The sequence below is a fragment of the Engystomops pustulosus genome, chromosome 6, assembly GCF_040894005.1.
Source record: "Engystomops pustulosus chromosome 6, aEngPut4.maternal, whole genome shotgun sequence".
Lineage (NCBI taxonomy): Eukaryota > Metazoa > Chordata > Amphibia > Anura > Leptodactylidae > Engystomops > Engystomops pustulosus.
Genome location: NC_092416.1, coordinates 137,539,649 through 137,600,596, shown reverse-complemented (window position 1 = coordinate 137,600,596; position 60,948 = coordinate 137,539,649). Strand labels below are relative to the sequence as shown.

Here is a 60,948-nt window from a genome sequence, read left to right as displayed (position 1 = left end):
ACCACCATGCTTGACTGTAGGGATGGTATTCTTGGGGTTGTATGCAGTGCCATCCAGTCTCCAAACGTCACATGTGTGGTTGGCACCAAAGATCTCGAACTTGGTCTCATCAGACCAGAGAACCTTGAACCAGTCTGTCTCAGAGTCCTCCAAGTGAACATGAGCAAACTGTAAACGAGCCTTGACATGAAGCTTTGAAAGTAAAGGTACCTTACGTGCTCGTCTGGAACGGAGACCATTGAGGTGGAGTACGTTACTTATGGTATTGACTGAAACCAATGTCCCCACTGCCATGAGATCTTCCCGGAGCTCCTTCCTTGTTGTCCTTGGGTTAGCCTTGACTCTTCGGACAAGCCTGGCCTCGGCACGGGAGGAAACTTTCAAAGGCTGTCCAGGTCATGGAAGGCTAACAGTAGTTCCATAAGCCTTCCACTTCCGGATGATGCTCCCAACAGTGGAGACAGGTAAGCCCAACTCCTTGGAAAGGGTTTTGTACCCTTTGCCAGCCGTGTGACCCTCGACGATCTTGTCTCTAATGGCCTTGGAGTGCTCCTTTGTCTTTCCCATGTTGACCATGTATGAGTGCTGTTCACAAGTTTGAGGAGGGTCTTAAATAGTCAGAAAATGCTGGAAAAACAGATAATTAATCCAAACATGTGAAGCTCATTGTTCTTTGTGCCTGAACTACTTCTTAATACTTTAGGGGAACCAAACAGAATTCTGGCGGTTTGAGGGGTTGAATAATAATTGACCCACACTTTTATGTTTAAAATTTATTAAAATTTAACTGAGCAACATAACTTTTTGGTTTGTAAGATTTATGCATCTGTTTATAAATCCTGCTCTTTGAAGTTTGAAGGATCTAACTTATTTGCTTCTTATCAAACCTGCTAAATCTGCAGGGGGTTGAATACTACTTGTAGGCACTGTATATGACATGTATATCAAGGATAACACAAAATGACTCCAAAAGTACACATATCCAGTCTATATTGTATATTTCAGGTAAAAAATTGGTGGGACCCAAAAATATTCCACAAATATTCCATATCTGTCCCATACACATTATCTTCCATATAATGTCCCATTTCCAGCAGCCCTTGGTCTAAAATAACCCCTTTCCTGCAGCCCCCATCTATAGTGTCCCTGTAGCCCTCTTTTTATGTCTTGATAACAAGAAAAAGGGGATTATAATAACCCTTTCTCTATAGCAACCCCAAACATCTATAATGTCCCCTTGTCTTTGGACTTTTTACTGAAATGTCCCCAGCAGTGCTCCCCCATAAAAAATAATAAACACCTCCAGCGTTCCTCTTCACTCCACGGCTACGACTTCATCTCTGCTCAGGTTCTGGGCAGTGCGGGCAGAGGCACGTCGCTGCCATCGCATACACAGCATGACGCGGCTGTGTTGCTAGTTGATTACATAATAGGGGGGGTTTTTGTTTCAAGTTTAAGTTTTTGGCCTTTGTTGGAGACAGCTGGTCTATTTGATCTCAACGATTGGACTGTGCAAATTATATAATTGATGTAGATTCTGGCAATTTTTTTAAATTAAAATGTGTATTCGGATGAAACTATTAATTAAAAAATGGAATTATGTTGAATTATAACCTGCTGGAACAATCCTTTGTTTAAGAGTTAAGTGTCCCTTTTGCAACAAACCACAGGCCACAATGGTGACAATGGCCTGTGACCGCAAGGTTGTGAGGAGGCCTGTGACTGGCTACAGTGGTGACCAGGCCAAGTAAACAGAGAAGGAAAAGGTGCGATGCAGGAAATTGTAAGGCACAGAGTAGTTGTTACAGGGTCCTTTTTTGGCCACTCACTTCTGCCCATTTATATAAAACAATATAAACTGGAAAACCCCTTTAATGGTTCCCATTATGTTCCCTTTGCTCAGCACAGTGACACAGACGCCTCTAGCACCAGTTTGTGTGTGCAGAGATTTCCATTTCATCCCCACACTTGCTGTTTGCTATTATCTGGTTGGCAGGATCATCTGGAGACCTCTGTAAACAGGAACAACACTTGCCAGAGAAACTTACTCAAGAGTTACATTGTGGATTCTGTCCTGTATTCCATGGATGGTGCCAAATCTGCTCTGCTACCCACAAACACTATTTACCTTTCAGTCATGACTACATGCGTTTCCTTAAAGTTTGCTGGCGTATAATCAGTTAATTTGGAGTATAAAGAATCCCTATAATTATGATATAACGGATGATGGTCTGTTCCCAGGAGGTGGATGTGGACTTCCTGTTCAACACGGCAAACATATTTTAGACAGAATGGAGGGCAAAGATATAGATTTTGAAGATCCAACCATTCGTGATGACAGGTGGGTGGTTAGCTTATGGTATTTTGGAAAATATTCATAAAATGCATTTCTAAGTGGAGTTTCTGAAGTTCCCGTGATGTGGTGTAGCTCTATAAATGCTTTGCTTATACTAGTAATAAGTTACAGAATGTTTTCCATTTCCTTTTAAAGAGGACCTGGCACAGCAATTTGGGACACTAAGATAACTACAGGTCCTTATGGACTGATGTTTTAGAGTTATGGTTCTCTCAATGGCCACAATAATGAAAAAAACCTTTATACTTACCTTGCGATTAGGCACATTGGACAGATCTGTGGTGCTTCCCACATCTGCACAGTATTACCATGAAGCCGGAGTGGTACATCTGGGCTTCACTGTGCAACCTCCGTAACCACGGGACATGCACAGTGATGACGGGATCTAGTATGCAGCCAGGGGCGTAACTACAGGGGTAGCAGCTGCTATGGGGCTCACAGTATCAGGGGCCCGGCCACCTGACCTGCCACACTAAAGAATGGAGAATGTATATTATTGTATACATTTATTCTACACATTGTACAGCATAATATGATGTGTTAATACTAATAATGTTTATATTAGTGTATAATTTGTGTGCGGGAATGTATATTTGTGTGTAAGAGTGTATCATTCTGTTTGTCTGAGTACAGAACAGTATGTGTATATATATGTATATGTGTGTGTGATTGTACAAATGGGAGTGACTATAAACCTGTGTGAGTGTACAAATGTGTGTATATTTTTAAGGAAAAGAGGGTCCCCTATACGCAGTTTCATTCTGTGACTGCACAGGTGCCGGGAGCTTCGGACAAAGCTAAGTTTGGCTTTTTTTTAGCTGGTACAAAGATAAAACCTAATAGGCTTTCCATAAAGACCTGTGGATGGTTTAGTCTCCCAAATTGCCCTGAGAGGTTACAATGATTACATTAAAATGATCTTTAGATGTGTCTCTTATACATGGGAGAAGATGACACTGAAAAAGTTTGGAATTGTAGGTCTCCACTGATGTGGAGAAACGCTTTGTAGAAGACTCCTAGACCTGTGGTTCCCTAAATATCTGCCACAAAACATTCCTAAAACGGACCAATGAAATCAATGATATTGTAGCGTCATATTTTAGTATTAGAAAACTCTAACAATATAATTTGTAGGTGACTAACATATTAGACTGTATTTTATCCAATCCTGTGGTTGCCCCAATATAAGCATCACCACAGGGATGTCATGTCTCATGCTAGCAAAAGGAATTCCTACGTAGACCAGACTAATTTATGTCACAGTTTCCTGGATCCTGGCTTTGATTTGTATGCTGCCGGACTGATCTCTGTTTGGACCATTTGGCTATTGCCGACTATTTTTTATACTTCTCATTCAGATTTTGATGTATTCTTCTTATTTGAGTTTGAATCCTGATACTGACCTTGTTCTTTTTTGTAGTACTCCCTCCCCTGTACTTTACCGACTGTATGGAACATCGCCCTGTTGAGGGCCATCATTTAGTACAGTTGTCAAGTAGGCAGGCATAGTTTGGTGGGTTTTGTGCTAGGGATGACTATTTCCCATTCTGTCCTGACAATACCATATGGATGATATATAAAACAGATCCATGTTGGGGATGGCCGTGCGCAGCACGCCCCATCCCTAAGTGATGATAGTCGGATGAGGGCGGACGACAGCACACTCATGTTACCGGTGAGTGCATTTGACTTGTTGGGCATACATTACTAATGAATTTTCAGGCACTTCCCATACACCTGTTGGGAGTTCACTAATTAGTGGAAGCACCAATAGGATCCACTTTTCTGGCATAGGGGGCGTGGTTAGCGGGTTTAAATGCCCACATTGTTTTTCATGTGAGTGAACAGACAAGCCAGATGAAGCGCCGAGTGTGCGAAACAGCATGTTTTTTCATGTTGTGAGTCCCTGCGTCCTCCCCTGCCCTCGGCTTTGTAACGAACATATCTTGTTTTTTTGTGAGTATGCACAAATAAATTTGCATTGGAAGGAGTCAACATTTATCTACATTTGGATGTCTTCACGCTAGGAATCTAGAGCACCACAGCGCTCCTATTTACGTTCCTCAATCCATGACCTACATGTCAAGTGCTGGGAATCCCTCACAGAGACTACAATGAAATATTGAGACCAGCATTCAGTATATTCAACGTTTACTCAGTAGTGCCACCCAGACTTCTTATTCTACATGCACAAATATAAAACAGATCCACTTGCAGAATCCTTCTCCAAAACTAATGCATCATCTGTTCCTGGAAAGTTTTTTATGGGCTACTTTGTTTGAAAAATCCAAATGAAAAAACATGTAAATAAACTGGAGCACTCATTGGACACCCTTTAAAGCTGCCTAAGTCTCCTGAAGCTGATGTCACTGGTCAGTTCCAGAGAGCTGATGCTCTCAGGAACAGATATCAGGGCAGGAGGGGGATTCCGCATGTCAGGGCCGCACCTGCAAACCTCAGTCGGATCGCAGGTACACCCGTGCCCTTTCATGCAGCGTGGCAACCCCCTGGCCTAGACTCAACCCTCCAACGCTCCTGCCTCTCGATTAGCCCCTTGCTGGCTCTCTTAGCCTTAAAGGGCCAGTGTCCTCCTGATTGGCGCTGGTTAATCCGGCACCTCCCTAGTGAAAGCCCTATCTTCGGTGCCTAAAGGAACTTCCATGGTTTCCGTACCAAGCTTCCCTAAGCTGTTCCTGACCTGGTGTGAGATACGCTTCTGTGTGTCTCCAGCGTTCCTGGCGCTTCTGGTGGCTCCTGTGTTCCCAGCGTTCCCAGACACCTCCAAGCCACCAGCTCTCCTCCGTGGGCCAGTCCGTTCTTGTCTGCCCATGTCGTGTGCCAGCTTCTGCTTCCAAGCCGTACTCCTGCTGTCACCCCCAGGCTCGGACTGTGGCCGCGGGCCTAGTCCCACCCGTGGAACGACCTGATGACAGCCCGCCACAGCAAGACCATCCCGTTTTGCGGCGGGCTCTGGTGAAGACCAGGTGCCACTTAGACTCCGGTCCTGGGTGTCGGCTAGTACCATCCTCATGTCCCACAGTGGTCCAGAGGGTCCACAGTCTCTTCCCAAAGACACTCTACTCCCGGTATTCCCTAGTACCCTCCGTGACTGTGACAGTTGTCCTTACGAACTGTGCCAGTACTCTGACACTGCAAGTGTCCCTTCGGATGATCTAAACTTCTCTCTGTTTTTGGGTTTTGGGAGGGTGCTATGCACATAAAATACCACAATCTTATCATCCACCAGTTCTACGAATGAAAACAACGGAAAGGACTTTTTTGCCTCTTTGCATCCCGCAGCTGGCCTAGGTGGAGCACTTTATTTTTGTAGGTTTCTAGGATTTAACATTTATGCCATTTCTAGAGTGCCAATACAAATACACTTGCCAATGTTGCTGTGCCTGGTACTGCAGGTTAGGCCCATATACTTAAATGGGCTGAAAGAAGTTACCCCATGCATCACCCTTATCAGCTCCTCCAGGGAAAAAATTATGGTGCTCCAGTTAGCTACAGTAGATGGATCATAGATGGGATATAAGGGATGGATTTGTCTACTACAGCATTACATGCAGCCATTATTTCACACAGCCTTTCATCTCGTCTTATCCTCTTTTCTATTTCTATCCTCCATGTGTCTGTTATCTATGGCATCACATGAACAAATTCCCTGCCTCCTATAATTATACTTAATTATATTTGTTCATCTTGCCATCAACGTGCCCCCCTGCGCACAGCAGCCGCGTCAGCGCTTTTGTCTCCGCTTTCCCCCTGTGGTGTGTGATTTATCCCTGCAACCCACAAAGGCTCAAATCAATTCTCCTGTCTGTGAAATGATATCTGCATGATCCCGCTTTCTCAGGATTTGCATTACAGTTTCAATTAGACGGCTCCATAATTGTGCCTTCCATGAAATCACCAGGTTTATCTTCTGGCGGCACATAGCTAGCTGTTTAAATACAACGGAATGAAAATTGGTCGAGGCAATGTATCTAGGAGCCTCGTAGATTAATATGGTATTATTTTAATCCAGTGGCGCTGCTCTAGGGTGGGCAGAGATTGTAGTCACGGATGTTGACCAGAGGAGGGCATCTCTGTTATACAAGATAAGAGGTGGGATTGAGGATCACTAATACTGTAGAAAAACCCACCTTCGTTATGTTTACTCTACTTCTATCATGTACATACATTTCATTCTCATCAAAACATATTCATTGGATTTGACGCACAGCTCCACTATGCTATCATGGGCTCCAGTCTCTATGTGCCTTCCTAATATAGTAAAGGTTTCTGCTTTGCTGGTTTCAGAATATCAGTATTTTTGCATGGGCAACCCCATTCCATTCACAGAACAGACCCAAAGAACAGACCCATTAAGAACCCATTAAGACAGACCCAAAAGGCTGTTTGGGCGGCAACTTGGAGCACAAGGCTTCTAAGGGGCCCATTATTAGTTGAACCAATCGCCATTTTCCATATCGTCCCCCATGACGGCCCACCTGGAGGTTGACCCCTTGACCTCTGTAGGGACAGGAAGCAGAGAGGTTAAATTCCCCCCCCTTGCACTCACATACCAGTGTCTTCCTGTCCCTACACAGGGCAGGGAGTGGAGAGAGCTCTCCCCGTCTCCTCCAGGGGGACAGTCAGGGGGGAGTATAGGTGCGGGACATGTCCCTACATCCTACCTGGTCCCGGGCCGCGAGCGGTGCATAGCGCATCCTTCCCCTGCCTGGAAGGGGACCTTCGACCGGCTCTGTTGACGGCTCCGCGAAGCCAACATCACCTGGGCACGTGCAGGTGTAATGGAACACTTCCGGGTGTTCCAAGATGGCGACTTCCGGCCAAAGAGTGTCGCACCGGAAGTGACGTATCGCGAACACGAGAAGCCGGCGTGAGTATGTTTGAAATATCAAGCGGCTCTCACGTTGATCTGAGGTCTATGCTTCTGTCGCCATCAGCCTTGCACGCTACGTGGAACAGGTACATTACCTTAAGAATTGAGTATGCTTTCCTTCAGATAAAATTAATGGAGAATCATTGTCTTTTTAGAATATAGATCTGGTGCCTGGATTTCTAGCTGAGCCTTCACGTTTATGTACGCTAATAAGGTCAGCCATTGTGAGCACATATATATCTATATGGTATTGCGGCTATGTAATTGCACATTCTAACGTTTGTTATGTTTATGCATAGATTACAATTGGCAGCTCCGAGTCCTCAGCAATGGACATCATTGTATCAGACCCCCCGCCTATAGCTCCTGTGAGTGGTTTCGGGGTGTCTAGTATGTTTGGGATTTCTTAATTCCACATTACATATAGCCTGTCTACAAAACCTGGTTTTGTTCTCCTTCTTTTTGGTAGGAATCTAAAGAGAAGGAGAAAACAAAAGAGCTAGAGAAAAAGAAGGCACAATCACGCAGATGTAATATGTGTTTCAATAAGCTCTTAAGTAACTACAAGAAACCTGTATGCAAAGAATGTTTAGACAGTCTATTCTAAGAAGAGAAATACTCCTTTATGGAGGAGATGAGATCATTCATTAAGGGAGAAGTCCAGACATCTGTGGCGGCTTCTGTGGCTTCCATTATTCCCCAAATAGTACCACCTAAGAGACCCAGGGTTATGGAGTCCTATTCTGAGTCTGAAGCTGAATCAGAGGAAGCTAGTACATCCTTTTCCTTAGACATGGATGTTTCTCAGTCTATAGCGGCTACTAAGATGGAGTCGAAATACCTATTCGCATCAGAAAATCTTGATGCATTACTTAAAGCAGTCAGAGATACGTTAAAAATTGAAGACATTGAGGAGGCAAAATCTGTACAGGATGAACTATTTGGCATACTTAAAGCGAAAAAGAAAAGAGTGTTTCCAATAAACAATACACTTAAGGAATTGATATTGGAGGAATGGAGAGAGCCTGAAAATAGAATTTCTGTTTCTAAAGATTTCAAAAATCGTCTGATATTTGATGAAGAGGAAGTAAAGAACTGGAATGCTACACCCAAAGTAGATGTCCAGGTGACTAAAATCACGAAGAAGACTGATCTTCCATTTGAAGACGCCATTCAGCTTAAAGACCCGATGGATAGAAAAGCTGATAGTTTATTGAAAAAAGCATGGGAAGCCGCCATGCTTAATTTAAAGATGAATATAGCTACGACTTCTGTTTCCCGTACTCTCTTTTTCTGGCTATCTGAATTAGAGCATCACATAAAAACTGGCAACTCAAGGGAGATGCTGCTGGATACTATTCCTATGTTAAAGTCTGCTACAGCCTTTATTGCGGATGCCTCGGCAGAGGGAGTAAGATTCAGCGCAAAAGAAAGTGCCTTGTCAAATTCAGTAAGACGTGCCATTTGGTTAAGACAGTGGAGTGGCGATTGCAGATCAAAAGCCAAACTATGTAGTCTTCCCTTCCAGGGTGAATATGTATTTGGGGCAGAATTAGACGCCATTCTGGAGAGAGCGGCGGATCGTAAAAAAGGGTTTCCTGAAACGAGAACAGGTCAAAGGAAACAATCCTTTCGTGACCCAAAAGAGAAGAAGTTTCCGTACAGAGGTAAAGGCAAACAAGGTAGATGGAGTTATCCCAAAGGTGGAAGAGGAAGAGGATTCCTACTCAGCTCCAGTAACTCAACATCTAACTTTAGGAAACAATGACGCCAGAGTGGGAGGAAGACTGCTCCATTTCCGTCACCATTGGACCCAAATAACCTGAAACCCATGGGTCTTAGGGATTCTACTAGACGGTTACAAGTTAGAACTGACTTCTCTTCCTCCCAACAACTTCATAATAACAAAGCAGCCGTCGCAATCACTAACCACCAGCTTATGGCAGGAGGTTCTGAAGCTGAAGACCATGGATGTGATATCTCCAGTACCCAGACAATCACAGGGGAAAGGTCATTACTCTCCTTTATTTCTCATAACAAAGCCAAATGGAACATTCCGTCTAATCTTCAATCTCAAAAATCTGAACAAGCATATTCTTTACAGGAGGTTCAAGATGGAAACTATATGCTCAGCCACCCCATTAATTCCGCCAAATGCGTTCTTATGTACCATCGACCTAAAAGACGCATACTACCATGTACCAATCTATCCACCATCTCAGAAATTCCTCAGATTTGCAGTAGTCACTCCGGAGGGAAACACAGCTTGTTTTCAGTACAAAGCTCTCCCGTTCGGGATCTCGTCTGCCCCAAGGACCTTTTCAAAAATCATGATAGAAGTAGTGGCATTTTTGAGATCCAAGAAAGTGGCGGTGATTCCATACCTGGACGACCTACTGATAATTGGTCAGACAGAACAGGAACTTATACAGCACAGGAATCTGACGATTACTACCCTACAACAACTAGGCTGGTGCATAAACTGGGAGAAATCAAAACTGACACCCAGCAAAAACACAATATTCCTAGGCACACTTCTAAGCACATCCTTACAGATGTCATTTCTTCCTCCCGAAAAAAGGGACAGACTCATTCAGAAGATACACCACTTCCAACAACAAGACTGTTGCACAATAAGAGAAGCCATGAGAATGTTGGGGCAGATGACGGCTTGCATACAATCTGTTCAATGGAGTCAAAGTCATACTCGAAGATTCCAGTGCTGGATTTTAGAGGTTTGGGACAAGAACTCCCACCATCTAGACCAGAGTATCCAACTACCTCCAAGAGTCAAAATGTTCCTGAATTGGTGGACAGAAATGTCACATTTAATGAAAGGAATACCTTGGCATCCATGGCCAATCAAAGTAATCCAAACAGATGCCAGTCGGTCAGGTTGGGGTGCAAATCTAGGAGACAAACTTCTTCAGGGTCGGTGGACTGTCTCCATTCAAAATCGGTCCTCGAATTACCGAGAACTAAGAGCGGTATGGGAGACCTTGAAAAACAGTGCCTCAGAACTCAGAGGACATCATGTGAAAGTCTATTCAGACAATATAACAACAGTGGCTTGAAGCATCAAGGGGGCACAAGGAGCAAAGATCTCCTGGAGTTATCGGAAAAGATTTTTTGCTGGGCAGAAAAATATGTCCTCTCGTTGAAAGCGATCCATCTAAGAGGAGAAGACAACAAGGTGGCGGATTTCCTGAGCCGGAATCACCTAGATCAAAACGAGTGGTGTCTGAACGACAATGTATTCCAAGAAATAACCAAGGTTTGGGGTCATCCGACGATAGATTTATTTGCTACCAAGACCAATTCCAGAGTAAAAAATTTCTACTCGCTGGACAGCACCGGGTTAGGCCTTCAGATGGACGCATTCAATCAGGTTTGGGACGCTCCTCTTATGTATGCCTTTCCTCCTATTCCAGTGATTTCCAGAGTCATACAAAAGATTCGGGCAGACAAGGCTACTGTAATCCTAATAGTGCCATACTGGCCAAAAAAGAACTGGTTCCCAGCCCTAAAAGAAATGGCCCTAGCGGAACCGATACTTCTGCCTGTCAGAGAAGATCTCCTATCCCAAGGTCCCATCTATCACCCAAACCCACGGTCTCTCAGTCTCTCGGCCTGGATCCTGAAAGGTCATTACTAAGGTCCAGAGGTCTTTCAGACAAGGTAATAACCACCATGAAAGCAAGTCGTAAACCAGTCACCTTTGCTATTTATAATAAAATATGGAAAAAGTTTATGTCATTTTGTGGTTCAAGTCAACCTAACCAAACATCTCCGAATATTTCTCAGATCCTAGACTTCCTGCAGTCCGGATTTGACAAAGGATTGAAGACCAGTACCCTCAAAGTCCAGATTTCAGCTTTAAGCGCTTTCTTTGATCATCCCTTGGCCGATAACAGATGGATCAGCAGGTTTGTGAAAGCCACATCCAGACTGAGACCAAATTATATACAGAAAATCCCATCATGGGACCTTTCTTTAGTACTTAATTACCTTACTGGGCCACCATTTGAGCCAATGGAAGATGCTAACATAAAGGACTTGACCCAAAAATTGACCTTCCTAATAGCTATAACATCCGCTAGAAGGTTAGGGGAGATTCAGGCGTTGTCAATTAGAGAGCCATACTTGAGAATCTCTGAGGATAGAGTTACTTTAAGGCTTGATAAAACTTTTGTTCCCAAAGTTTCTTCAGAATTTCATCGAAATCAAGAAATTTTCCTTCCATCGTTTTTTCAGGATCCAAAATCTCCAAAAGAAGCTACTTGGCATTCCTTGGATGTAAGAAGAATCTTGCTGCATTATATAAAAAACACGGAATCATGGCGCCAAGATTCCAATATTCTCCTTCAGTTCGGCAACAAGAACAAAGGAAAGAAGGCATCCAAAGCCTCTATTGCCAGATGGATTCAGCTGGTCATCAAAGGAGCATATGAATCCCAGAATCTGACTATTCCTGAGCGAGTCAGAGCCCATTCAACCAGAGCTATGGCTGCCACATGGGCAGAAAAGAGGGGCGCTTCCATCGAGGAAATATGCAGGGCTGCCACCTGGTCGAGCCAATTGACCTTTGCCAAACATTACAGACTGAATGTCCAGAATACCAAAGAATTAGCCTTTGGTAGAAAAGTCTTGCAAGCTGTAGTCCCTCCCTAAGGAATTATTTGATAAATCTCCAGGTGGGCCGTCATGGGGGACGATATGGAAAATGGGAATTATTCTCACCGTTAATTCGGTTTCCATTAGTCCACCATGACGGCCCATGTATTTTTTCCCACCCCTAGAAATATATGTATATATATATTGTTATGCTATAATGATATATTGTTGTATTATAGTGTATGTGAAATTAACATGCAATAAAGGGGTTGCATCCACTGCCGGTGTTATTATTTGGAAGACACTGGTATGTGAGTGCAAGGGGGGGGAATTTAACCTCTCTGCTTCCTGTCCCTACAGAGGTCAAGGGGTCAACCTCCAGGTGGGCCGTCATGGTGGACTAATGGAAACCGAATTAACGGTGAGAATAATTCCCATTTTTCATACGGACTGTAGAGATAATAAAGAGAAGGACCTCCTGCCATAAAATCCTAAATCTCACAACCAACCTATTTGAGGTATTTATGGCATATTTAACAACTTTGTGCACCAGAACAAACTATATTGTCCTCGTGCTGCAAGGGATGTATGGAGAGAGCTCACGAGCTAAGGTCTCTTCATACACTGCGGGTGTAGGCTGTATTATACAGCTGGCACCAATCACGGCAGTTAACCTGTTAAGTGCTGCGGTGGAACCTGAACTGACCTAATAATGATTATTCCCAGTGTTTAACCCCGTAATGGAAAAATGCCCCCAAAGTTGAAAGTGCCACTTTTTTGCCATTTTGAAAAATATAAAAAAATTCTATAAGAATGACACCACCCACGGCTCCGTACACTGAAGTATGAAAAAGTTATTAGCACCAGAAGATGGCAAAATTAAGAATTTTTTTGTACAGGAGGTTTTAATTTTTGTAAATTTATGAAAATATTATAAAATCTATATAAATGTGGTATCCCTGTGATCGCACAAACCCAAAGAATAAAGTAGACATGTTATTTAGGGTGCTCTGTCAAAGCTGTAATATCCAAGCCCACAGCAAAACGACGCAAATGCATTTTTTCACCAATTTTCCTGCATTTGGAATTTTTTTCCCGCTTCCCAGTACATGGCATGGAATATTAAATACCGTCACTATGAAGTACAATTTGTTATGCAGAAAAAAAACCTTCATACAGCTCTGTACACGGAAATATAAAAAAAATGTATGGATTTTTTAATGTGAGGAGTGAAAAAATGAAAAAACAAAAACTAAAAAGGCCTGGTTGTTAAGGGGTTAAAGGGGGCCTCCCATCTCTTCCAAGAGTCAGAATGTGCTGTCAGTTGTTACATTAGGATACATTATGTGTCCATTATGCCATTTGAAAGATATTCCCAGTTTAATCTGTATGCTAACTAGGCAGCTGGGGTACTGTGATCATGGGGTTTTCACGTGGGATGGAGGGGGGGCAGAGGGTACGGTGGCTAGTTCACATCTCAACTTTCTCAACTTTAACCTTTCAGGATGCAGCCTGCCACGTTAAGGCATTCCTCATTCCTTTTTTAAAAAATTGGAGTCTCTTCCGGTGGTAATAACTTTCCAATGCTTTAACATATCCCTGTGATCTTGAGATTGTTTTCTTGTGAGACATTGTAGTTTACGTTAGTAGTATCATATTGTAATCAGTTACTTTTCTGGTGAGTAAAAATTCAATAATTTAGGTAAAAAAAATTTTTTTAAATTACAATTTTCAAAGTTTCAGATTGTCATGGTAGGTGGTGGTGTACCCACTGAACCACCGCGAGCGGTGACACAAGTTGATACTCTAAGTGGCGGAGGCCTAAGTGGTACCCGGTATTCACCAGAACCCGACGCAAAGCGGGTTGGACTTGCTGAGGTTGGGATACCACCAGGTTGCTCCACAGGCACGACTTTGCTTGCGGAGATGGCCAGAGCGAAGTCCAGAATCGGCAAACAGAATCGGAGTCGTAGACAGACAGAAGGTCAGGACAAGCAGAACAATATCAGAGGCAGGCACGTAGCAGAAGGTCAAGGCAGGCGACAGAGAATCGTAATCAGGAATGTAGCAGGAGGCCACAACGGATAATTCACAGAATGTCATTAATGCTTTTTCAATGGCAACGAGGCACAAAGATCCGTCAAAGAGCATATGAAGAGGCAGGCTATTTATCAGGGCAGCAGTGGCCAGCGCAATCAGAGTCGTGCCTGGAACAAGGAGAGGTGAGTGAGCCTGCAGCCGGCCTGGTGGGGCACATGGAGGCACACGGACATGGGTCGCAGGAGCACCCGTTCTTCTTCTTTATATTTCCATAATTTTTTTTTTTTTTTGTTTTATTTCCTTTTTTTTTTACGGATGTTAAAATTTAGTTGGAAGTGCACTGTAAAGGCTTAAGTACTAGTAATCCCCGCAAGTAACACTATTTTATGAACCCAACATCTCAAACTATTCAAAACAGTACAGAGAAGCAACACCATTATGGAAACTACAACCCTCAAAGAATTTATCAAAATGTAATACGTAGTAAATGGTGCAGAGTAAAAATTGCATTTTATTTTCAAATATGCCGTTTTAGTGCCAAGGAGCAAAATTTAGCTTTTTTAACTCTGTTTTCAAGTTTGGATTTGGAATGCCATGTCATATTCGCATATGTGTGATAAATACCGACGCATCTTTCATACATAATCCTGTTTTTTCAGGGCATATTTCACAATGATAAATTTCCTTCCGAATGTCTATTTTGGAGAACACCCTGCACCTTTTTTGTGTCCTTCCCTTCTCGACAGTTTCGAAAACTTCTCCTGGAAAGTACTGCCCTGGTATATTACGTTTTGTGGTCTCGCTTCCAGAAGTGCTTGCACTCCCCTTCTTGGTCCCCAAAAAGAAAATACTTGTACTTGGGAGGGGTCCCAGAAGTCAACCCCTGGTCCCTGGTCCCAGCATGGTGCTGGTACTGTTCCCAAAAGTCAACCTCTCCCATGAGCCCTTCAGACTCATTAAGCATTTTTCTGGATTTTTCTTCTAGGATTATGGAACGTCACCTTTTTTTTCAGAAGCCTTGCAGAGGTTGTATAACAGTGGTCAAGCACGTAAATATCTGATATGTTCCATAGCTAGCAACATTTGCTATTTTTGTAGCTAAAGCAGGATTTCCCTTTAATTTTTTCATTCATTCTCTACATTATTGCTGCAGGTAACTAGTGATTGGTTGTTCGCAAACAAGCTAGCACTTAAAGTTTAGGGTGAATGTCAGGAGTCGCCTCACCATGCACCCTTAGGCCCCTTCTCCACTGGCGTTTTTCACGCGCGAGTTCTGCGCGTGCATTTGACGCTCAGAACTCGCATTGCACTCTGTCCCATTGTATTCAATGGGTCTTTCTCCATTAGCGTGGTTTTTAACGCGCGTGCTTGCGTTCGTTTGCACGCGCGTCAAAATCGCAGCATGCTCTATTTTTGCGGGTCACGCGCGTTTTTCACGCCCCATTCAAGTCTATGGAGATGCATCAAGAACGCATTGCACTCGCAATCATTGCAAGTGCAATGCGAGTGCAATGCGTTTTAAACGTAAGGGTTGCTAGGTGACCAGAATAACATTATTTCCCCTGCTCGCGATCGAGCATTTAATTAAAAAAACACAATGAAGAACAGTGAAGAATAGAATAAAATCATTGTACACAGTGAACACAGGATCATTTAAGATAAAAACACAGTGCAGAACACAGTGCAGAATAGATTACAGATGTTCGGCACATCTGCTTACTTGTCGGGAGATACGCGCGGAACGGTGCGAACAAAATAGCATGTGAAGAACAATATATATGTGTGAAGAACACATTGCAGATGTATTTAAACATCTGCAATGTGTTCTTCACACACATATATATTGTTCTTCACATGCTATTTTGAACAACAATGTGCCCATCCTTGTAGTGGATAACATCGGTTACACCGCGGCTGGCAGCGCCTCCTCTCCCCCGCAGGACATTCCCGCAGGGTGTTATCAGATAACACTCCCGTGTGTACTGTATGCGGCACTGCCTGCCCTCCATGTAACTGAAGCTTTCCCTCAGTCATGTAGCACAGCGTTCATACACGTCAGGGACGTATGACAATAGTAAGCAGCCGCCACCCCCTTAATGTGTGCTGCACAGGTGCCGTGTCACTGCTGGGGCTGTCCCATTGTCGCAGGAGAAGAGGGGACACGAGGGCTCGGAGACTGTGTAGTATGCAGCTGTTCCCTCACTCAAAGTCCTGCAGCGCCGCAAGGAGGACGGCAGCAGGCACCTGCTGTACACGGGAGCACGCAGCCCGACACCTGCGGCTGCTATCCCGTACAGAGAAGGGGAACCTGGCGGTGTGTGAAGGTTTCCTATGTCACTGGCACCGCTAAGCAGACGTTACCCCGCGCCTGTGTGTACAGCTACGAGTAAAGGGAGGGTGGGCGACACCTGGGAAACTTTGTGCGCGCTCACGCCGTGCCCTGTCTACACCGCGGGGAGAAGAACAATATATATGTGTGAAGAACACATTGCAGATGTATTTAAACATCTGCAATTTGTTCTTCACACACATATATATTGTTCTTCACATGCTATTTTGTTCGCGCCGTTCCGCGCGTATCTCCCGACAAGTAAGCAGATGTGCCGAACATCTGTAATCTATACTGCACTGTGTTCTGCACTGTGTTTTTATCTTAAATGATCCTGTGTTCACTGTGTTCACTGTGTACAATGTTTTTATTCTATTCTTCACTGTTCTTCACATCTGCTAAATTGTCGGGAGATAATATACGCGCGGAACAGTGAAGAATAGATCGCCGATGTTTGCAAATTATCAGAAGACATTATTTTTCAATTAAATAACACATTTTAATCCCAAACCATGGTCCCTTTGAAATATGCTCGAGTCTCCCATTGAATCGCGCGTCAAAAATGCGCCGAAAACGCAAAAAAAACGCAAATTACTCCAAGGAAAAATGGAACAAAAACGCAGCCAAAACGTCAGTTTTTCACGCATTGCACCCTGACGTGAAACGCAACGCTAGTGTGCAAGAGGCCTTAAACCCAATAAAATTGGAATAAAAATGGAGTGGAATGACTGGCTTGTCTGAGGCTCCTTGTTATATATTTAATAGGGAGCCTTTCAGGAGCCACGTAAGCTGGCTATTCATAGCGAGCAGAGCCTAGCAATCCAGCTCACTAAGAAGAGCGTGATTTCCCATCATTATAACTAACCCAGAATCACAGATAGGATGAAATTATCTAAACTTGACCTGTGTATACATTGTGGAAACTAGCCAATGAAAACCATGCAATTCTGCCAATGTAAGGTTTTGCAGACTTAGGCCCCTTCCACACTTGCGAGTGTGATGCGATGAACTCGCATCACACTCGCAACGCAAGCTGCCGGGAACGCACGGCCCGAACGCTGCACCGCGGGAGTGAACTCAGCATGTCAGTTCACTCCCGCGGTGCAGCGTTCGGGCCGTGCGTTCCCGGCAGCTTGCGTTGCGAGTGTGATGCGAGTTCATCGCATCACACTCGCAAGTGTGGAACGGACCTTAGGGTGCATTCGCCGTATGCTGGAGAGGAGGAGGACGTGGCCCCTCCTGCCTCTGTAGGAAACAGCGGCACACGGCCGCATACACAGGGAAAAGATAGAGCATGTTCTATCTTTTCCTGGTGTACGGTGCGGAACAATGCCACACATGTGTAGCACCGTACCGCCACCGTGCCGCCATTGCTGTCTATGGGGACGTATATGCGGCCGCAGATTTGTGACCGCATGTACCTCCCCGCAGACGGCAGTGTGAATGAACCCTTAAGGTCAATACAAAATAATTTAACTCTTACAGAGAACAAGATAGTACACATGTGTCTACGAGGAACACTGATTTCTGCCACCTGGTGGTAGTGTTGCATCACAAAGGGGGTACAGCAATAAATCACATTTGATATGGTAGAATAACATATGGAATTAGGATGGACATGCATTTTAGCTGGCGGATAAAATTGTATTTGTATTCTGGATTAAGTATGGGCCAGTAGGAAGATACCCGAGTTACTGGGACCAGCCGGGTGATCAGTCCCATCTGAGTCCACTTGCATGAATGCCAAGTTGATATAGTAATGGCTCAACTCCAGGCCATCACACAGGCCAAACAAAGCAATACCTTGAACACGGCTGAAGTGAACAAACTTTCATGTGTACGTTGGCATCGCTTCAGTGCATCTATGCCAATGTCAGATGAGAACTTCATAGCAAAGCAATTCATGTTAGTATCTTAGAAGTCTTTACTGAAGATGTATCAGCGCAAAGGATATGTGGAGAGATTATGAGCAGGTTCATTTGCAAAAAAGTCTCAGAGGTAGAAGCAGAATGTGAACAGTTGCCATGAGAAATGACTCCACTTGTCTCCTTTTACTGCAATATCTCTTTAAAGGACATCTACCATCACAATTTCTGCCTGAATTTACTGGGCTCTAATTTTTTTAGTATGTGGAACAGTTTTTCTTTACTTCAGGAACATCAGCATTCATCTGAAAAAGAACTTATAAAAACATGCTAATGAGCCAGAAGCGCCATGTAACTGGAGTGCCTCTTGGCTCTGCAGACTAATTATATATGTGCATCCCCACTTTCTGAAGTTGAGCCTGGTCCCGCCCACCCGCCGGTGATGTCACTAGGGGTCTCTGGATTAGTGTGATCAGGTTCAACTTCAGAGAGTGGGCGGAGCTCCTCAGACTCATTAGCATATTTCAGTTCTTTTTCAGACAGATATTGATGTTTCTGAAGTAAAGAAAACTTAATTAAGTAAATAAATACCTAGAATCACAAAAATCTGTGAAAACTCCAGTGCACCTTTCATTAGCTCCACCAACACATTGCATCCTTTTAATAGTCATCACTGACTATTCGCCTTCTTCCTCCCGGTGCATGTGAGTGCTGATCTTGCGACATAATTTGCTTTTTAAATTCTGCGTTTTTGTCCGAATCAGATGGGTTTTCTGACCTCCACGCCCCCCGATTTGTGTCGCATGCAAGCTGGCTCCGATGCGACACAATCTGATTGTGTGTGCCAAAAACCCGGGGCAATTCGGGAGTGTGGAGTAGCTGGACATGAGGGTACATGTCGCGGCTACCCCACGCCCCAGTAGCCTATTTTCTCCGCCTACCATTTCATCTTTGGTGCGCAGCTCTTCGTAGCTGGGCGCCCTTGTCAGAGTACACGGACGAGGGTGCGCAGCTATGAGGAGCTGCGCGCCGAAGATTGTGGGTAGGAGGAGAAAATAGGCTACTGGGGCGAGGGGTAGCCACGACGTGTAGCTTCATTTTAAGAAAATTTACATATCAGCGATACAAAGTTTTCTAAAAGATAGCCGGGACGTGAGGATTAGCTCTAAAAAGGGCTCTCCTCACGTCCCATTCATCCACCTACCACCCGTTCTAAAATGCTTCATCGCTGGAGTGATTTTCAGACGAAACTCTCATCAGTGGACTGAACTAACATGCCGAGTTCTTTCCAGAGTTACAAGGTACGGTCTGGGAAATTCATCCAGTGCGCTGAGTGGTTTCTTTTTTTTGGACCAAACTCGCTTGTGGCCAACCGACCTTATACAAGTCCCATCAATGTGCAGTCTATAACTGCTGCTGATTTTGCTTTGGAAACTATTCAAAATACAAAATGATGTATTTTTGTGATAATGTTATACAGAAAATAATTACTTGTAACAAATTAAAATAAAGGGTTTTATAAATAAAAGGAGTCATGCAGAACATGACCACTGAAAAATGGCTCCCGCACTAGAGACAGAACACACTTCGGCCTCTAGTGACGGGTTTCTGTTCCCTCTTTATCATTTGGAATAATGGGAGTTGCTGGGGCAGTCGGTTCATTACACGTGTAACCGTCAGCCAATCAGATGTCTCCACATGAGCTTACGTCAGCACATGTACAGTAGCCTCATGGGTCCTGATAAATGGTGTCCATATTGATGCCTTATTATAACATTCTGCGCTCTATAAATACATTGTCGGGCTCAGTCACCATAGCACAGTAGTCACTATTATCACAGTTACAGTGAAGGCTTGTCCAGTAAATTAGGGTTTGATTTGATAGGCGCGGTAACTACATTATAATATGTACGTTTACCTAAACTTCTCAGCTGATGAGTGGCCCAATATGGCTGCCGGAGGCTTCATTAGAGCTGTGTCACTATAGGAGTTCCATTATGTCTGCTTGCCTGATCTTCTCCTGAGGTAATGATTAACCTGTCATTTCCCTGAGTGATTATTATGTGCAGTCTTATGCGATGTGCACTTTGTATCATTGATGTCATCTCTCCGTGTCTTCTCTTCTGGCAGTGCAGCGGGCAGTCCTAGCCGGGGTCCTTCCGCGGTGTGGGCACGCTCTGAGTGTATGAGGTCCCCGGCGGCAGAGAGAGATGTGCGGCTGGAGGTGCCGGTGACAGCTGGAGGAGACATGGACGGAGGGGGAGTGCTTGGCCATGGGGGGCTGAGGCTCCTCATATGCTTCTTGGGGGTGTTTGTCTGTTACTTCTACTACGGAATCCTGCAGGAGACAATGTAAGTGTCTGAGTGCATTATAGTAGGAGCCGAATGTATATCATATGTAACGAGGGAGGGTGGTCTCACTCTGCGACCCTCATATACCAAATCCTGACTGCCCCTGTATTATACTTCACAGCTGCATTCACATTGGTACATGCTGCAGAGCTGGAATCTCCCAGTGTTGTCTCCTTCAGGCTATGTTCACATAGGGTGGGTGTGTAAGACTTATTGTAGTGAGTCTAATGACTCTCTCTGGCTTCCTATTAAAGCTCCATTCACTGGACTGCACCGAGGAAAGGTGATGGAAAGACCCGATATTACTAGCATTAGTGTAGTGGAATGGCGCTTACTTGAAGCACTGTGATCACTTAACGCGGGCGAGAGATTGGGGTGCCCGGTGGTGCACTCTTGCCAATCTGAAACAGATCAGAAGCCGGAAAATGTGAACATGCACTTATGCCCAGTACAGGAATAATATGCTGCCTTCTTTGTTGTCACTGGAGTGGAGTATAAGTTAAACACTGTAGTTAAAGTTATTTAATTCTTGCTGTGGATTCATCACTATATAGATAGTAACATGTCTCTCTTTATTTTACAGAACACGAGGGACATATGGCGAGGGAGAAAACAAGGAGAAGTTTCGATATGCCCTGTCGCTGGTTTTTGTTCAATGTGTAGTTAATGCCATATTTGCTAAGTTATGTAAGTACCAGAAGATAAGAGTGATCCTCCTGCCCTCATTTCAGTACCTCCGTGGGTCTCCCAGTGGGCTCTGGAGTCCCTGGTTCCTCTGGAAGGAGACGTGTAACTGTTCTGCCAGTTTCTCGCTGTAGTGAGTCACTGCTTTGGTCAGTGACTGATTCGAGCAATTTCAGCTCAGTACAAAGAGGGATCAGTAGGATGGTAGCAAAAAGGGATCAATGAGTTGAGTATAAAGGGGGTTTAAGGATATTTACAACCTGTCTATTGAATATCTCTGACCTATGCTATCACTAGGGATCTATGCATCACTAATTTACTTGAATATGAGCTTGGCTTCAGTCCCTGGCTATGTTGTCTGTTAATTTTGGTTATAGAATCCGCTGATTGGTAGGTGTAGCCCTAGTGTTGGATCCTACCGTTCAGATATTGATGGTCTACCCTCCGACTAGGTCATGAATATCCTTAACCTGGAATTATTTGTTTTCATTTTTATCATAATTCTGATATTTTGGTCCAGACAACCAGCATCAGAAAGTAATAAAACTTTCCAGTCTAGAGCTCTAAACACATATGTTCTCAGGAGAAACTTTCCTACTGTTTAGTTTAATCTGATTGGCTGTTATACACTGCAGCCCCATTAGTACAAAGCTTTCATCTGTGACTACTACTTGGCTACAGTGCCTACAGGCTTAAGTAGCCTGACACTTACCTGCCCTCTGAGTGGTTCCTGCAGCTGCTCTCTCCCTGCAGGTCTCATCAATGATAAACATGTGTTATACCCAGCAGCCAATCACCAGTCAGTGTTGGGAGAGCTTATTTATATCATAATATAGAACAATCATTTCTAGAATAACAATGCTGCACATATATTGAGGGAATGGGCATCAGCTAGGTGAGCTTGAAGGGTCACATTAAAGTGATCATGGACATAGATTTCTGATCCTGACTGATAAAATAATAAATGTTAAAGCTTTACTATAGTCTTTTGAAATATTATCATAGTTAAAGGTGTCTTCCATTATCCAGCTGTTGCAGTTGTGCTGTCCTAGGCCAATAATGTCCCAACTGATTGTCACATGGCCTGTGTGCAGCTCAGTCCCATTCAGATGACTGGGGCTAAGCTGCAATACCATGCGTGGCCACCTTGCGATTTAAGGTAATGGGACACATTTACTTAACTACTCTGCGGCGTTCACTGAAAGTACATTGTCCGCACTCTGCTGCAGTTCACCAAGATCGTGCCTGAGCCATGCAGTCTCTTCACTCTGGAGATTATCCCTGAATGATTCCATAAATACCACTACACTTATTAATGGGTAGAATCTGGTATTGCAGCTCTGTTCTAATGATGAATATTGGACTGATCTGCAATACCATATATGACCTGTGTTTGTTTTTGCTTAAAAGGGGGTCTGATTTGCTAATGGTGTCTTCACTGGTTTAATACAGTATAAAAAAAAAAAGCACCAGGTTTATCACGGTGATGCACTGGATGACAGAACAGACAGTGTAATTATATAAACTGTTCATTGTCTTGCTTTGTGACACAGGTTATTGCATATTAAAGACGCTTTGTTAGGCAGGGTATAAAATATCCTTTCTAGAATTCCCTATTTTATTTGTTAATCTCAAAAATGTACCAATATAAAAATAAATGTCTTCCATAGTTGTGTGAAAATAAGCAGAGAAGAGTACATTTTTTTTTCCTGAGATGAGTCAAGTTTAGATGCTGAAGGGGGAAGACTCACTTCAAATGCTGTTCTATAGCACCTAGCACCATGCTTTCTATGTCACATTAAAGTTAAGAGTTTCATCTTTCAAATCACAGATTTATGGTTCTGTGAGCTACAATGTCTTTCTGCTAAACCATTTCCCTTGTGTCAGACAACTTCAAATAGTCACAAAATAGAAAAGTGGGCTCCCTGTCTGTTATCCATCGATTTCTGCCCCTTTTAAGAGAGGTAGACAGTGAGTGCTAAAGTCCAGTGGTGCTCAGCTCGTATAAAGTGTCATTAAAAAACGGAAACAGGTGGGTGTAGGGGGCGTTACAGGACAGACTAGCTCTCCACGAAGTGCAGCAGCAAGAAACTGCTGTTGCTCCTGTGCCCGCCTGTTTTGGACAGATTGAAATAGTGTCTAATATGTCTCATGTTGTCCATATAAGTCTGCTTGATGCATGATATGCTACAGCCAGTCTTTGGTATTCCATACATTGGCATAGTGGTGCCATAGGTAGTGGGGCCAAGCCAAAAGGGGCTGTCCACAGGCCATCAGTATACCATGAGTGGTCAGCCTAAGACTGCTTTCACACAGCCATTCGGAGGGCTGTGATCTGGTCACATAATTTGCGGACAGTTTCACGGCCCCCATAGACTCCTGAGTCTCCTGGTCATGATCCGGAGAGCACACTGTATACACGCCTTCCTATGGAGGGAGGAAGGGTGATGAGCGCTCACCCCTCCTACTCCTTGCCCTGGATTCGGTCCAGGCAATCACAGGACTGTGTGAATGCAGCCTAAAGCTAGCCGTGCACTTATCAGCTGTTAAGTCGTTCATAAATCGAGATCACTGAGCCCGAAGAATATCTGCTGTCTATAGTGACCATAAGCAGTAAATGCAGTTGCATCTCCTTTATATTTCTATGGAAGCTCCCACCATAGTTACAGCTTCCGATCACTACAGAGATCAGACCCAACTGCTGCTGCCTTTGTGCTTTATGACGGGTCTAATGGCTGATAGTTGCCCCCTGTAATGATGAAGCCCTTGGTACGCGAACTCTCTTGAGTCTTTAGTTACCCCTATACCCTGATAAATTGCATTTCAGTGATTTTGATTGTAGGACTTGTGTTATATTATAATGGTCATCAAAATCAGGGGCTGCAATACCAGACACATCTAAAGGACAAGAGTGACACTGTCTGTATATGAAGTGTACAGTGACTTCTCCTGTGCTTCTTTGCAGTGATTCAATTCTTTGATACTAAGGCTAAGCCTGACCGCACACAGAGCTGGCTCTATGCAGCATGTTCCCTTTCCTACTTGGGAGCCATGGTCTCCAGTAATTCAGCACTCCAGTATGTGAACTACCCCACACAGGTAAGTTATTTCTCATTTGTCCTATATGAAGAACCTCCCTTCATGTGAAAGCCAACCCCATCAACACTGCTTCAATTATCCACTGACAAATCATCTATGGGATGCACATAGTGCTATTGGTGTAATATAACACTATATTCCATATATAATTAGGCGGTGCAATGCTATACAAAAGCTGGCCCTGCGAAGGGATCATTACTTAAATACTGTATTTTTTTGACTATAACATATGCATGTTGGCAGTAAAAAAAAAAAAAGCATCTTTTAGTCCCAAGGTCAAGTGGATCCAGCACTTCCAGACCCTTCTGATCTGTCCTGGAGAACGGGTGAGGCGCTGAGAAAGCACTTCATAAAATCTCAGAGAGAGCAGAGCCTCTCCTTGTTCCTTCAGGTGTTGTCAGTAGTATGTGACTGATCATGTTTCCTGCATGACTGCAAGGCTCTTACACCCTTTCATGCTGCCAGTAATATGTCAGGAGGGAGCCAAGGAGATAGAGCTACAGAAGAAACTGTGAACTGAGTATGAAACAGAGGTGTGTGTGTGGATGTAGCACACATTGAGTACAAATACAGGCCATATGGGTTCCCACCCAGCTTTCCCGTAGATAGTGACCTTGTACAGTATTTTCTAAGGGGGTATCTCTCTACTTTCCGCAGGGCCAATGATTTTCAGTCTGTTCTGTACAATATTTAATAATTTATGAAATTATGATATTCTATAGTTAGTTGTCTGAGGATTTAATTAATGGACAATGATTCCTTTGAAAATGTTAAGGATTTCTATTGATTAGTGTTTTTTTTTTTTCCCTCTTTAATTGACATATTTGTAAAATATCTGCTGTGTTTTGTAGGTGTTGGGGAAATCCTGTAAGCCTATCCCAGGTAAGATGATCTCCTGTGCTGCTCCCATGTAGGATAACCTTCAGTCCTCCGCAGAGCCGCGGTGCTGACGATCTGCCCTTTTGGGGATATGCATGCTGTAACCCAACCCCTGCTTCTTTCCTGTCAATACAGTCTCTTTGACCTTTGAAGGAACATGCGTCTCTGTATCAAAGAAATCTCTGGTGTCTATGCCTGACGTTACTTTGCCTGGCTCCCTGCAGCTATACAACAGTCGGCCTTGTTGCTTATAGTTTGTACCCCTTTTATGCTGTAGCATCTGTTTAACAAGATTGCATTGTTCTATTCCTTTGTTATTCCTCCTGTAAATGTGTGTGTATAGGGGCAGGTGCAGCAGCAGTTCACATGTCCCAGACTGATATCATTGTTATAGATGAGCGGACCATGGTCCAGCTGCCTGCCATATGTCCGTGTCTGGCGGCTGAACCTGACCATGGAGTCTGCTTATCTGTAATCTTTGTCAATCTCTCTAGTCCCATACCTAAATGCTGCCGTATTTATGGGACAGTAGAGTCCCAGTGAGGTTAGTTGAGTCGTGGTTGGTCCGGGAAATGCAGACGTGATATCTCCCATGCCTGAACTGCCCATCAATAAAGGTTTATAGGAGTAAAACGAGCACAGAGTTCTCATAAAATGCACATAATTCCATTATCTGTGTCAGAGCCAACTGCATCTTTGTATGACAATTATATGGGACCGACAACTCCAAAAACCTGTTTCTCCACCTTTACTGGAAAAGTGCCCACAGATCCTCTCTGCTGAAGTAAATGAATGTGAGGGGAGATCATTCGACTTTGAATCTTGTTCACCAGAGACCCCCAGAATGAGAAGTCCATGGCAGTCTATGGTGCCCTGTGCATTACATAGATGGCTCTAATACTGCAGTCACCCCAGTAACATCCTTGAAGACGGTTAAAGGACTATCCCCGTCTTGTATCACCTGTTCTTTTCATTTCTGAAATAAATTAAACCTTTGAATCTAGTTTTTCTATATATAGATCTAGATATATATTGCACACAAATGACGCAGCGCTGCACAGAGCTTGCCAAATCTGTGTGTGTTATGTCTTTGACTACACTTGCTTGTATCCGTGTTATTTTGTGACCCTTCTATAATGGCGATGTTCTCTTTTGTGTCGTCCTTTAGTTATGCTCTTAGGAGTTACCGTCCTCCGGAAGAAATATCCATTGACCAAGTATTTGTGTGTACTGCTCATAGTGGTGGGAGTAGCTCTGTTTATGTACAAGCCCAAAAATACTGGCCCCAGTGGTGATGATCATGTGTTTGGCTACGGGGAGCTGCTGCTGGTAAGCCTATTTGTTTAATTTTTCTCAAATTGCCCCACAACCCCTCCTCCTAGTGTTTGGCGTGTGTATGAACGGCCTTGTTTGGAAGTCACCAGTCTCTTTAGTCTCGTCATGTGCTACCAGCTGTTACTGAAGGGGTACCAGAGTAGATGGTACCCCCAGTATTATGCGGTACATCAAATTCATCTCTTTACACCTTTATATGATAATGCAATGTTAATCTTTCCCCAGTTGCTCTCTCTGACCCTTGATGGACTGACCGGAGTGTCTCAGGATCACATGCGGGCACATTTCCAGACTGGCTCTAACCAAATGATGCTTCATATCAACCTCTGGTCCAGTTTATTTCTAGGAGCAGGTAACTCGGTGCCTCTTCTATATTCTACTAGTGTCAAGCTTCAAGAGGATCTTTTTTCCTTTTCATTCAAAGGGGGTTGTCAGAAGATTTAACTCTGTGCCTTCCTTCTGTATAACAGTCACATGTAGAGGTATATAGGGGGTCGGACATCTACCACCAGGAGTAAGGATTGTAAACCAAGCACACTGACATACTGGTGGGAGCCCCCTCTGGCAAGATATGCTCTTCTTTAATCTTCCTATGCCCTTCTTTTTAAGAAAAAAGGCTTTAAACATTATGTAAATGAGCCTGAGGGGCTCTAGGCTCCATAAACGGCTATGGGGCCTGGAGGCTCTCAGGTTCATTTGCATAATTTTTAAAGCCTTTTTTTCAAATTCCACAGCATAAGAAGCTAAGTGAAGAGCAGATCCTGACAGACAGGGCACACACCAGTATGTCAGTGCTTGGTTTACAACCATGGTGGTAGATGTCCTTTAAAAAAATTATCTTGGATAATATATTTTAAACATATCATTAAAACATGATTTCATTATCGGAATGCTGGGAAATCTAACTCCCCTACACATATGCATTAATTTTTAGCAGCTGACAATACCATAGGCTATTTTTGGCCTGGAATTTATCTTATGTGAAATCTCACCTGTTTTTTCCTATTTTAAAAAAAATCTCTTCCAAAGTCTTGTAAAAATGAGCAGAGAAGAGTCCTAGTTGCATATGATGAGTTACTTCAGATGAATCTGCATTTTGCCTCCGTGAGCTACAGAAAGAGAAAGTAAACAAAAGTGGGGAATTGGATTTTTATCTGCAGCATATATTTCCAACTAGGTCAAGCCTGATATGATCGTGTTTTGTAGGTAGAACAGATGATAAGGGTGAATGAAGTGTATGCTCCCCCTGCAGCTTCTAAATGTGACTCATCTCAGGAAAAATCTGCCTCTTCTCTGCTCATTTTCACTTGACTTTGGAGGAAATTTTTATAGGTAAACGGGAGAAATTATGAATAAAAAATGGAATTCTAGAAAGGCCATTTTCATACTCTACCTGAGGGGGCTAGTATTTTAATGGGGTAAAATCTGGTGACTGTCTCTTTTAACTGATGCTCCATTCGTACCAGACATTTATCACAGCTTTTGTGGTCAGAAAATAGCTTGAAATCTTGGAAATGTCCTTTAGGAGCATTTCTTGCTTCTACCAATCACTTGTCCCCCACACCACAGTATAGATCCAAATGCATGTGTCTGACAATTGCCGTCATGTTATCTAGTCTCGTACTTCCATTCATTTGCAGTGCTCCTTCTATATTTATATGCTGTGCTAGCTGTGGTGTTTTACATTTCTCTTACATTTGTGGTTTTATTCATAACTACTATAATCTCCTCTCGGAACAGTCATTTATGTTAGGCAACAACAATCAACCCAATGTCAATATACATTAAAATTCATTATTGCACATTCCAGGCATAAAGACAGTGTTGCAGTGAATGTTTGTAAGCAGAAGGTGGTGCTAGCGCGCACATTTGTTTACATCTCTATTAGCTTTTTGCACCCCCCTCCCCCCCCACATGTGAAATTTTGATCAATTATTTTAGTTCAGTCATTTATATTTTTTGATGTGTTATATATATGTGTGTGTAAAATTATATATGTATATGTGCGCTAATATTTCTGGAAGTAAGGAAGTAATAAACTGGACTGTAATAATGTTCCTCCAATACAGGTATTGTTTTTAGTGGAGAAGTATGGGAGTTCATGAGCTTCACGGAACGGTACCCCAGTATCATCTACAACATCCTGCTCTTCAGCTTGACCAGCGCCTTAGGACAGGTGAGCGCTTTATCCATGTATCTTACCGCCACAGGGTCTGTCCTGGGAACCATCTACCCCCCATGTAGCCTTTCATGGGGCTCTGAGCACAGCAGTATTTGCCCATGAGATACACTGGTGGTGAATGGGCAGATGTAGTAGCATCTAATAGAATAACACTCTGCATAGTCTCTTGGGCAGGGTATCACTTTTTTCTAAAGATATTTATTTTTTACATGAATGCATATAAATTTGCAATTGGACAGAACCACCCGTGGATACAGTTGTGTAGTTGAAGGGAGTAAGGTTGGGCTATAAATCTAGAATACTGCTATGCTTATGTTGGAAATATATTCATGGATGGATGGACTGGGGTTAGATCTGGTGAATGTATAGTTTCTGGAATACAAGAACCCTGATGAAATGTCTCCTCACAATAAGTAACATTCCTTTCCCCCTAGACCTTTATCTTCATGACTGTAGTCTACTTTGGTCCTCTTACCTGCTCCATCATCACCACCACCAGGAAGTTCTTCACCATCTTGGCCTCTGTGATTCTCTTTTCTAATCCGATCAGCGGTTTGCAGTGGGTGGGAACCCTGTTGGTCTTCTTAGGTAAGTGCTGACAAATAGACTTACTATTCATTTATGCTGCATATAAATAACATCAAGGCACACAAGCTCAGGTATCAGGGGATTTCCTTCTATGTAACTCTCCATACTAACACTAGGTGGCGTGTTAGCGCCGGGAACTGTAATGAAAGCAAATTCCCAGTAGACCAATGACAGGTTACATACAGGTTTGTGACGGTCCTTGGCCAGTGGTCTATGGTTTGCAGCCCATAATGAAAAACAAAGGCAACCAGAAAAAAATAATTCTTGTTTCCCTCACTGTGGAAACTAAAGGGGTATTCTGGGATCTGCATTGTGAAGAAAGTGGTTCAGGAGCTTAGCTAAAAACGGACCACATGGTGGGGTAAGAGGGAGTATTGCAAAATGTTCCTGTGAGTAATGGTTCACCTTTGAAACCATTTGTACTCTTTACATGTCATTACATATATAATATATATGTTTTATAACTTGGCTTTTACTGATCTAAAATTACCTCCTGTATTCTACTCTGAGCAGTAAGACTTTTCATCACATACAGTACAAATGGCTTAAAGAGGTTGTCTGCCCTGTATACGTACTGATAAACTATCCAAAATATTTGATCAGTATTGAAGCCCCAGCACTGCTGCTATACAGTGGATGGATCCTTCTACTTCTGGTGTCATGTCCTGGAACAGCTCAATGGTGTGGGGTTCATAGGAGTCTGACTTCTTGACCCCCATGGACCTCACAATGATCAGCTGGTCCAGCACCGGAGACGACGATCCAGGGAATGACAGCAGAAGTAGAAGGATCCATCCAGCATCCACCAGATGCTGATTACTTATCTGCAGGTCAGGCCATGGGTTTCCAGTGGGTAAAGGACCAAACAATCCCATTAACTTTTAGGGAGATGTAATGCATATTTAATTGGAATACCAGGATATACGTTTTGTCTTGAGGTACTCTGCTCCCAATATGACCTGTCTTTTACAGGTTGTAATGCTATGCTATCTGGTGAGTGATGTAGAGCCAACGATCGAAGGCCCTGATCCCGGGGGATGTTACTGGTCACTTTACACTGTAGCAGGATGGGCAATGTGCTGTCATTCTAGCGCTGCTTCTTATTAGTATGGAATGGGGGTGGGGGTTGGGTTAGGAATGTGTTTTTCTAGCTGGACTTGGCACACACGGTCCCACAATGAGCCATAGGCATATACTCATACTATATGACAGTATGTGCCCACTCTCTTCCTGCCACACTCACCACACTCTCCTGCTTTTCCACAGGTCTAGGACTGGATGCCAAATTTGGTAAAGGATCCAAAAAGCCGTCCCACTGATAAACGCATACAGGAGCCTTCTAATGTTGTATTCAGACCTCACTCACTGTTTGTCTATATAAATATGTCCGTCTGTTTTTTTTTGTTTTTTTTTTTAATTTTTATCTGATACATGTAACTATTTTATTATTAATGAAAAGAGCTGGAATTTTAGGCTGAGAGAGTGGGAGTATTAAATGCAGGAAGATGGAAAATGTCTCATTGCCTTTACTTCTGCTGTTTTTTTTAACTATTGTTGAGCAAATCCCAGGCCCAAAAGATGCCCGTCTATAGCTCCTTTTATAAAAGATCTGATAAATATTACAATGCAGAGATGCCGGGCAAACAGGCTTCAGCTTGGCTCTGAGTCTTACAATTTGCATAACCGCGGCTTTAAAGTTGGAGAATCGGACTCTCCACAGACTTCTCCCATCACACATAAAAGCGGAGGGAGCAGCTGTGTGGAGTTTCCCATCTGGTGCCAACAGCCTCAACCCCCCCTCCTCCTACCCCAGCCCCTGGATCTCATTAATACCCAGGACTGGCACAACTAGGCCAGGGAGCAGTTTGGCTGCTGGTGGTGGAGCACAACCAAGGACAAGAAAGAAACCGGAGCAGAAGGAATACTAATAAACAGACTGTTTTTATTATGGCCGTGCCTGGGTACGTTCCGGCTGGTGGCTGCCACAGAACCGGCATGAAAGTTGGCTGTGACAGACATCGATGAGGAATTGAAGGCAGGAGTTTTCTTTGTATTTTCTTATCCCATACTGGTCAACGGGCTGTGCCAAATTATTTACGGGCTAGGCCTAGGTATAAAAAGATCTTTGGAGAGATCCTTGTACTGCCCGTTCAGGTATTTGTACATTGTAATGAGGTCTCCCCTCGGATGTCTTTTTTTCTAAACTGAATTACCTCAAATTTTGTAATCTGTCATTGTATTCTAGTCCCCCCATTCCCCTAATAATCTTGGTTGCTCTCCTCTGCACCCATTCCCGTTCTACTATGTCCTTTTTATACACTGGTGCCCAAAACTACACAGTTTTTGCCCTTATGGAATATTATGTCCTTATCAGAATCTATACCTCTCTTGATACATCCCTATGAAAACTTGATAAGAACTGCAGAGAACTGACAAGGCCTTCCCCCACACTTACTGAAATGTGCCCATAAAAGTCACAAATCATAGTGATTGTGAACCCCCCCCCCCCAGTTTCTCTTGATAAAATTGGGTTATATATTTGTTCTGTAGATATAACCTTTTCTCGCAAGAGAAATTCAATTAGTGGTACCTGCCGTCAGTCATGCATTTATTTACCTCTGTGCCCATCAAAATGTTACAGGTACCTAGAAATGTAATACCTTTCTTCGAGTGGGTTTGGTACTACATCCTGTGTTGTTCTAGACTTCCATTGGGCATTAAGATGTCTCCTTGTGGGGAAATCTACCATGAAAATCCATCATGATAAATCAGGGGCACTTACTCAGAGATCCCGGCACTGTGACACTGGTAATCTTCTTATATTTGTTATCCGTAGCCTCCTTCCTTCTAGAATTAACTTTTATAATTATGTTAAAAGCTAGAAAGGCGCTTGAGGCATTACCAGAGCCTCAATGTGCTGTAGTTCTGCAGGCTCCTACACTGTGCAGGAGCACTAATTCCTTCCTATTGCAGGCAGAACGAGGGGTGGATGGCAAAACAGTATAACAGCCTGAGAATCTACAGCTCCGTCACTCGGGTCTAGTAATGCCCCAGAGCCCTTCATGCTCATTAGCTTAATTATAGAAGTTGATATAGGAAGATCACCACAGTGAAGAAAATCGGAGCGTTTCGACGCACAGCGTCTAAGTCATGACTTTTTTTTTTTTCATTGGTACCATTTGGGGGACTGTATGACTTTGGCCATTTTGGATTTTTTCTGTGTTCACGGGACTAGATAATTGTTTTTATATTTTGAGGACACGGGGATCCCTAACATGTTTATAATTCTATGTATTTTTATATATGCTTTCTAGGGAAAGGTGGGTGCCGTGAATTTTCTGGTTACACCACCCCAGAGTCCTCCAGGCTCATTAGCATAATTTTAAAAGTTGATTTTGGAAGGAAGGAGGCTATGGATAATAAATATAGGACGATTAGCATGGTGCCTGGATCTCTGAGTAAGTGTCCCTGTTTATCATAAAGGATTTTGATGGTAGATTTCCTTTAAACTTATTGAGCCGTTTTTTCCTCCTTTAGATGTAATGTGCCAGCCTGTTGGCACAACCAATGTGCATTTAAGGGTGAGGATCTCTTGCAGATGGCGTTTCTGTCTTTTTGCTTATGCTAATGAATCACACCTTGCTCTGCACTGTAGACTGTAAGGTTTTACACATGTCTGCAAGGCAAGCACCTCTATGCACACAGTCCTCCTGAGGAACCCCCTCTCCATAGCAGATGCTGAGATGTTACACACGCTGGGCAGCCCCTTCATGACTCATAAGTGCTGATCTAATATGGGTTTGATTTATAGGCCCGGTCAGAGGTGGCAGGCGTGTCATGCTCTGGGAACCCTTTTACAATGCAAGTGGATGTGGGGTTATTAATACTCATTAGAAGCTGCCAACAAGACCCCCGCTCTGCCTCGCAACGTTTCTCCTCATTAGTTTCCCAACTGCGGTAACCTGGGCTGAACTAATGAATTGACGCTGAAAGTAACCTGTGTGCAGTAACGTGCCTAAAGGTTATTGGGATTGAAGAATCAATGTGGTGGAAGAGTAATGGGCGGATGAAAGCGGTCACTATGAAGTCAGGATTAAGTATCACCATTGTCTGATTTATGGGCATTACTCCTGGCTATATGGCAAGTTAACAAGACATTCAAATTGTTTTTTTATTGTCCCAAGAGTTTCTTTCTACTCCCCAATTTCCACCTGTGTGGCCCCTTGTATTACATAGCTGACACGTGCCTAGAAAACAGTGCAAATTTTTTCTTTTGTCAATTTCACCTAAAGTGGAATTTTTTTCCCAGTGTCCCAATACATTGCATGGAAAACTAAATGGTACACACCAAAAGTACAACATGACCCACAGGTAAGTTATGGCTTTTGGACGCAGGGGAGTAAAAAGACCTAAACACAAATAAAAAAGGGTTAAAGGGCTATTCCCACGAAGACACAAAATAACACATTCTCTATTTCACTGTTATTAACAAAAATGCAACATTTCACAGATATAAGTCTGACCTGTCTCTATCAGTCCTGGTGTACACAATTTCAGTTGCTCCTAGACATGACCTTGTAACTTCCCACTTAGGGTGCCGCCACACGTTGCATTTTTGGACAGTTTTAAAGCATGTGTTTTCAGTCTTTATAGAATGCATATGTTTTTGAATGATTAAAACCAGCCAAACGCATGGTAATCTGTTTCACAGTTGCTCACACTTCTAGAAATGAAGATAAACAGGTTCAAAGCAGCCAAACGCATGGTAAATATTCAAAAATCTATGCATTCTATAAAGACTGAAAATGCATGCTTTAAAACCGTTCAAAAAGGTGATGTGTGGCATCAGTCCAGGACGGAGCTCACACTGACCCATATACTGATTTCTTGCCAGCAAACATCACATCCTGAGGAGAGAGAAGCTACAAGCAGATAAGTTAATAGAGTGAGAACAGATATGTAGCAGAGCTGACAGTGTTTAGGCATCTCATGGATCTCATCATCTCTGATGATCTCGGTCTCATTTATTTCTATGTGTCAGTTACTAGTACAATGTTTAGAAGGTAAATAGCACCAGGGGGTTGAGATTTGAGAATTTTCTTTCCAGGGAAACCCCCTTTAAATGAGCACCACCTTGTGTTCTAAAAACAATGCAAAACGTGGTGCTGGTTACCTTTTGCATTACATGAAAACTGCACTGGCCAAGCCCCTCCCCATTGTGATTGAATTGTGTTTCGGAACTGCGTCCTTAGGCCTCTTTCACACAAACCTGAGCTAGAATGTTGCCGTACCCCATGGAGAGCACACGCCCTCAGGGGTGAGCAGACACTAAGTGACAGTCTTTAGTTGCGTCCCTCTGGCCAATTGTGGCGTTGGCTACTTGTTAGGGGGGTTAATATGAGCAGCCAACCAGGCAATATGTCCGACTCTGGAGGAACACCTAACCCAAACCTACACTTTGGCTCTGCTCATCTCTACTCCTCTATACATAGAAAGTTGAACTGCCACTGGTCATGGAGAAGTGTGCTCATGGGACCAGGGCCGGGCACCACAGACCTCTATGGGGCAAATTGTGTGACCATATCATGGACCAACATACGGTCGTCTATGCACACCCCATAAAAATCTGATTTACAAAATTTTGGGGCTTTATTGTGCTGAGGGACATAACTGTGCGGCTTCCCATCTGTTCTGGATATTGGTTTGGACCAGTAATTAGAGGTAAACTAAATTAATAGCCTGTCCTACTGAGATCACATCAAACTATTAACATTGATATTCATCACAACATTTCCTTTACTTTCTGGGCCCATCTCTAAAAGAACTTAGGCCAATGACCTCTCCCCCTTCTTATCATTCTTCCGATATAGAGGATATCCTATAGTAGTGATGTAGAATATTTCCCCCAGGCTCATCTCACCTGCTGTCTGCCCCTCCCCCACGCCTCACGGCCCCCTCCCCGGTCTCAGCCGTCTGTGCTGCTGTTTAATATCTTTTCCTCTGGAGTCAGCGGCTGCTGATCGGATTTCTGTTCCCTTGTAAAGGTCGTGTGATTAATAGCCGCCGCCAGCACTGCCCCTGTATCAGCTCCTTCTGAGATTGCTGAGTGTTAATCTGCCAAACAGGCAGCTGCCTCCCAAGAGGGGACACAGGGGAAGACTGGCAGATCCGTGCACCTTGTCACCTGTAATATGTTGTACAGGGTCTCCGCTGACCTCACCTGTCGCCACTAAAGCGATTTGTCTCTGCCCCAGGATGACTGACGCTCTCGTCTTATGATCTTGTCCAGTGTCTGGTCTTGTTGACCCCAGAAAAAAAATCTAATTAATGTGAGCACTGAGCTTAGGCCTGACATGGATTGACTGCTGCCAAGTTACTTACTCTGGTGTCCACTGTGCCAGGCCACTGGGATCATCTGAGATTAGTTGCTATGGATAAACTTTCCAATAAATGCTTTTCATATGTTGTCATGCAGGACGTCTATAGCAACCAGACGGCCATAGATTACTGAAGCCTTTAGCAGGCCCATGCACACTGGGGCACATTTACTAACCCGGCCGCTAGAGTTCACAGAATGTGCATTGTCCTATCGTGCACCCGATACAATTTGAAAGTTACTTCCCATGCTCAGTCCGTAACAGTCGGATTGTCCATGTGAAATCCAGGGCAGCTGCACCAAAAAATGATCACATGCAACATAATCCCAGGGCAGACACCTGTCCATGCCATCCATTCCCTGGAAAAAGCCAAACAATCCGACGAAAGTGCCATACATGAGCCCCAATGTGTCTTACTAGAATATGAAGAACGTCTTGATCCCTCTCAAACTTATTTCTAAATATGTTCAAAATTCTGTGAAGATTAATTATTTTATATCTCTCTATGAAGGTCCTTGCATTGTTTCAAAGGAAATCTCCCATATGGACACTGAGGGAAATTTATCATACACCGCCCTTCCTCCCCTCCGTATCCCGCCAGATACATCAAGAGGTGTAAGCCCAGATCTGACCTGGCATAGTTTTGTTTGCAGGTTTTTAAAAATTATGGAGGTATGGGGCATGAACGCCCCTTACCCGCCCACTCTGCCGCGCCCCTCTACGCACGCATTCTGTGGCGCTGGCTGTTATAATCGCAATTTCTTGCATTGCAATGGTTTCACAGCTTCTGCGACAGAAAACTGGCATAGAAGCATTGACAAATCTCCTCAAGTGCTTCTAAACCCACGACATTTATATGCTGTGTGTGTCTCCTGAAACAGGATCCTTTCTTCTTTTTGCTTATTTTTTGAAAAAAAAGTATTTTAAAATTATGCAAATGAGCCAGGCTACATCATCTGTTACTTAGTAATCTCCATTTGGTGTCTGTGCCGTCTCCTTCCTCCCCAGCCAGAGACATGAATAATTATCAGACAAGGAGCCAGAAGGTGCTTCTGTGAAGTAGCCAGGAGCCCCTGAGGCTCATTAGCATAACAGTTTGCAAGACAGTTTTCTCAAAATCTAAGCTATTAAAAACAAACTGAACTGACCGTGTTTCAGGAGGCACACACCAGCATGTAAGTGTGCTTGGTTTAGAAGCAATGCATCCATGTACATTTAATTTTAGGGGGTTTTCCAGACTGTCGAGCTTGATTCTCAACCAACGCTTTTGACCATACAGATTATACAAAAATGCAGTTTTATCCTAGGATCGAAGATGGATCTTATAGCACAGGGCTAGTGCTGTGTTCAATAAAGAGATTTTACACACCAGAGCACTAGAGTGCTCCAACTCCAGCTACAATCCTGGAATATGAATGCATTTCCACAGTACTGCTGCTAATGACAGCATACATATCAGTATGGTTACAAATCTCCAGGACTGCTCACTAACATGGTGAAAATAAATTAAAATTAAAAATGATATATTATTTTTTTGGCATGAAAGTGATTAAATGTTATATATGCAGCCCTCCCCCAACACCACCTCAAAAGAAAATCTAAAAAGAAAAAGCTCCACACCTCTGTCGATGGATAAAATACAAATAAAAACAATCTCTCTCAGAATGTGATGACACAAAAGCAATGATTTATAGTGTGGATGCAGCAGAACATATTTATTATTGCCATAGTTGTGCTGATTCACAGAGCAAACTTAACAGGTCATTTATACTGCATATTGAGAAAGTGTAAAAAATGTAATCAAAAAAACTAAACCGAACAAAAAAATTGAATTAAAGTTTTTCTTGGAAAGCCATAAGGGGTTAAACGTTCATAGGCCTAGTACTAGGATATAACACATGCTATACAGGGCGCTGGAGTTCTTGATGTCATTTTATGATTACATAGAATAATACATGTGGTTAGATGTCACAGACACAAGAGTGAATACCAAGGCCTGGAGATCAGTCTGTAATTTATACTCCCCTTACTTTGGCTCAAAAACAGCATGTGTGATGCCAGTCTGATAGAGATTTTCAATTAAGAATTCCAGCCAAGCAGCGACTTGTGTTAATATGGCCACTAGGGGCAGCATTCCACCAGCATCCAGGGATGATATATTATTATACTCTGCCAAGTGATCAATATATCAACGCCCTCGTACTAATGCCATCATGATGAGAAATAAGTTTATTTGTGAAGAAAAAAAAAGTCTTTGTTCAGTTTTAACTATTTAAATAGAGATTCACAAATACAGTAAATTGTTACTAGTGGTATAGACAATGATTAAGGGAAATATGTAATGAAGAATTGGGTGTAACTAAGGCATGATGTCTGGTGGAAACATGTAGCAATATTGCACTTTATGACTTTAGGCAAAACAACATTGTTTCATTTTGTATCAACTGTATGCAAATATATGATATTATTCATGTAAATAAATGAGAAATTATACATTTTATCCAACATGTGGTCAGTTGGTCCGTGAAGCCCAAATTATGTGGTGTCCTGTTTCACGGAATGACCAGAGTGTCATCAGCACTATCCATTACAGTCTGCTGGACATATTCACAAAATACTGCAGCATATTGTACAATCAATCAGGCCTCCTAGGGTTCATATACCCTAAGGGGCCTGAAATGTGATCAGTCGGTCCCTGAACCCCAAACTATGTGGTTTCCTGTTTCATGGAATGACCAGCACTAGCACTATCAGCACTATCCATTACAGTCTGCTGGACATATTCACAAAATACTGCAGCATATTGTACAATCAATCAGACCCCCAAGGGTTCATGTACCCTAAGGGGCCTGAAACTCATAGATCCAGGCACCATGACTGTGGTAATCTTCTTATATTTGTTATCCATGGCCTCCTTCCTTCCAAAATCAACTTTGGATGCTAATGAGCCAGACAGACTCGGGGGTGGTGTAAACAGAAAATTCACATCGCCCACCTTTCCCTAAAAAGCAAATATAAAAATACATAGAATCGTAAACATGTTAGGTACCCCATGTCCCCAAATGTCCAATCAAAATTAAATACAATTATCCAGTTTTGTTAACGGTGTAAACAAAAAAAAAATTAAAAATGGCCAAAGTCATACAGTGACCAAAATGCTACCAATGAAAATGTCCTCTCTTCCTGCAATAAATGAATCCTTGCCAAGCTCTGCACACCAAAGTATGAAAAAGTTAGAATATGGCGATGCATAACTTTTCTTTTAATGCAAAGTTTTACAATTTTTTTTAAAGGCATTAAGACATAAATTTGGTATCTGACCCAACTTTTATAACTCTTGTAAAGAGACTTTTGATAAGTTTGTTCTCTCAAATCTTCCTTAGTATCATAGTAACTGATATCTTCTAACAGAACAGTTTATCAGTCGCTGCTATGCAACTGTGTTACTTTCACTTCTAGCTCCATAAGGAGAGATGTTAGGGGAGACTGATGAGTTGTTAGAAGCTAGTGTGTACAGAATATGGGACAGATGTGGCTTTAGTGGCTCCCAAGAACCCAACTTATTTTGTGCCATACTGGACATACATATTCATTAGGGAAGAGTAAACCTGTAACTTTAACAAGCCAACCCGAAAAATTGATGTGTATGGGCTTAAGCACATTGGCAGCAGATGGCAAAAAAAGGACCTACCATGATGGATTTGACTATTAATCTATTTTTGATGTTTTTCTATGGTGTTTTTCTATTTGACTATGACTTCGATTGAAGTCTATCAGCAACTCAGTTTGCTACTGAAATAAACACAGAGCTGACAAGGTGGCCGTCCAGGGCAGTGATCCCTAATCTTCAGTGGTCTTGGACAGTTGTGTGTGTGTGTGGGGGGGGGGGGGGGGGGGGATGTAAGAATGATGGTGGTGGCGGGTTCTCTGAGGTTGTGCAGGAAGAGGGGGCATAAAGCAGGAGTGGCTGCTGGCTGAACGTAAGGTAATTCTGCTCCTCACACCTCCTACCGAAATATTTCTGGCCCAGAATATGGGGCATAAATGTGGCTGGGGAAACTGGTATAGGGCACAACAGTAACCACTCCGAAGGATCTGTAATGGGCATATCAGGGGCTAGTTGACTACCACTAATTGTAGTATTAATTGTACAACACTGTTATTACATTACATATTACTAGGAAGTATGCAAATATGTTTTCCAAGGTATTGAATGGAAAACAATGCCTCCTTTTCCTATCTTGGAAGGCAGCCCCCTTAACACCAAGAATGACCTACAGGAAGTCTAATAACATGATGTGGGATGAAGCCAAACCATATCTATTCCAGAAGGAACAGACTCCCAACTATAGACAGGACTGTTTCCACCTGATTGGGTCTCCTCAGTACAGCACAGGGAACTGGTTTGGATGTGTGAGAAGCTATTGACTAGGGTCAGAAGGTAAGAGTTCTCCTTAAGCCCCTTCCACACTGGCGAGAAAAACACAGTGCAGAACACAGTGCAGAATAGATTACAGATGTTCGGCACATCTGCTTACTTGTCGGGAGATACGCGCGGAACGGTGCGTCCAAAATAGCATGTGAAGAACAATATATATGTGTGAAGAACACATTGCAGATGTATTTAAACATCTGCAATTTGTTCTTCACACACATATATATTGTTCTTCACATGCTATTTTGGGCGCACCGTTCCGCGCGTATCTCCCGACAAGTAAGCAGATGTGCCGAACATCTGTAATCTGTTCTGCACTGTGTTTTTCTCTTAAATGATCCTGTGTTCACTGTGTTCACTGTTTTTATTCTATTCTTCACAGTTCTTCACATCTGCTAACTTGTCGGGAGATAATATACACGGGGAACAGTGAAGAATAGATCGCAGATGTTTGCAACTTATCAGAAGACATTATTTTTCAATTAAATAACACATTTTAATCCCAAACCATGGTCCCTTTGAAAAATGCTCGAGTCTCTCATTGACTCGCGCGTGAAAAATGCGCCGAAAACGCAAAAAAAACGCTAACAACACGCGCGTGAAAAATGCGCCGTAAACGCAAAAAAAACGCTAACAACACGCGCGTGAAAAACGCAAAAACGCTAATTACTCCAAGGAAAAATGGAACAAAAACGTCAGTTTTTCACGCATTGCACCCTGACGTGAAATGCAACGCTAGTGTGGAAGGGGCCTTATGCAGAAGTTGCCAATTAAGGATGCTCCACTAGGGAATTCTGGGAAGTATGCAAATACGTTTTACAAGGTGTTAAATTGTATTACTGGAATTGTATTACTGGAACACTGTTATATGTATATGTGTATAAAGGTGGCAGCATAACTGGATTTTAGGCAAGTGTCTAAAAGTGTTATTGTGGCAAATATATCCTTGTATGTTACTTATGAGGAACTCTGTTGGCTATGTGTACACTGCATGATACAATCTTTACAAAGCAATCAAGGAAAATATTACCTCTTTATGGTCTTTAGATGTTTCCCATGTAACTTTGTGCATACAAGCAGCGACCAAGGCTGAAAAGCCACTGTGCATGTTCTCAGTATGGGTGGTTTGATAATGAAGCCTATTGAGAAGGCAGTGAAGAAAAGTGTGATGTGAAAGGAAGAAAATTGTAGAGAATCAATAGCAGAATCTTGCAGAAATTGGTTTTATTATTGATGTCTTTGTCTCGGCATTAGAGCTAGAGCAGAATAAAGTATTATTATCCTGCAGAATCTCATAAGGAAACATCCACAACAATGACCACATTCCTGATTAGATTCTCATCTCAGCCATTTTCATCCCATCTACGTGCAGAAATCTGCCATGGAACGTGGAGTCTATGAGCTGCATTATTTACTATCAACTCCTTTATTACCACAGCTCTTCAGCTTATAAGAGCCTTCAGAGATAGGGGGGCAGATTTATCATTATCTAGACATCTATTCTCTCTTTTTTTGGAATGTGGTGGGAGTGGTTTACACAGATTGATAAATGTGGCACGCAGGGTCTGCAGCGGATATGCTACTTTATAGTTAAAAAGTTGCACAAAAGTTAATAATAATTCTTTATTTATATAGCGCGCACAGATAACCCTGTCCCTAATGGGGCTCACAATCTAATCAACTACCAGTATATTTTGGAATGTGGGAGGAAACTGGAGGACCCAGAGGGAACCCACACAAACATGGAGGGAACATATAAACTCTTTGCAGATGTATACCCTGGGACATGAACCCAGGGCACCAGAGCTGCAAGGCTGTAATGCTAACCACTAATCCACCGTTCTGCCATAAAAATTGCAAATTAAAGGGGTTATCCGGGTTTAAACATTTTTTTATGGCCGGGCTGGGGAGGGCTATTTAAACATAATAAACATGTACTTACCTCCTCCGGTGCTGCCGATGTCCCGCGCCGCGGCCCGTCTTCTCCGTGCGCCGGTTTCATTACACCGGCGCACAGGGAGCTTCCGGCCGGCCGGATGCTCCCATGCGCACCATCTCCCAGCGCTTACAACGCTGAGAGATAGGGACGGATGGGAGGAGCCGTCCACAACGCGGACCGGAAGCTCCCTGTGTGCGGCTTCCGTGCCCCTGTTTGTTTACAGGGGCACGGATCGAAGTGACCGCGGCGCGGGACATCGGCGGCGCTGGAGGAGGTAAGTACATGTTTATTATGTTTAACTATCCCTCCCCAGCCCGGCCATAAAAAGATTTTTAAACCCGGATAACCCCTTTAATTGCAAAACCAGCACATATGAAAGACATTTTGAAGACAGAAGACTAATGCAACTGCTATGATACATATCCCCCCATGTTCTTTCACATTCTTTTCAGAACGATTTATGCTTAAACAAACGTCTACTATCTTTTTGGCATCTAATGACTTCAATGGAGTCAAACGATCCTGATATACAATTCTGTTTTGTAGGAATAAAAAAGCAACATGTAAAAAAAACTGGTGTAGAAGCCCTGAAATAATCGCAATTGCTGGCGAACCACCTCCAGACCCTTTTGATGTATCTGGTGGGCCGGAGGGGCTGGGATTTCATCATATGATAAATCTCGCCCACAGTTTATATTGAGCCACATAATACAAAACAATAGATAAACCTATTGCTGCACTTGCGGGTCACAGTACATTTAATAAATTAACCAAAAAAACATATATACTGTATATATATATATATTGTGAGAAAGTAAGAGGTATTGTGTGGGAAAACCGCTATCTGTCCTACAGGCAGATGAAATGCTGGTGGTAAAAGCCCTGGGTTTGTCTGCAGTAACCCAAGGGTTAATGCAGACATGATAAGCAGGAATAGTCTGTTTTGTCTGTGTTGGCCTAGCTAACACAGACACATTTGTAATGTCCGTACTGGGCCTGCTTATTATGGAGTAGGGGTAGGCTGGTAGTGGGACTCCTACTCCACCCGGGCTTCGGTCCTGGGTTTGTGAATTGCCCACAGGTGCAGGTCACAGGCCTCGTTAGGGCCTGATTTAGTCTGCAGGCCAGAAGCAGTAGGAGAGGCACTACCTGGAGAGCTGAAAGCGAGATTGCATTCTCACAGCAAAGGTAACTGAGGGTCTCCTGTCTTGCTGCTGGCCAAGAGCGGGTACCAGGCAGCCTGGTACCCGGATAGCTAGGGTCCTCAAAATGTATTAGACAGCGCCTAGCCGGGCAGGAATTACTTTTGTAGCGTTTTTGCATGTGCCTAAGCCAAGGCTGATTTGTGTTCTGTTTTGCAAGTGTGAATAAAACACTTAAGTTGGACTTAAACCTGCGTGTGTCCCTGCTTCCTGCACTGCTACCAGTCAACTACCAGAGCAATTCCCCACAATATATATTTATATATATATATATATATATACGATAGCAATACATACAGCAATAAATATACAGTGCTCAGTAATATACACTCACAATATACAACACCCCTCCAGCAATAACTATATACAGGGCCATATTTAGTGCCTGATCAATTTCAACTGTAGCATACTGGTTTTTATAGGTATCTCCAGCCCACGAATTTCATCTTTAATTGGGATTGTCCGTTCCCAGGGTCCTGGAGACATCACTTCAAGTATATATTCTTTCCTGAATAGGGTACAGCTGCCAGCCATACAAGGTTTAATTTCAGAACTGGATGATGATCTAATAGCTGACATATTAGAGTTTCACCGCTTATATTGTATAGAATGGGCATCTTAAGATTGGGCACAGGCCCCGTCTGACTTTGGAAATATGTACAGGACTTGCCATTACATATCCTTCTGGCAATAAATTGCCAACTTTTGTTGTCACGGCCGGTGCCTGCCTCTCCTGATTCTGTCTGTATGGAATCTTAGATGAAAAAGTGTGGAAGTCCAATGAGAGAATATTTTTAAGGGAATCCCTAGTTATGGTGCTGGATGAGTGATATGAAATCCTCTGTCTCATGAGGAAAATCACTGGTGAATAAAGTAATCCTATATGAAAAAGTCATATACCGATGTAGAAGGTGCCCAGTGAAATGCCATAAAGAGTGGGGCACTTGGTGCGACTCTTCTCTCACCTCCTACTCGCTGGTAGAAATGGCTGATAAACTTGGTTGATATTATATTTCTAGATATGGCTGTACCCTGCCTTGACTTCACTGCATTACTGCCTCCCCCTCCATTGTGCCTCAACCTATCCCTACACTGAGATTATATTTCTTATAGAGTGCAGTAACTTACGGGCAAATGTTCCTTAATGATTCTATGTATTTATGTACTTACTGTCAATACACAGCGGTAAAGTGCTACAACTATTCTATATGCTCAATATGTATAACAATGCTAATATCATTATATGAAGCTGTAGTGGTTGCTTTCCTCCCAGAATCTTTGTGCAAGTTTTCTGTGAATATGTTTGATGCAATTATTGATGTAAGATAAGATTCTGTATGGATTATGGCTTGGCTAAGGTCAAGGTAAAGGAGCTACTGCTATTGTTGTATCGTCTTATATGTCTATTTTTAAATAAAACAGTTTTAAAAACATAACACAACTTTTGGGGCTCATTTACTAAGGGTCCCGCTGCACACTTTTGTCGGACTCTGCACCCTTTTCAACGCTAAAACGGCTTGCACAGCTATTTAATAAGTGTGAGGGCTGCTATTGTGTCGCACACAACCCTTTTGTTACAAAGCTGCGCCACAAATTAGGTGGCGTCCTATTGGACGGTCTGACTGATTCGGACTGAGCGCGGGATTTAACTTTTAAATTGTGTCGCTAGCCCTATGTTTAAGATGCATCACAAAAAAAGATGGTGAACTCTGTCGTACCTGACACTTTCATGATTTCAGGCGCACAATCTTAGTTAATCACCGCACGCAGCATTATAGACGGAAAATGCACTTTCTGTGAACCCCAGTGACCGGGTAAATAAATGTGCCCCAATGTGGCATGAGAAAACTCTCACGACCACCTGGATATTTTAAATGGTTCCAAATCACTAAAAGTGACACACATCAGAAAAAATGGGCCTTGTCAGGAAGGTGCAAAATGGCCAAGTAGTTGAGGGGTAAGTATTCTGTATGCCCTTGCTTGTCTCACCTGCCAGAGACCCCAGGGTCTTATTGATATTTCATTAAACCTCTATCATAGGAAACATTTATATTCTGTAATAGTTAGTAAAACTACATCAAACGGATTTAGCCTTTTTTCACTTTAAAGAAAGAAACCCACAGAGATTGGTCCCTGTAAAGCATCTTATCAAACAATGCAGCAGGAATTTCTCCCCATGGAAATTCGTCACTTGCCCCTGACCCACATGCACAAAGTATTACATTGCGAATGGTGGTTATGAAAGGGAATAAAACATAATTACATGTTAATATGTTGTCTATGCATGAGAGGACGGACGTGGGGCCTTGCCGTTGATGAAATTTCAGCTATCCTGGCTGGAGGTGCTTAAAAGATTAATAGAACGCGCTGTACACAGAGATTAGTCACAATTGTTCTGCATATGGTCAGGCGGGTGGACTGCAAGATCGCAGAACAATAAGATACAAAAAACATATTAAAATTCGGATTTAACCTTGGTAAAGAAGATCAGCCTAGAAGCCTGAAATGAAAGGAAATTACATATAAATAATGGAAACCCGGAAAATAACTGATGTTCAGATCTGTCACTGAGTTCCTGCAAGGAGTAGAGAAAAGTGAACTCAATATGAGCATTAAAATGTTCTTTTAGGATTCTTTTTCTTTGGATGTTTTGTTACCACTGGTGAAAAGAGGAACAAGTGGTACCAGGAACTTAAGGGGAATCCTGCTATAGAGACTCATTGCCTAATATTTAGGAAGACGATATGACAAATGTTATTGTGTAGGTGAACAAAATGGACTATTTCTGATCTGGGTCATCAAAGGGGTATTAATCACGCCCCTTTTCTAGCCCTGCATGAAAAATGTGTGTGTTCTTTTATTATTTGATAAGAGGCAAAATGGGACATAATGGGAAGATTGAAAACTCTATAGATGAGCTGTGACTGGAAGAAGATTACAGCAAAAGCAAACTATTTCTAGGTGTCAGCCATGGGTAATTGGATGATTTTCTCTTGTAATGTGCGGTCAGTGTGCAGTATGGTAGTGTTATTCACCGTCAGTAGAGTAGTATTACATGGCATCTGTATGACTATGTTATTTAGTGACTGTGTATATTACACCAGACTCTGCTGAGTAGAGAATTTGCCTGATCAACATACATACATCGAAGTAATAAGTAAGGGCGTAACTTGAGGGGGTGTAGAGGGTGCCATCACAACCGGGACAAAGAGGCCTATTGGGCCCATATGGTGTACCTTGCCCATATGGGAAGACTAGTACTATTAAAATACGTTAGAATTGGGGATTTGACACACATTTTGCAGTGGGGCCCAACAGCTTCAAGTTATGCCACCGGCATTAGGAGAAAAAATGTACTGACAGCTACTACTCTTAGCTAGTGCAGGGCTACTACTCTTAGCTAGTGCAGGGCTACTACTCTTAGCTAAGGTAGGGCAGGCTGAACAATAAAGCAGGCAATTGTGACTGCTAATGTTTTTAGTTTCAACAAAGTTTTATTCAATAGAAAAACAGAATAGTGCCTTACAATAGGTCATGGCATAACATATACCCCTCACGGGGGGAACAACTGCTGATGATTTCAGATAACCAGTCTCTTTTCACTCTCTGATCAATTGCAGAACCATCCTTAGCTTAGTCTATGTGAATATCTATGCCCAAGTCAACTCCACTTTAACCTGTCTGGTATTTTTGGGTGAAAAAGGTGGAAACTGTGCCATCATCACAAGAAAGAAGTCATGGAAATGCACTTCTTTATGGAGGGACAATGGTTTGTCAATATGCGTGAAAGCACCACAAACCATCCACTAAGTTCACAACGGTGCTTAGAATCAATTGTTGTGCACTCCTGTGTTTTCACTGACCCTCTGGATTCAATGGATAAATTGATATGCTAAATTGGGTCAGTTAACACATTCCACAACATAATAGTGCATGCAGTCTACAGCCATGTGCATAAAGGCTAAGAGAATGGAATTGAAATCTTTAGGTTATGTTTCAATTATAGAATGTTCTGACCAAAAAGTAGAGAGTTGCTAAAGATCCTAGACAGATGTTATGCTGTTGGTAAATGAATACTAAAATAAGTTTAATATATTAGATAAGTCTTTCATAAACTTGCAGCCAACCTCCCAAATCCCCAGCATCTCTGTATGAAATCCCCAAAATCACATTCAGATTACTTAAGTTTAAATCAAGACTGGATAAACCATATGGACCACCAAAGTAAAACATTAAAATTAAAGATAAAATACTGTTCTTTCCTTAAGACTCCTTTTGTCCGGTGTATGTTGTATACACCAAATAATAATGGCGAAATTACCATAGTAAGGAGAATAACTCTAAAAGTGAATCCACCAGATGCCCTCTAAACTGTTGAACTTCCCATATCATATGGTAAGATATCCAAAAAATGCGATGAGGCAGCACTCCGGTAAGTATAAAGGTGTTCTTTATTCACCCATGGCAATATAAGGTGCAACATTTCAGCTCATCTATAGAGCCATTATCAAGCATAGCTGAAACGTTGCACCTTATATTGCCATGGGTGAATAAAGAACACCTTTATACTTACCGGATAGGATATCTGACCTTACAAACCTGCGGATAGGGCTTGTTAGAGGTGTGCACCCACATTTGGACTTGATCTATTATACTCACTGTTCTGCTTCACAATTGGACTGTTTACAATGTCATATGGTAGATGGTCACAATCCATGACCAGGCCTGTGATGACAGGGATTTTCTTACAACTTTGTGAATGTTCCTTTAAGTTGTTCTTTTGCTTTTCCAATTATCTTATTGCTTAAGGCATAGGGACCATCTCTGCTTTAGATTTTCTTTCTCTACGAATCTGTATTTTAATTTTTGTTCCTTCTTCAATCTTTACAGTGTCTACAATTGTTTTTGATATTATGTTTCAGAATAACCTATATATCTAGAAAATCTCATGTATGGTATGATTATCATAAGAAATGAACAACTTCTTTATGGCATAAAATCCCGAGTAGAGCACAGCCACAGCCCCACATAATCTATGGATCACACTTTGACTTAACTGTGGGAATCATATAATTTGTAGTGACACTACCAATGCTAGTAGTTGGCGAATATGACCAACAACACATGAAGAAGCAGGTAGGCTGTTTCCCCAAAAATAAGACAATGGGCACATTTACTTAGAAAGTCGGAAACTTCACATGCTGGGTGCGAACGATTCATTAAGAATGTGCGCCAGAAATCATGAATGTGTCATTTCTCCGCACTGGCCTGACAGAGCTCACCAACTTTTTTTGGTGCACCTTTAACATAGGGCATGCGACACAATTTGCATGTTAAATACGCCCCTTATTTGTCACAAAAGGGACACATGTGACACGTTAGCGGCGCAAACACTTCTTAAATACCTGTGCAAGCCATTTAAGCCCAGAAGAACGTGCACAGTCCAAAAAAAAGTGCTGGACAAAGCCTTTCGTAAATGTGCCTCGCTGACTTAATTTAATATTAATTTATGCTCCTAAAGACATGCTAGGTCTTATCTTCAAGGGATGTCCATTAAGTATTTCTTGTTACTCTATTTCCATGGACAAAAATCTATGGTACATTTGCCAATCCTGATATTTTAAGTCATATCATCTTCTGGAAGCTCATCATAATTCTCCAAACCCTGAATTTCATGTTGAAATCAACTAATACTAATGTATGGTGAGGCCTTATATTTCTAACCTGGAAAAAAATTGTGCTAGGTCTTATTTTCGGGGGGAGTCTTATCTTCAGGGAAACAGGGTGAGTGGGCTGTAAGTACAATTTACTGCGCAATTTTACTAGCACATGTCAAGCAGTGTACATACAATATAGCGTATGGTGTACAGACAGTCCCCTACTTAAAAACACCCGACTTACAGACAACCCCTAGTTACAAACGGACCTCTGGATATTGTTAAATTACTGTACTTTAGCTCTAGGCTACAATAAACAGCTATAATAGTTATCATAAGTGTCTGCAATTAAGTTTTATTATTAATTCTGGTTCTTATGACAACCCAACATTTTTAAAATCCAATTGTCACAGAGACCAAAAAAATTCTGTCTGGGGTTGCAATGGTAAAATATATAGCAGGGAAACTGCATATGGGACCCCTATGGGTATGGGACCACCGCTGTTATAGGATTAGTGCATCCTATATCCTATTGTAGCAATTCATCAGGCACCTGCAAAGCCATAGCCTTTAAATAAATGTATTTCAGATCTGAAACTATGAAATCATGTTGTATTTCCGGAAACGAAGATGAATTTACAGCTGCACATATCTCAAGCCAAAATATCCTTCCATATTTGTAATGATGTACTTTTTCTATGAAGGCTGGGCATAGAGAGATAGAATTTTGTAATTATGGGATAGTTTTAGACCCTCTCAGTTACGTAAATCCTCCTGCCTTGAGTAATTGTACTCAATTGCAATTATAAGCCATAAATTCCAACAGTCCAATGATGATCTGTATAGATAAACTATAGCGGCTAATTACGGATATGTTTGGCGCCAACATTCTTCATGCCTTCTCCTTTGTGTTACTGCACATTTTGGCATGAGATGGATTGAACGTGCATAGACGTGAATGACTCCCATTAATTCTAGAGGAAATTAACCAGGTACGCATGGTCACCACTCCATATAAAATAAGGAACATCCCGTTACGGTTGGTCTCAAGTATGTGAATACACACTGCCTTTGCGAAAGTTCGGTATTTGGTCCCCTTGAGCTTTTTTACCTTTTTAACTTTCAGGTTCCAGACATAGAGATATTAAATTGTATTTTTTATGTTAAGAATCCAAACAACAAGTGGGAACCAATTATGGATATTTTAAATTTTTGTAAAAAAAATTAACTGAAAAGTGGGGCGTGCAATATTATTCAACCCCTTTACTTTCAGTGCAGCAAACTCGCTCCAGAAGTTCAGTGAGGATCTCTGAATGATCCATTATTGTCCTAAATGACTGATAATGATAAATATAATCCACCTGTGTGTAATACACCTGCACAATTATAGTCTCAAGGTGCTGTTTAAAGCGCAGAGAGCATCATGAAGACCAACGAACACGCCAGGCAGCTCTGTGATGCTGTTGTTAAGAATTTTAAGGCCGGGTTTGGATACAAAAAGATTTCACAAACTTTAAACATCCCACGGAGCACTGTGCAAGCAATCATATTGAAATGGAAGAAGTAACAGACCACTGCAAATCTACCAAGACCCGTCCGATTCTCTAATCTTTCATCTCAAACAAAGAGAAGGCTGATCAGAGAGGCAGCCAAGAGACCCATGATCACTCTGGATGACCTGCAGAGGTCTACAATCAGTCGTATACGGCACAAATCTTCAAGAAGAAGGCCATTTCTCAAAGATATCCATAAAAAGTCTTGTTTAATGTTTACCACAAGCCACCTGGGAGACACCAAACATGTGGAAGTAGGTGCTCTATTCACATGAAGCAAAAATCAAACCTTTGGCCGCAATGTCAAATGATATGTTTACTGTAAAAGCAACACAACTCATCACCCCGAACACACCATCCAAACTGTCACACATGGTGGTGGCCGCATCATGGTTTGGGCTTTTCTTTAGCGAGGACAGGGGAGATGGTTAAAATCGATGGGAAGATGGATGAAGCCAAATACAGGAACATTCTGGAAGAAAACCTGTTGGAGTCTGCGAAAGACATGAGACTGGGACAGAGATTTATCTTCCAACAAGACAATGATACCAAACATAAAGCAACATCTACAATGGAATGGTTCACAAATAAACATATCCAGATGTAAGAAAGGTCAAGTCAAAGTCCAGACCTTTATCCAATCGGGAATCTGTGGAAAGAGCAGAAAACTGCTGTTCACAAACGCTCTTCATCCAACCTCACTGAGCTCCAGCTGTTTTCCAAGGAAGAATTTCAGTCTCTCGATGTACAAAACTGAAATTGATCTACCCCAAGTGACTTGCAGCTGTAATCGCAGCAAAAGGTGGCGCTACAAAGTATCAACTTAAGGGGGCAGAATAATATTGCACTCCCTACTTTCCAATATCCAATAAATTTAGTTATACTTCCCAATTGTGTCCCACTTGTTGTTGATTCTTCACCAAATAAATTACAATTTTATATCTCTATATTTGAAGCCTGAAATATGGCAAAAGGTAGAAAGTTCAAGGGGGCTGAATACTTTCACAAGGGACTGTAGCTGTTTCATTTCACCATTGGCAAGCATGTTCAGAAATTAATTAATTTAGTCCATTTCTTTTTTCATCGACTTTGGAAAATGGCAGGCCTTATGGGCTCTAATAAAAAATTTCCTTATTTAGTATTATTATAGTAAAGATATAGTAAACTTTAGACCACATAAAATAAAATTGAGAAAGAGGAATAGAAGAATCCAGCAAAATTATAAATAAAACACAAGGCCGAATATGGTCCACCAATACAACCTCAAGGTCAACTAGATATCTGATTCAGCTTTTTGGACATAGTGCCACAACAGCCAATGTCTTAATTAGGGCCACAACTCAAGGCCCTTAACAGTCCTTGCACATAAAGCTAATGTGCCATCTCTACGAATGAGCTAGGCTCCCCCAGCAGCAACCATAATGATGATGTAGCCCTCAAGAAAAATTAGTTTGACATCCCTGATACATTGTCTACTTATTTTGGCAGACTAGCAACACCATCATCTCCAGTCTAGTGAATAATATTAAGATACAATACAAGAAACAACTTAAGGACAAGTTTGGTTCAGTTTCTCGATGAAGAAAGCTGAAGCTTTTTGTAAGAACTGAATAAATCATATCCTAAGTATAAAAGAAATAAATCATTGCAACAAGTGCTATTACAAACCCATAGTGTAGGCTTTAATATAAAGTCAGAAAGACAGATCTACATTGTTTTATTCTGTACCGATAATGTACCCAAGGGCTGAGGTATATTTCTGGTGTCCAGGCTCCTTGGAGATTCAAGAGCCGGATAATATGTCAACACTGTCGGCAGGCTTAACCTTTCTCTGCCCCAGGTTGTAAAGCTGTCTCCAGCAGTGCAAGGGTTATCTATCACTTTCTTAGCCCAGTTGAGGATTTCTAACCAAGCTGGGAACATTCAGGTCTCCCAGTGTGGAAGTCTCCTGCTGACGTCAGCCACTTATAATTAAAACCCATATGGGAATATACCAATTTATTTTCAATAAAGCAGCGGCGCCTCTCTGCAGAATATCTCTCAATCCCCCATTCCTCTCAGATAATACTTTCCTTTTGGAAATCCCTCCATCTCCTTCTCTAATCCTGTAATGTCTGGTCTCCTGTGATGCTAACAGGCAAATTAAAATATTCTTTACTTATGAAATATCCTCATTTCAGAAGATTTGGCCATAATAACAGAAGTGTGGAATAGCTCACACTGTGGAACATTCTGAATTAGCGGAGGTTTGACCTTGTTAATATGGCAGAAGAACAGTTTAATAATTTTGTTGATATGGTTTATCAGTGGATGGTGGTAACAACCCATAGGTGTAATATTAGAGTCTATTGATATTGTCTGAGCTCACTATGAAAAGTTATTAATTTGGATTAGGGATAAAGGGGGGAATTTATTAAGGCTTACGCATGACAAGTGGTTCTGTAATTTTAAGCCCGGTCGCGGGCTATAGTAAATTTGGCACAGGCTATACGCAGTAGTAGTGAACTTATGGTGGCACTCAGAGCCTTCTCTTTGGGCACCCAACCCATCAACCAAGCACAGATTTTGCCAGACAGGACTCAAGGCATCCTCCTGCAGTCACAGGCAGTCCAGGAAATGTCATGCTCATAGCTATTTAAGGGTTCATTCACACTGCCGTCTGCGGGGCCGTACATGCGGCAGCAAATTTGTGGCCGCATGTACGTCCCCATAGACGGCAATAGCGGCACGGCGGGAATCCGGTGCCACACATGTGTGGCACAGATCCGGGCCGCACACCGCAAAAAGATAGAGCATATTTTCTATGGAGGGAGGAGGGGTCACCTCCTCCTCACCTCCAGCACACGGCGGGCATACCGCGTGTGAATGTACCCTAAAAGTGACACATCCTGGGCTGCCAAGCCTGCAGGAAGAGTGAAGTGATTTGGAAAGGGCCGCTGCGGAGCTACTGCAGCGGGCCCCACGCTTTTTCCTGTTCAGGGGGACACTGGGTGGAGGCCACAATGTGAATCTCAATTTTGCCACCTTCTTTCAACAGTAGTGGTGTCCTTAGGATGCAAATATGATTGTCAGAGTAAGTACAAAGAATTACTGTTTAAAATGTTGTGTTGGCATTTTGTGATAAATAAGTGGGCTTTGGTTGTAGTTTGGGCACTTGGTCTCTAAAAGGTTAACCATCACTGACCTATAGTAAATTTGGTAGACTAGGGTGTCCCTGACCTGCTGCCTCGCCATGTCCATTTTTCAAAACAGTGGCATGAGGGGTAGAATAGGGGGAAACTGATTGTCTTCCAAGAATTGAGATTTTTTCATGGCTTGGAGGCCAGAAACTGTTGTACAAAGCATTACTAATCCCCAAAGGGTTATTCTATAGATTAAAGAATCCTTTGGAAGAAGAGGTCGTTCCATAGTTGCCAAACATCTCAATTTGTCTAAAAAACCTGTATGGAGGAATGTGTAGTATTTGAGGGATTATATGAAAAATTTTCAGTTTGCATTTTTTGTTACACTAACAGGTACAGATTTGGCTTGCCTCAACTGATTGTGATAGTATGACCTGACCCCTGGGACAGTTCTCCCTCTAATGTTAACCTACATTGCTGGGATGGTGGTAAGTGGTAATCCTGCTGTTCACTCCATATGGGGAGGTATTAGGCAGCCTGAGCTCCCTTGCCATAGCAGCTGAAAGGTTGGCCCCAATGGCACTACAACCTTGCCTGCAGAATGAATAAAGTGAGAGAAAAGCATACAGGTTATTAATGATGTGCATGATACTGAAATAGACAGAATGTCGAGATGTTAAATTTTGACAGAAAAGATGGCAATATAACCTGACAGAAAGCCGATAACAAATAATAAAGAAGCAGCAGAGCCGCACATTCCCTCTTACATAAAGGCAGATCCCAGATGTCCGATCAATGTTGAACTAATAGCCTAATTTTACCCACCATGCAGCCCCCTGAAGTGCCACTTAGTGGGAGCAACTGTCTTTGTAAGAGGTGTCAAGAAAAAGGAGTAATGCTAACATGTTGTTAATCACTTAGCTAGTTGGCGGTTTAGGATGGAGATATCCTATGCACAGGATGTTCATTCTGATATCTAGGTGACTTATTATTAGGCCCCTGAAGGCAATTGCAGCAAATATGGAGAAGGGAAACCCTCTCTTTCTGTTTATATTCCTAAATATAATGGCTACTGACTGTGGCAGTCATGTACATGGTTAAATGGCAGGGATCAGAGATGACTCTTGTCGGTCTTTTCAGTGAAATGTCAGCTGATAGTATCATTGGTGCTGCAAACTTCTGTTTAAAGCATTGTGGCACCCAGGAATAACCTGCTTACAAAAGTTTACCATAAAATTATTGTAAAGGAATATACACACAGGCGTATGTTGGAAGCCATGCCCCACTGGATACATCCAGAGCCGTACACCAACTACGCTAACTGCTAGGTGGTGTAACAATTGGGGTTACAGGGTGTGTGACTGCGACCGGGCCCAGCCCTCGTATGGGCCGTATCTGCCGAGCGGCAGATGCGGGCGAAGAGAGTGGATCAGGGAAGCAGGGTAAGTAAAACCTTTATTATTTTTTTCATGGGTCCTACTCCTGGACAGTATATTATGGGGGGGGGGGGGAACAGATGGATGGGCCCGAGGCTGGATCAGTAGAGGGCAGAGAGCTCCATTCCGATGAACTTGTGGGACTTTTATCGAGTTGAGGATGGAGTGAAGCTCAACTTCCAGACCTACTGCCAGTATCTGGATGACACCTTCTCACCTTCTTCAAGCAGTGGTACAAGAAGAAGTCAGTATCGTTCAAGAAAAACATGATTTTCATGCAGGACATTGCTCCATCACATGCATCCAAATACATTACAGCATGGCTGGCCAGTAAAGGTCTAATAGAAGAAAAAATAATGCATGACCCCCTCGTTCACAAAATCTGAACCCCATAGCTGTGGTCCCTCATTGAATGTCAGATCTACAGGGAGGGAAAACTGTCACTCTCTCTGAGCAGTGTCTGGGTGGCTGTGGTGGATGCTGCACACAATGTTGATCGTAAATAGATCAAGCAACTGACAGAAGCTATGGATGGAGGGCTTGTAAGTGTCATAGTGAAGAAAAGTGGCTACATTGGTCACTGATTTGCTTTTGAATCTCAGAAATGTTTATTTCTACAATTTCTCTTGTTATATTGGTTTACATTGTGAATGGGTATATATTTGGTTTATTTAAGTTGCCTAATAATTCAGCACAGCAATAGTTACCTGCACAAACAAATATCCTCCAAACCAAAATAAAACCACTCCAACTTTCAAAATTATTAAGTGTTGATATTTATGGGTCTTTTGGGTTGATTGAGAACATAGTTGTTGTTCAATAATAAAATCCTCTCAAATACAACTTGCCCAATAAATCTGTATTCTAGTGTTTTTAACATATGGTATTATGTGTATTTGTAGCGTGCATATAGTGTGCGTAGAGTATATTTGGCACTGTGTATATATGTGTGTTATGCATTTATAGTGCATGTGTGCTAATGTCTGTGGAGTGTATACATGAAATATGTGTATTTTGAAGAATAAAGTGTGGGATGGGGCCGGCACCAAGGGTTTAGGTGTATGGGGGCCCCTGGGGCCTCTTGGGTCTTTTTATGCCACTGCTAGCTAGGGTAGTTTTGAGTAAAAACCATAGGCCGTCCCAGTCCATTGCGGCCCATGCCCCCCTTCACACTCCTCCATGGCCCCTTGGTGTGAAACTGGGGTATATGGGTTAATAAGGCATAACGATTATCAAGGAATTGTGATTATTTCAGGGCTTTTATGCCAGTTGTCTGGCTCTGATAAATTAACTCCAAGAGTCATGATGGGGAGCCACTAACTAGGCATTACATCCACTTTTGAATGGCTGCATGCAGTACCACATTTCGGCACAAGTGGCCACTGCAGGCAGACATAACTTCCTCTGGAATAATCAGCTATGTACCAGGATTGAGATAACCCTGACCCGCAGCGGTAGCCTTTCATTTCTGGAAAATGAATAAAAAATATAAAATGGTCGCCTCCTATGGGATAGAACTCAGTGACCTTTCCCAATACATATAATAAAACTCCAAGTACCCATGAAAAAGAGCGTTGTCAAGGGAAATTAAACATATTTTAGAGTTTATTAAGCCCAACTTATATTCCGGGCCATACTTCCTCTGAAAGTATTATGAATAAGTAATGTTAATGAAAGCGAGGTATTGCAACATAGCGTGGATTTCGAGTAGGTATTAATCATGCATCGAAATTCTAGTAATATGACATTAACAGTGTTTTATTAGCTTTATTGAGGTCAGGGATTTGGAGCGTTTCATTTGCATAAGTTCCTTGACTTCAGAGAAGGAAGATTTCAGGAGTTCCAAACACGATTAAGCAGAAATGTATACAGCCAGCGCCAGCCATGTTTACCCTCATGTTTGTACAAACAAATTAGATGTAACTACTTATGTAAATGGGGAACTGAGAAAATACAAGACCCATAGAAATGTCTTATCAGCAAACCTTCCTGTAGTGAGATAATGATTTCCAATGGGCAGAACAAATATTGTGGGGGAAAGTATTTCTATGCATTCAATAAACATGGTACATAACATAAGATATTCATAAAATGCCTAAACATACACATCATTCACTATGTTGAAAAAGCCACCATATTAATAGAGAACCCCCCCCCCCAACAATATGGCCTGTTTCTCGACGGACACCATACAGCAATGCAAGGAGCACTGACATGATGAACATTATGGGGCAGATTTACTTACCCGGTCCGTTCGCGATCCAGCGGCGCGTTCTCTGCGCTGGATTCGGATCCGGCCGGGATTCATCAAGGTAGTTCCTCCGCCGTCCACCAGGTGGCGCTGCTGCGCTGAAAAGCATCTGAACGCGGCGGAGTTCACCGGGCCAGACCAAGTGAAGGTGAGCGCGTCCCAAGCGACACATTTCTTTTTTTTAAATGCGGCGGTTTTTCCGAATCCGTTGGGTTTTTCGCTCGGCCACGCCCCCCGAAATCCGATCGCGTGCGTCAAAATCCCGGGGCAATTCAGGGAAAATCGCCGCAAATCGGAAATATTCGGGTAACACGTCGGGAAAACGCGAATCGGGCCCTTAGTAAATGACCCCCTATAAGGTCAACAATATGAAGCATTGTGCCTGGTGTGTGGTCTAGAGTGCACTGATAATTTATTAAAACCTGTTATAGGAAATGCTTACTGTAACATTATTGTGGGACACTTTGGGATAATTTTGTGTTTGATGTCTTCATCATGTGTTCGGAGGTCTTGGCTTTTAATGCCATCAGCACATCTGCGACCACAGGACGTCACTAGTCTCTCTGGTGGGATTTTGCTCCATTCTTCTTCCAGTCTCTTCCACAGTTCTGTGACTGTTGTGGGTTTCTTCTGGGCATAACTTTCATCCAGAAAATTGCTAGGAGATATCCAGAATGACTTTGGAAGGAGGATAGGAGACGAATTTAGGTTTATACAACAAAGGAAATTGTAGAGAAGATAAAAGAAGAAGTAGATTTTGAGGTGGAATACTCAGCAGTTTATAAGGGAATTAAAAAATAGAAAAACCATAAAAGGAACCATCTCATCTATTTATAGAATTCTACAGAAAAAAAGAAGAAAAACACCCCATAATAATAATAATAATAATCTTTATATAGCGTCATCAAATTCCATAGCGCTTTACAAATCATAGGAGACACATACAAATATAATATTACATTACAGAACAAACAGTCATATGGAACAATAGGAGTGAGAGCCCTGCTCACAAGAGCTTACAGTCTATGAGGATGAAGGGGGGACACAAGAGCTTACAGTCTAAGAGGATGAGGTGGTGACACAAGAGCTTACAGTCTATGAGGATGAAGGGGGGACACAAGAGCTTACAGTCTATGAGGATGAGGGGGTGACACAAGAGCTTACAGTCTATGAGGATGAGGGGTTGACACAAGAGCTTACAGTCTATGAGGATGAGGGGGTCACATAAGAGCTTACAGTCTAAGAAAATGAGGGGGTCAAATAAGAGCTTACAGTCTATGAGGATGAGGGGGTGACACAAGAGCTTACAGTCTATGAGGATGAGGGGTGACACAAGAGCTTACAGTCTATGGGGATGAGGGGGTGACACAAGAGCTTACAGTCTATGAGGATGAGGGGGTGACACAAGAACTTACAATCTATGAGGATGAGGGGGTGACACAAGAGCTTACAGTCTATGAGGATGAGGGGGTGACACAAGAGCGTACAGTCTATGAGGATGAGGGGGTGACACAAGAGCTTACAGTCTATGAGGATGACGTGGTGACACAAGAGCTTACAGTCTATGAGGATGAGGGGGTGACACAAGAACTTACAATCTATGAGGATGAGGGGGTGACACAAGAGCTTACAGTCTATGAGGATGAGGGGGTGACACAAGAGCGTACAGTCTATGAGGATGAGGGGGTGACACAAGAGCGTACAGTCTATGAGGATGACGTGGTGACACAAGAGCTTACAGTCTATGAGGATGAGGGGGTGACACAAGAGCTTACAGTTTATGAGGTGGAGGGGGTGACACAAGAGCTTACAGTCTATGAGCATGAGGGGGTGACACAAGAGCGTACAGTCTATGAGGATGAAGGGGGGACACAAGAGATTACAGTCTATGAGGATGAGGGGGGGACACAAGAGCTTACAGTCTATGAGGATGAGGGGGTGACGCAAGAGCTTACAGTCTATGAGCATGAGGGGGTGACACAAGAGCTTACAGTCTATGAGGATGAGGGGTGACACAAGAGCTTACAGTCTATGAGGATGAGGGGGTGACACAAGAGCTTACAGTGTATGAGGATGACGGGGGCACAAGAGCTTACAGTCTATGAGGATGAGGGGGTGACACAAGAGCTTACAGTGTATGAGGATGAGGGGGTGACACAAGAGCTTACAGTGTATGAGGATGATGGGGTGACAAGTATAAGAGCTTGTATAATGGTCCAGCCATTCTTTATAAGGGAACAGTATAAAATAATTTAATAGATTAAAATTCTGCTGCTTGAACCAGCCATCAGCCACCATCTTATATACAAAGTCCAAGGTGAAAGTGGCTGCAGAGAAGCCTTGAGCTTGGTATATATCTAGTGTTTGCTAGATAGCAGATGGGAGGATGTCATTGTATGAATTAGTGAAGAGAGAGTTGACATTTTATGCAGTTAGTGAGTGTGATAGGCTGCCTAAAGAGATGGGTTTTAGAAGCACATTTGAAAGTTTGGAGACGTGCAGATCTAAGAGCATGAGTTAGCCTATAGACTGAGATGGGAGAAGTGAGATAGGGAGGTGCGGCATTGTGCAGAGCTTTGTGGATGAGGGTTATTGATTATTATTTTAAACTGTATTCGGAAGGAGACGGGCAACCAGTGCAGTGATTGGCACAGACTGGAGGCATCCGTGTAGCGTTCGGTCTGAAAGACAAGCCTGGCTGCTCCATTAATAATAGATTGTAGAGGAGAGAGTTTAGTGAGTGGAAGACCGATTAGTAGGGAGTAACAGTAGTCTAGTCTGGAGTGAATCAGAGCAACAAATAGGATTTTACAACAATGTAGGAAGATACATTTGTGTGAACGTCCACTTTAAATGCTTTTCAGATATCTCATTTCTTCACATTGTGTACAAAACCATGTGTTAGGTTGTTCTGCTCTGAAGATCTAGAATTTGTCTTAAGCGCATTTGAGTTTCCTGATGCTCATTCCTCACAGGTGTTCTTACTGGGAATAGTGGATAAGCTGATTGCTGGGAAACATGAATGGATTCTCTTAATCGTTTTTTTAATGGTGCAGTCTAACTGCCTGTAAATGAAAATTGCCTATTACTTCTACTGTAACTGAATGGGGAAAGCATTGAAACTCTGTTTCACCATTACGATAACTTATACAAATAGAAAATGTTTTGCAAAAATTTAAGCTGCTTCAAATACAATGAATATCGTCTCCCTTTCTGCTAGAACGTTCTGGAAAATAGACATTGGCAATAACTTGAACATGTCCTCCAATAGTTTCTTTATTTGGGTTCTATATCTACTGTATCAGACTTCTAAGTTTCTCATCCTTACCAAGATGCCATAGTGCAGTGATGGCAAACCTTTTAGACAGTGAGTGCCCAAACTACAACCAGAAACCCACATATTTAGCGAAGTGCCAATGCGATAATTTAAGCAGTAACTTGTTACTCCCTGCTCTGTCACAGGTTTAAATTGTATAGGCCCCTGAGGACACCAATACAGTAGAAAGAAGGAGAAGACATTTTGAATTATCATTGTAGCTCCTTCGAGGTTCCTGGGCTGCCTGGGACTACCAGAGGCTTTGAGTCCTGTCTGGTGAACTCTGTGCTCAGGTGATGGCACGGGTGCCCATAGAGAGTGCTCTGAGTGCCATCTCTGGCACCCGTGCCATAGGTTCGCCACCACTGCCATAGTGGGTTCACAAAAGAACATGCACACCGTGATGCCTAAAGCGCCATATGGAAACTTTAAATGTTTACATTTCC

At 42.6% G+C, this 60,948-nt stretch overlaps 1 protein-coding gene across 2 annotated transcripts; it reads left to right on the top strand.

The window, feature by feature from the left end:
- Nucleotides 1–2,276: 2,276 nt before the first annotated feature.
- Nucleotides 2,277–30,727, top strand: SLC35B1 (solute carrier family 35 member B1). Of its 2 annotated transcripts, none has more exons than XM_072111263.1 (10): nucleotides 2,277–2,341; nucleotides 20,226–20,447; nucleotides 21,031–21,134; nucleotides 24,097–24,230; nucleotides 25,082–25,112; nucleotides 26,278–26,438; nucleotides 26,670–26,796; nucleotides 28,514–28,620; nucleotides 29,061–29,214; nucleotides 30,481–30,727. In XM_072111263.1, the coding sequence occupies exons 1-10, from the start codon at nucleotides 2,292–2,294 to the stop codon at nucleotides 30,531–30,533; spliced, it is 1,143 nt and encodes a 380-aa protein (XP_071967364.1). In that variant the 5' UTR covers nucleotides 2,277–2,291; the 3' UTR covers nucleotides 30,534–30,727. The 2 variants fall into 2 exon arrangements, with proteins under 2 accessions (XP_071967364.1, XP_071967365.1); XM_072111264.1 differs by lacking the exon at nucleotides 2,277–2,341 and adding an exon at nucleotides 19,886–20,120.
- Nucleotides 30,728–60,948: the final 30,221 nt, after the last annotated feature.

Bases quoted from the DNA above. Each gene is read 5' to 3' on its own strand.
- SLC35B1 (XM_072111263.1), top strand. From the start codon at position 2,292: ATGGAGGGCAAAGATATAGATTTTGAAGATCCAACCATTCGTGATGAC. The intron at 2,342-20,225 runs GTGGGTGGTTAG...CTCTTCTGGCAG, and splicing joins CCAACCATTCGTGATGACAG to TGCAGCGGGCAGTCCTAGCC. The intron at 21,135-24,096 runs GTAAGTACCAGA...GCTTCTTTGCAG, and splicing joins TGCCATATTTGCTAAGTTAT to TGATTCAATTCTTTGATACT.